The sequence below is a fragment of the Chaetodon trifascialis genome, chromosome 17 (genome assembly GCF_039877785.1).
Source record: "Chaetodon trifascialis isolate fChaTrf1 chromosome 17, fChaTrf1.hap1, whole genome shotgun sequence".
NCBI lineage: Eukaryota > Metazoa > Chordata > Actinopteri > Chaetodontiformes > Chaetodontidae > Chaetodon > Chaetodon trifascialis.
In genome coordinates, this window is record NC_092072.1 from 25,069,940 (window position 1) to 25,131,580 (window position 61,641).

Sequence of the window (61,641 nt, forward strand, 5' to 3'; positions counted from 1 at the left end):
GTACTTATAATCCCGCTCTTGCCCAGTCTTTTGGTTAACCAGACATATGCCATTACTCAACCATATATTGCTGGCGCCTTTTTATTCAATTCAATTCAATTCAATTTTATTTGTATAGCGCCATATCACAACAGAAGTTGTCTCAGGACACTTTCCATATAGAGCTGGTACAGACCAAGCTCTTTTATCTACAAAGAAACCAACAATTCCCCCATGAGCAAGCACTTGGCGACAGTGGCGAGGAAAAACTTCCTTTTAACAGGCAGAAACCTCGAGTAGAACCAGACTCTGGGTGGGCGGCCATCTGCCTCGACCGGTTGGGTGAGAGAGGAAGAGCAAGAGAGGGAGAGTGAGACAGACAGACAGACAGACAGACAGACAGACAGAAATGCAGTCAGAGAGAGAGAGAGAGACAGAGAGACAGAGACAGAGAGACAGACAGACATGCAGTCACAGTAACAGTGACAGTGGATGTAATAACAGCAGTAGCAGTTGCAATGGATGTCAGGCAGGGCCAAGGCAGGAGATGCAGCTGAAATCCACAATCCAGATTCAGCCACTGTCCATGGGAACCTGCAAGACGACAAAGCACAGAGACTCCGGGGAAGGAGCTACGTTAGTAACACGCCGTGGTAGGACATGAGAGCGTGCGGATGGAGAGGGACAGAAGGACAGAGGAGCTCGCTGTATCTTTGGATGTCCCCCGACAGTCTAATCCTATAGCAGCATAACTACGGGCTGGTCCAGGACACGCCTGAGCCAGCCCTAACTATAAGCTTTAACAAAAAGGAAAGTTTTAAGCCTACTCTTAAATGTAGAGACAGTATCTGCCTCCCGGACAAAGACTGGAAGATGGTTCCACAGGAGAGGAGCTTGATAGCTAAATGCTCTGACTCCTGTTCTGCTTTTTGAGACTTTAGGAACCATAAGTAGACCTGCATTCTGGGAACGCAGTGTTCGAGTAGGGCAATAAGGTACTATGAGCTCTTTAAGATAAGAAGGTGCCTGGCCATTTATGGCTTTGTAAGTAAGGAGGAGAATTTTAAACTCTATTCTAAACTTTACAGGGAGCCAGTGCAAAGTGGCGAGTATTGGAGAAATATGATCTCGCTTCCTGGTTTTTGTCAGAACATGTGCTGCAGCGTTCTGGAGCAACTGGAGAATATTCAGCAACGAATTTGGGCAGCCTGATAGTAAAGAATTGCAATAATCCAGCCTGGAAGTTACGAATGCATGGACTAATTTTTCTGCATCATTTTGAGACAAAATATGCCTGATTTTATCTATTATGGATAACCCTAATCATACCACATATAAGCCAAAGGGCTTTCCTAATGCCAAAAGAAAGCCAAAAATGCCACATGTATGCCATAATACAGCCAAAATATCTGCTATCTGGGCATTTACTGTAACGTTAACGTTACTTATGAGCTGCGTTAGGAGTTATGTCGCGCATACCTTTTTTCCATCTTGTTAACAGGATTTGACGGAGCCCTGGAAGTAGAAAGTTTTTTTAGCCATGAGAACGATGATTGGTTAAGAGTAGGGTGAAAATATTAGGATAAGCCAATCAGAGGGAAAGTAGGGTGAGTCATACCTCAGCCCTCCTGGCAACAAATTATCAACGCGAGATCTTGCAAGGTAACGGAAGGGTAACGGATCGTATCTTTTGAATGAAGCAGAGCGGCAAGTCAGACAGCAGATTCCGCCGTTGCCCTATGGATATCACGCAGTTGAGTGAATCTAGCGTTGGAGGTAAGTAAATTTACTTATTTAACGTTATGTAGAGAGATAGATATGTTATATATTATAATGTTTTAGCTAAAATTTGACCTGCACTTGATTTTCTTTTTGGGTAATGTTGGGTAATTATGGCAAGATTCACCCTGTTTTAAATTGTGTGCTAAATTGCCTGCAGAGTCTTTCCCACATTTGTTGTGCAGTATATATGATTATTAATTAGTTTGCAGTGTTATTGGTGGAATGTTATCGTGGAAAGGGTTAAAGCAGAAACATGAGCCCTGTTTAAACATGTCACCTCTTGATTGAAAATGTTACACATGTAATAGAGATCATACCTTTTGTTTTGTAACAGTTTTGTCACCATTTCATCATATATACTGCACACTATAAAATGCTAGAAAGTTGTTAGCTGGCAGCTAAACTGTGTCACTCATCTACACCAGTTGACTTGGTTCTAGGTGAATGCATGAGCAACACTAAGACATTCTAAATCCCATAATCTTTCCCATAGTACTCTACGTTGGTAGTTCTCATGCTATTCCACATCAAGGACCCCTAAACTGACCCAAATTAGACCACAGACCCCCGTATGAGCCACAGACCCCTTTTAGATCTTTTATTTCATAGTGTATGAAACTCATGACCAAAATAGTCATATTTTCTGTAATTGTGTTACATATGGATGGAAATATAGTAAAAATAAATTCTAAACATTTTTAATGACCCCACTGTGGGAACCACTGCTCAACATGGCTCATACTATGTTGGGGTGCTGACAATGTCATACAACATTAGTATGTCAACTGTGGCACTTGACGTAGCCTCTGTCAGTTTATACTGAAAGAGACATAACACTTCGACAGTTGACAAAGGTTGAATACCTTTTTGAATGTTTTTTGTTCGTTTGTTTTGTTTTTTTTGTCATTTATGCAAGTATGATATGTCAGGTGTCATGTATGCCCTATGCATACCCATCAAATGAAGTGTTACATTATTATGTTACTCACAAACTTTATAAACAGGGTCTTAAAGCGATATTCCACTTTGCCAGATTAATCCACTAAATATGTACTCACCTCTATGCTGATGTGATGATGGATGAAGATCTTCAGTTCACAAAACAATCCTGGAGTTTTAGGAGGAGGAGGGTCGCAGCCTCAGCCAGTAAAATGACAGTGAATGGAGACCACAGATAAAACATTAAAAAAAGGACACAAAACAAACACTAAATGTCTCCAGATCTTCACCCATCATCACATCAGCATGGGGGTGAGTACATATTTAGTGTATTTATCTGGCAAAGTGGAATATCGCTTTAACAGGTTGTGAGCAATACATACAGAGTATGCAAGCAGTGCTTGCCAAGTCAAAGTATATTTTCAGTCTGGCACGCCAGTGAAAATGCCAGTCCTCCCATGAATTGTAATTAGGGTTGTATGTTTAGGTTGTGGTACAGTGTTACTTTTGGCAGCAAATTTTGATTTAGTTTTAGTATTAGTCTTTTGACTAAAATGCCATTTAATTTACAAAAAAGTGATGAGGAGTAATCAGATGTTTGAGTATAAATCTGTTTGTTTGTATTCCTCCTTTGTTCTCTAGCTACTCGTTTTGAGACAGCCCATAAACTGAAGTCACTGCTGAAGGAAGATGAACCTGTAGAGCTGACCAAGAGGGTATCAGTCCCCCCTCAAAAATATCAGGATGATTCGGATAACTCAACGGACGCTGAGACTCAGATTCTGACTCAGTCATTGCACGTCAAGGTGATATCAATTTACTTTTAACTCTTTTGTGATGACCAGATTTCTCAGTGAAATCATGTTACATATTGTGTAAGTGGTTTGCACTAGTAGATAATAGCCATTACTATCTAGCTTCAAAAAATACACAGGATTAATAATTCTTGATACTGAATCTGTTGTCTCTACAGTTAAGCTGCCAAACTCCACCATCAGCTGTGTTTTTATTTTCTATGTAATTATTCTATTTTCCTTTCTCTGGACACCCAGAAGTCAAAGGCTCTCACAAGGAAAGACCCTGCAGAAGATTTCCTTGAGAAGTACTGTCGTTCAGTACAGCCTGCTTCAGATGATAGAAGTCCAAAAAAGACAGTATTTGAATGAAAGCGGGAGATCAAAGACCTGAAAGAAGAGAATGCTAAATTGAAGGAGATGGTTGTTCAAGGTATTGGTTCATATCAGTCATTAAACCATTTGTCAACGAATACATTTTTTTCTAAATCACTTCACACTGTATTTACTGTATTATAGGGTACTTTACTTTGTATTGAAAAAAATAATGATAGCCTTTTTGTTGGTTTGTTTTTGTTTGTTTGTTTGTTTCTGATGTACTGTGTACAGATGTGCCAGAACTCCTACGGACCATGAAGAATATCATTTATTCCGCTGTACCTCCTAAGAGATCCAGGTTGGAGCTTACCACACCACCGCTGCCCCCCCAAAGTTCCAATTCATCGCCATCCCTCCCCAGACCGCCCAGTTCCATGTCTGAGTCTGTTATTCCATCCCTGACTCCCAGTCTTCTAAGGTAATTGTTTTCTAAAGAATAAATAAATACAGTGCATAAATTAGGTCTACTGCTTGTCAAAATATCTTTAATGAGTATGACTGATCTAATTTGCTTTTATGTCTAAAGTGTCTTGGGCTGAACAAAACATACATATTTGAACCCTAAATGCTCACCTTGTTTCCTTGTGCAAACAGGTGGAGATCCATCCTGGGACTGGAGTCATGGGCCGTTTCTCAATACCAAGTACGCCAAGTTCGGACTTACGAACTTGGCAGTTTGGACTTAGCAAGTTCGACTTGGGAGTACAGTCTCTCCAGGACGGGAGGACGCAGGACCGTCATTCTGCAATTGGGACAGCAGCGTACTTGATGACGTTAGCAGGACGACACATCTCCGAAAACTTTGGATCAAATTTTAAACTACGCACTATTGTGATGAATCGACCACAGATTTTAAGTTTTAACATCCACTTTCTCACATAAAATAATCTTAAAACCACATTCCGTACTACTAAAAGAGCAGTATTTCCAAACTTGTAACTTATAGTTGAGAGTCCTCTCCTCCGGCATCGGTGCGACGAAATGCATTCTGGGATACGTGGTTGCCCCAAGTCCGCACAAGTCACCATCCGATGCATACTCGATAAAGTGGGAGGGGCAAGAACACATCCGGGTATTTGAGCGTACTTGTCGAGATGCGGACTTGAGAATTGGAACAGTACTTGGACTCAGAGTGATGACGTTTCTCAAGTACACAAGAACACAAGTACAGAGAAGAACGCATATTGAGAAACGGCCCGGTTGAGAAACTGGCGTGGACCTATGCCCTCAATGCAAATTCAGCTACAGTATTTGTGAGGCATCTGCTCACAGCAGTCTTCCCACTCGAGATACTGCTGGTGAGCAATCTTTGCGGGGGCAATGCTCGTCTATCACTGGACAAAAATAAATTGGATGCCATTTACAGTATGTTTTCAACCTTTTATGTTATGTGTTTTGCCAATAGTCCATGCTTTTTTGTATCTCCTGATTTCAAACAAGGAACCTAAAAGAAGAGTCATCATACCAACATTCTGCAGTGCCAGACTTTAGTGCCAGTTGTGTTGAATTCTATGGGAGATGCATAGAGAACATATCTGCCAAACATATCTATGTCGTATAACCGTTAATGAAGAAATGCCTCCACCAGAAGAACATAATTCATAGAATATTGTCTGATCTTCCTTTTATTATATATCATATATAGGTGTAATATTGGTCTAATCATGACATGCCATTGTAAGCTACCCCTTTCTCTGCTGTTTTAAGTGCCTTTGGAGTATCTTTGATGTCCAATAGCAAATAAACAAATGAACACATATAGATAAATCAACAAGCATTTTCTAGTCTGAAGTATACTCTTTCATGTGATAGAGGCATTTCTTCATCAAAGGTCATATAGCATGATATTTTTCATTTCAGTGAACCTTTCCATTTATCTTCCATACGCTGCTATAGAACTGCTACCAAGAGAGTCTGGCACCATTTGACATTAATATTATAATATTAATATTATATAATGATCCTTCCTTCTTTTATCAGTCTCTTTCAGACTACCAATTGCACTAAGATCGTATTTGTGTGTGTGCGTATGTTCATATGTAGGTGCAACTCTTAAGAGGTGGCCTGGGACCCTGCTCTCCAGCATCGGAACCACAATCAATGCCAAGATCACAGAGCTCCGGACCAAAAGTAAAAATGTTGCTGTGTCCACAGCATCATCTTAAATTGTTCTTAATCGGCTTGTTTTGTGTAATTGCAGTACAACAAATCAGATTGTTGTAAACAAACACATTGTTTATACTTTCGGGTGGATAACTCAGTGGGTTTTGTTTTTTTTTCTTAAGCAACAGTAAATATTAGTTCACTGATGTTAAGTGATTATGCTGCAATTGGAGTTGTGTTTTGCACATATTTGGTAGACTATTTCTGTTTCAAAGCAACCTAACAAGTTGATTTCATAGACAATTGTTTTGCATCTACAGAACTGGTGACAAGCTGAAGCACACTACACGCTGGGTTTTGGAATATGGTTTTACTATCCTGCTTTACAGTGCTGATGCAACTCAATCAACATTATCCACCTGGAAGTTAAGTTCTTTGTTGTTATTATGTCACACTTATTTGTAGTCAGGTGTTACCCATTACAGGGAAATTGTTATAAGTGGGCAGGTTAGTATTTCACTGTAATAATTGTTCGCTAAAAGTCCATCCATCCATTATCTATACTGTCTATCCCTTTTGGGGTTGCGGGGGAGCTGGAGCCTATCCCAGCTACAATGGGTGAGAGGCGGGGTACACCCTGAACCGGTCGCCACATGCAAGGACAAACAAACATTCACACTCACACCTACGGACAATTTAGAGTCATCAATTAACCTAATGAGCATGTTTTTTGGTCTGTGGGAGGAAGCCGGAGTACCCGGAGAGAACCCATGCATGCACGGGAAGAACATGCAAACTTCACACAGAAAGGCCCTGCCTGACCCGGGGATCGAACCGGCAACCTTCTTGCTGTCAGGCACGCGCACTACCTGCTGCTCCACCGTGCAGCCGCTAATAAAGTCTATTAAATTAAAAGGTTTGTCTAACAGCAATGTTTTCAGTATTACAGATATTGAAAGACTGAATTTACAGACTGCATTTATGTAACTGGAAGAGAATTGTAATGGTAGAAATTAGTTGTTCTAGATGCTGACCAGGCAGTCTGTGCCATGCTAGTTTGTAATTCAGTTTGATCCAATTTCAGTGTCAGTATAGTGTCAAATGAAGTCATGTCACTTCAATATGTGATTCATATGTTTTTGACTATGGACACATGTATGAAATTGTATAAATTCATACATGAAAAGTATTTTATATACCGCTATTGTAAGTTTCATAGGCTAACATATAAGAATTCTTGGAGAAAAAACATAAAGAAAATATAGTTTACGATGACATTATATCCCTTAACATACAAAAAACTTGTATGTAATGATACATACTCATAGATGCTTTTTATACTGGTTTAGTCATTTTAATTAGATGACATATAACAAATTTATATAAAACATATAAAGAAAGCATAATTTCCCTGCAAATTATATACACTTTACATGCAGAAAACCTACATATAATGTTATATTTTCATATATGAAAAGCATATGTCTTGAAAACTGACATATAGTTAAAAACTACAAAGATTATATGAAACATGTATGGAAAACATAATTTGCCATTCAATTTCCTTATAGACCATATACATAATTTTTACTTGATTCATACTTAATTCTTTTTATTATCTTGTATGAAAAGAATGCAAAAGAGGCCACTTTCAAGAGTGTATCATAGTTTGGGACTTATAAGTCTTATAAGACACACAATACATGTAGGTGATGGAAACTTCTTAGAAGTTTTTTATATTTCTTTTCCATATGGGTATTTACATTGTAGATTCTCACTGAAGGCATCAAAACTATGAATGAACACATGTGGAGTTATGTACTTAACAAAAAAAGGTGAAATAATTGAAAACATGTTTTATATTCTAGTTTCTTCAAAATAGCCACCCTTTGCTCTGATTACTGCTTTGCACACTCTTGGCATTCTCTCAATGAGCTTCAAGGGGTAGTCACCTGAAATGGTTTTCCAACAGTCTTGAAGGAGTTCCCAGAGGTGTTTAGCACTTGTTGGCCCCTTTGCCTTCACTCTGCGGTCCAGCTCACCCCAAACCATCTCCATTGGGTTCATGACCGGTGACTGTGGAGGCCAGGTCATCTGCCGCAGCACTCCGTCACTCTCCTTATTGGTCAAATAGCCCTTACACAGCCTGTAGGTGTGTTTTTGGGCAAGTTGTTCTAGAGATGGGTCTGCTGCTAGAACTCTGTGTGGCATTCATCTGGTCTCTGATCTGAGCTGGTGTTAACTTGCGATTTCTGAGGCTGGTGACTCGGATGAACTTATCCTCAGCAGAGGTGACTCTTGGTCTTCCTTTCCTGGGTCGGTCCTCATGTGCGCCAGTTTCGTTGTAGCGCTTGATGGTTTTTGCGACTCCACTTGGGGAGTTAGCTGATTGGTTCTTGCCATAATATGAATTTTAACAGTTGTCCAATAGGGCTGTCGGCTGTGTATTAACCTGACTTCTGCACAACACAACTGATGGTCCCAACCCCATTGATAAAGCAAGAAATTCCACTAATTAACCCTGATAAGGCACACCTGTGAAGTGAAAACCATTTCAGGTGACTACCTCTTGAAGCTCTAGTAGTATTGAGTATGCAAAGCAGTAATCAGAGAAAACTGTGGCTATTTTGAAGAAAATAGAATATAAAACATGTTTTCAGTTATTTCACCTTTTTTTGTTAAGTACATAACTCCACATGTGTTCATTCATAGTTTTGATGCCTTCAGTGAGAATCTACAATGTAAATAGTCATGAAAATAAAGAAAACGCATTGAATGAGAAGGTGTGTCCAAACTTTTGGCCTGTACTGTATATGAAATATATTTCATGTTGAACTCAGGATGCTTGTATTTAGTAAACACAAAATAAAATAAAGTAAAATAGACTGTCAATATAGATATGGGGAAGAGAAGCAAAGATCACAATCAGCTTTGATTTGGGGTTCAGTATCTTGCCCAAGGATACTTCGACCTGTAAGCTGCCAAGGTCAAACCAACAACCTTCTCATGAGAGGATGACCACTCTACCTTCTGAGACACACCTGTAAGTAGAAATAAGTATTATACTTTTTCAAAAATGTTATCTAGATTCTGCCACCTTGACTGGTGCCAATATCTTGTCTGACCTGTGGTAAGTGTCTTTGTACAGCTGTAATCAGAAAAGTGACTAGGAGAATAAATAATCCAAGAAACAAATCATTTCAAATGTTGACAGTCAGAGGGAGCTGATATGAATTAAATTGCCCACCATTAACTAACACAGAAAACCCAGGGCCTAATTTCTGGGGGTGTGGGCAACTAACACATTTGCTATCTATGCTGTATGTACAGCATGTAGGATACATATTCCAAACACGGAGGTCAGGGCGGAGGCTTTGGGTTGTCCTAGAGGGTCATTGAAGGTCCAAACAAATTATTGCCCTGTGACTCGAGTAATGTCATCCTGCTGCAACTGAAACACACCCTGTTGTTCAACACGAAAATATACATGGTGGATCAAGTATTCAGATTATCCATCCATCCATCCATCTTCTATGCCGCTTATCCCTTTCGGGGGGGGGGGGGGGGGGGGGCGGCACAAACACACAACCATTCACACTCACACACACACACCTAGGGGCAATTTAGAGTCACCAATCAACTTGTTTTTGGTCTGTGGGAGGAAGCCAGAGTACCCAGGGAGAACCCACGCATGCACGGGAAGAACATGCAAACTGACCCGGGAATCGAACCGGCGACCTTCTTGCTGTGAGGCACGCGCACCGTAGTCAGATTATTTGCTGAGCTAAAAGTAGTTATACAACAGTGCAAAAATGCAATCCGAGGAAACAATACAGCCCCCAAGACACCAGGGGCGCTGTGTGGAGACTTCCTTAAATTGTCCATCAGTACACGTCATGCAAACGGTACCTTTTAGCATCTGAGCACGCGCGTCTCTAACTCCTTCAACATCCGCCGCTAGAAGAGCACAAGTGGACGGCAACTGTATGTATTTCTACTTCACTAACTGTGCAAACTGCACTAATGTGTTAACTTTATATTTTAGAATTAGATACATCAACATTACTGCCTCATTTCTGTAATGTAAACGTAGACATTGAGTACTGTGTAATGCTAATCTTGTCACTGAAAGCTAGATCTGTCTCGTTTGGGCCACGTCAGCATCTGTAACCATCAGTGTTCGGCACTTTGACTTTCAGACAAGCTCAAATATAACGCTTTTGCTTCCTCTATTCATTAATTCACTCAACTTTTTGAACAATTATTTTGTAAATAAAGCTAAGATTAAATGGCTATAACGCTAGCTCCGTTTATAGCTAGCTAACTGTTATCCATGGATCTATTTAAGTTTAAACCGGGTTGAATCTAATTTGTCCTTTTCCTTCAGCGAAAACCAAGCTTTTGCATAGTTCAGTGTTTTTTATTCCATGGACGTTTTTCTACAAACTGTCTTCTGATAATGTATCTGATTTAATTGTTGGCTAGATTAACATCACAGCTATATTGGCATGTCATACTAAAACCATGGCGAATGCGTTGCTGCTATCTCAGCCTCTACTCTTCTGAAAAGGCTTTCTACAAGATTTTGGAACCTGGCTGCAGTGACTGAGGTGTCCACATACTTTGAGCCGTAGTATTTGCTTTTCTACCCCATCTCTCTACTATTTGTATTTTGTGTGGATTTTTGCAGCCTGTATTCTTTCCAGATGAAGATGCTGCATGCGTTTTTGGTCCTGGCTCTACTTGGTTTGGGCTCAGGAGAGGAGGGAGCCCGTTTGCTGGCTTCTAAATCCCTGCTGAACCGCTATGCTGTGGAGGGCCGTGACCTCACCCTGCAGTACAACATCTACAATGTGGGCTCCAGGTCAGGGCTGTACTGAGTATGAAAGAAAAATCTCCTATAACAACTATGAAGTTGCTAATTGACTGTGTGTAACACAACCTCTTGGCCGCTCTTGAAAACTTAATGGCATGTGAGCTGTCAAAAACAGTACATACAGTATGTACAGTACATAGTATGCTAATGAATCATGGAAAAATATTAGTACATTTAAAATAAATCTCAGAAAGCTCACAGATGACCTATTTGTTCATTTTCTGGCGGTGGACAATTATATTTGGGGCAGTTGTGGCTCAAGAGGTAGAGCGGTCCTCCACCAATCAGGAGGTAAGTGGTTCGATTCCTGGCCTCTGCAGTCCACATGCCGAGTATACTTGTGCAAGATACTGAACAGCAAAAACTGCTCCTGATGATGTCATTGGTGTGTGAATTCACATGTACATCGCTTTGGATAAAAGCGTCTGCCAAATGACTGATTGTAATTGTAATATATCACCATTTTATTTAAGCAAAGTTAAAACCACAATGTGAAAACTTGACACTGACTTTGATGATCAAAATCAAAAATTAAAATCAAAATCGATGCATAAATTCGCATGCAAGCTGTAGAATTTGAAGCAGGATAGCTGATCACGTGCATATCAGGCTCAAAATCATCTAATTTCATTTATATTAATTTGTGTTTTTGGAGTCTGACTGGGAAGCAAAAATTGTTGGGTTTTAAGCCCTTCTGCAGCCTCAGAGTTGGCCCCTCTTTCTATTTTGCTTGTTTGGTCAAAGTGGTAACAACTGTTCATGTTACTTTGTCTCTAACAGTAAACTCCGCTTTGCCCAAAAATAATCTTCTCAGTAGTTAATGCACATGCTCCACATAACTTTCTTTCTCTTTCTTTGCCGGTCAGCAACCACTGAGCTTTGAAGCATTTTTGGATGTTGAGCTGTCCGAAGGAAACGTCTCCAACTCTGTTTATACGGCATCGTGTAAATGCTCTCATTATGACAATCAGAAATCTGATCCACGTTTTTCATAATATAATATCATGTGATCAAATTCGTGCTTTTTTTTTATTACAACCCCATTTAAAAAAATATGGGACACAGTTTAAAATGTAAATAGGATGTTTTCTGATTAATTCTCCAAAGACAAGGAAATTTCTCAGTTTCAGCATTTGATTTGTTGTCTCTGTGCTATTTTCAATTAAACATGGGCTTTCAGTGTTTTGCAAATCATCAACTTTTTTTGGAAACGGGCTGTATTTGGAATCCAGGACAGGTTGAAAATATTGCTTCTCAGCCGACCTTCAGTGGCCACAGAGCTGGAGCCGGCATCCAGTTTCACGCATTTGGAGTTTTTTTTAATTTATCCACTCAGTCAAGTCAAGGCGAGGGATGACAAAAAAATGGATTGAATATGTATGTGTGTGTGTGTGTGTGTGTGTGTGTGTGTGTGTGTGTGTGTGTGTGTGTGTGTGTGTGTGTGTGTGTGTGTGTGTGTGTGTGTGTGTGTGTGTGTGTGTGTGTGTGTGTGTGTGTGTGTGTGTGTGTGTGTGTGTGTGTGTATATTAGGGTAGCCACAATGCAAAGTTGTAGCGTTTTAGAGAGGCTTGTATTTTGAAACTCCACCCTGATTGATCCTGGCTGGCAGAAAGTCCGACCTTGGCAATAGAAAAACATGTTAAATATTGTTCTGGTACCGGACAACACCCTGCTGTATTCTGGAGACATTTGTCATACAGTAAAATCCAATTCTGTCACGTTACATATGGAGTTCTTTAACTGTAATCTCTTCCTTTCTGTCTCTACAGTGCTGCTCTGGAGGTGGAGCTGTCAGATGATTCTTTTCCTCCTGAAGACTTTGGAATCGTTTCAGGAATGTTGAATGTCAAATGGGACAGGATTGCACCGTATCCTTGAGTCTTAAGTCTTCCTTATGATCCTCTCACTTTGCAGTTGTTGATGCTATAGGATGAAGTCAGTAGTGGTAGTTAAGAGGGAGAAAAACCTTATATTACCGGACAGTTCATCAAACACATATCTGTATCTCAGGTTACTCAGGTCTCTCTGTTAATAATCAATCTTGTTAGCACTTACTTCACACACATTGCAGTCAGCTGAATCTACAACACAGTCGAACTGATAAAGAGACAGTTAGTAATTTATGGGAGAAGTAGAAACCTAATCAAAGTTTTGCAGTTGAAGTAAATGGACTTCGTGGTGAATGAACTATGTTTATATAGCACTCACTAGTCACTGACTCAGAACTGACTTAAAACACTTAAAGCACTCTTACAACGCAGGTCTGTGTTAACTCATTCACACACAGTCATACAATGATGGCTAGGCCACCTGCACATTACAAGCTTTGAACCATTCAGACACACACGCACGCACGCACGCACGCACGCACGCACGCACGCACGCACGCACGCACGCACGCACGCACGCACACACACACACACACACACACACACACACTGATGGCGCAGCATCAGGAGCAATTTGGGGTTCAGTATCTTGGCCAAGGATACTTCAACATGTTGACTGCCAAGGCCAGGGATCTATCTTGGTTCAACCCAGGTGGGTCAAGGTCAAAGTCAAACTGTAGGTGGTTAGGATAACCATGACCTCTTTACAGACACTGTAGGAGGTTATCATTTTGAATTGGTTTCAAATATGCAGTGATGAACTGTTCTTCCTTTTCAAGTTGTCATTTAACCCTGGAACTTTCAGAGCCAGCAATGTCTCTCACACAGTGGTGTTGCGCCCCCTGAAGGCTGGTTATTTTAACTTCACATCTGCTTCTGTCAGCTACCTTGCCCAAGAGGGAGGACAAGTTGTGGTAAACCAGTTGATTATTTTGGTGGATCAAAGCAGTAAAAGGGTTTAGTGAAGGAAGCTGATGTGTCTGCCCTTCCTGCAGGTTGGTTATACCAGCGCCCCTGGCCAGGGAGGCATCCTAGCTCAGAGGGAGTTTGACCGGCGCTTCTCTCCACACTATGTGAGTGTTACATTCAGATGGTGTTTTTCACTCACTCACTCAGACTCCTGACTGAGTAGTAGTTTGCATGGATTTCCAGTGCACAGGACAATGAAAAAAAAAAATCATGCTTCTGCACCGGCAAGGATGATCTGATTAGCTTTTGGTGGTCAAAGATTGTGGTCACTGTGACCTCAAATCTGTCCCATTCTTGTGAATGCAATATCTCAAGAGTGCCTGAAGGGAATTTCTTCAAAGTTGACACAAACGTTCTCTTGGACTTAGGGGTGAACTGTTAAAATTTTGGTGGTCTAAGAGACAGAGGCACTAGTTTCACTAGTAGTAGTTGTAGTAGTAGTTTTTTAAGCTAGCTGTACCTAATAATTTGGCAAATTAGTGTATATTCATGAATCCTTTCTTGGAAAACCGGTTCTTACATCATCTAATATCTTGTCTGCAGTACAGGCAAATTTCACACAGAGGTGGTAATAAAAATAGTTCTTTTTTTAATGGTGATTCTGAAATTCAAAAATGACATGTTTTTCCTCTTTATTTTTTGGACTGTTCCTCGATACCTCTCTCACTTCCCCATGTCTCCCTTTTTGTAGCTTGATTGGGCTGCATTTGGCGTGATGACTCTGCCCTCCATTGGTATCCCTCTGCTTCTCTGGTACTCCAGCAAAAGGAAGTATGATTCACCAAAGGCCAAGAAGAACTGAGAAGGCACAGCTGGGGGTGGGGTGGGGTGGGGTAGGGATGGAAATCAAAGGTTTTCATTGGCACAGGATCTCTAGATAACTTATTAACCCATATTGGGGGTGAAAGTTGAACAAGCAGAACAATGACCAAGGAACATGATTGCAATTTGATCAAACAAGCAGCATGATTAAGATAACTCTGTATTAAGAATTAGACGAAAAAGTAACATAAACAACTTAAGTGTGGTTATCAAACCATGAGCATGTGCATCTACAGCTTGAGCTTCACCAGCTGCTGGTCATTCCTTCATATTTACAAATGGGTTCATGTGACAAATTACATTACAATTACAGTGGCAGCTGCTGTCGTAACAGGTTTTTGTATTTTTGTAATTGTCTGTGTAATGAACTGAATTCAGATTTGAAGTTTACAGCCAGTTGTTGAACTTCAAAATAAATTAATAAAAACAAGCTGGGTTTTTCCTAAAGCTGTGCCTGATTAATTTCTGAGGTTTTACGTTCTGTGGCAACGCTGAAAGATTTTTCCTTGACCTGCAACAAAAGATGTGTAAACATGGAGTCACATTACTTGAATCAAGTAATTAAACAGTTCTGTCCTGTAACAGAAGGATATTGTTGAAAAACAATGTGTTTTGTGTGTAGGTAACCGCTATGCAGCCTTTCAGTGTTATAGTTGATGTTTCCTGGCTTTAGTCTGACCAATCAGGTGATATTTCAAGTAACTGTATGTAGGCAATACTACAGTATGTTAAGTACACACTAAGAGCAGTCAAAAGTAGTGACATACATACTGAAAGATTGTCAAAGTGGGATATTAGCATTATGATCATTAAATGTTTTCCTTGTGCAAATGTATACACAGTACTACAATTTATTGCTTAATTGTCATGGTTATCTGTGAAGTAAGGTAATCATTTGCACAAAGAACACCCCATCTACAAACAGGTTAATTTGCTTCCATCAGGCTTGTTTTACCTCATTATCGTGTACATTTTTGTATATATCATTGACTCTACTCTCTTGAAATTTCCCCTCAGGGAGATTCAATCTGTTCTCTAATGTCTATAGATATAAAAATAAAGACCTCTACAAACATGAATTAATTAATGGAAGTTTGAGGGTACCTTCAGCTTCACTTTTTCCAGACAACTGACCTAGCAATACCACTCCATTTTGGTGATAGATATCCTGTCCAGGCCAACAGTGTAATTTGCAGTTAGCTGCTCCTATTCATTCCTGAATTCCAAAGCTTGACAAGAAAGTAAGAGGAGCAATTCATTTGTTGCTGTTTGTAAATATATTGGCAATGTGAAGTATGTCTATTTGCAGAATCTGATACTGTTACGGTAAGCAGTAGGCTACTTAATTCAGCATGACTTTGAGAAATTTGGAAATTAGTCCAGGATACATTACTTGAAAATATACTTGAAAAATGGATCTTGACTAATTGATGGGACCGAAACCTGGACATTAGTTATTAGACTTAGACTGAATTTTACTGATCCCAATTTGGGAAATTCTTTTGTTGCAACAGCAGGTTAAACAATACACATAAACATAGAATAAATCTAAGAGAAATGACTGCTCTTAAAAAATGCAACTAAGTATATAGACAGAATAGCAACGATTCTGAAAATATAACAAAGTATGTAAAATATATAAAATATGTCTAAGTGTATAAACAAATATTAACATCAGTTCTTAAAGAGAGAGAGAGAGAGAGAGAGAGAGAGAGAGAGAGAGAGAGAGAGAGAGAGAGAGAGAGAGACAGTACATATAAAGTATGTAACAGAAAAAATATATCCAAGTTGCAATTGCTAAATAAATGTAAACAATAAAAAGTATTGTGCAATATTGCAGTAGTGCAAATAATATGTTAACACTGAATATTGGGGTTTGTGAGGTTGGTAGATTAACTGTTTAAAGGTCCCATATTATGAAAAACTCAGTTTTTCTGGGATTTGGGGTGTTATTTTGGGTCTCCAGTGCTACCACACGCACACAGACTGTGAAATATGACCGTCCATGCTTTTTTAAGTGAGATATGGATTTCTGAAAGTACTCTGCCTGCAGTTTCCAGATGAGGCAGTCAAATTTGGCATGACCAATGACGTCATGGGCCGGCACATTTTTTCGACTAACCATTCAGAAGCGTCCTACTGAAAACTCTGAATCTGAGATTCTGCAGGAGCCTCCCCTCCTTCTTCAGGATCTGATTCAGGTTCGAACATGTACCTTTGAACTACTGAAGAACTAGGTCTGTTAATTGCCGCCATGTCTGCTACTTTCACAGGGGTAGTGCTACATTAGAGTCTACACTCTTCCCATTACCATGTTAACAGTGTAGGAGTGGGGCGTAGGCAAATGAGCAGAAGCTAATTTGTATGTAGTGGGAAGTAGCTCATTTGCATTTAAAGTTACAGACACCAGACAACAGCAAATTCTGAGTGGGACTGAAACAGAGGGAAATAGAGGTAGGCAAGAATCTTCTCCTAAAAGCTATTTCCAGCAAACAGCTTCAAAAAATGTTTTCTGGAACTCATAGACCTATGTTAACTTGTTGAAAAAGCTTTGTAATATGGGACCTTTAAATTACTGTTGTACTGTGTGATGGCTCATAGCAGGAATGCTTTCCTGAAGTGGTCCTTGTGACAGTGGAGCTGGAGCAGTCGATTTTAGAAGGAGCCCCGCTGTCTGTCCATGAAGTGGTGATGGTGTTCAGTTTGTCCAGTCTGTTGGTTTCATCGGCTCCCATGCAGGTCCCGCCAGCACACTGCAGCAAAGAAGAATGCACTGGCAACAACACTGGTACAAGATCTCCTAAAAGAACTGAAGAGATAGAAGAGATTAATTAGAAGAGAAATATATATATAGTCACCATGAGACTCACTACAGGAAGGAGGTCAATCTTCTGACTACGTGGTGCAGAAACAACCTCCTGCTGAATGTCAGCAAGACCAAGGAGATTGTTGTCGACCTCCGGAGAGGCCACACCCACCCGCCACTGACCATCGATGGTGCTGCTGTGGAGAGAGTGCGCAGCACCAAATTCCTCCGGGTGCACATCAGTGAGGACCTCTCCTGGACCACCAACACCACATCACTGGCAAAGAAAGCCCAGCGGTGCCTCTACTTCCTGCGCAAACTCAAGCGCGCTAGTTCCGTGGGATAAGTGAAACGTAAGAATTGACAATAAAGCTGACTTTGACTTTGTAGCCCCCGCTACGAATGGATTTGGATCACGTCACACGTTGCTTTTTAATGTAAACTGTGATCACGATGACGGACGTGAACTCCCGAGGCAAATAATAAGATTGCATCCCCACAGCTAGCAGCTCAATGTCCGGGCTACAGACACGTTCCTTTACGGTAACGTGTCGGGGATTATACCATTTCTCATTCATAAACAGCGCAATCCCTCCTCCCCTCTTCTTACCTCTTGGAGCCACGTCTGACTTACTATTTTTGCATTTTCACAGGTTTTTATGTCATATCAATTAATTTTTTGTTTTCAGTTCAGTTTAGTTTCAGTTAGTTTCCAGAGTTGGTATGGTAAATGGTAAATGGACTGTATACATCACTTTTCTAGTAAGACGACCACTCACAGAGCTTCAGTTTACATCACAAGTCTGCATTCACCCATTCACACATTACAAACTTTAAACCATTCACACACACACACACACACACACACACACACACACACACACACACACACACACACACACACGCACACACACACACACACACACACACACACACACACACACACACACACACACACACACACACACACACACACACACACACTGGCACAGCATCCGGTGCAATTTGGGATTCACTATCCTGGTTACTTCGACATATAGGTTACCGAGGCCAGGCCAGGGATAGAACCATCGACGTGATAAGTGACCGCTCTGCCGTCACAGAATAATAATAATAACAACAACAATAATAATAATAATAATAATAATAATAATAATAATACATTAAAATGTCAGTATTTGTCATGGGAAATGTTTAAAATCTGAACTTTCAGTGTGCTTTTGAGAATTAGGGTCAGTTTGGATATGAGTATTTGTAATAATGACAGTGATACTGTGACAGCTTGGATGGCATCTAAACCTTGCGTTAGATCGAACATGTATCTAAAATATTCCTCTCAATGTAAGAATGCCTTAAGATTATTCAATGTATAGTGCCCCACGTTTAATATTTTCCCCTCATAGCCTATGCATGTTATAGGCTGCTTGGATTATTTCTTGTCTAACATTTATAAACAGATGCAATGTCTATATATTTTTATCAAGCTATTGAATAAAAAAACACAAGTACTATTTTAATACAATTTATCAATATGACATGCAAGGCCGTCGCGGGGGTGGGGGGGTGGGGAGGCCTTGTGCGAACTTGAAATGCGAGGCCCTGCTCTTTGACATGGATGCACAATTGCGCATGATTAACAGACACACGGAGACAGCTATTCTGGTAATCCCGCTGCAATACGGTTTTTTTTATCAAGTCGAATAATACAGCATAATCATACACATATATAGTCTCAGCTATGACTTTTTGCAATTTATTCCAAGGGAGAGATCTACTGTGCAACGACTACGTGGCTTTAAGTCAGCTCAGTCACTTTATTTTTGGCATCTTGACATTTTAAAGAAGTGGGTTAGGACACTTTTCATTCATAAAATACGTCCATTTTCATTACAACTATAAACAACATAGTTACTGGACTGTAACTAACAAATAAGACGGACTCACCATGCATAAATTGCGCAGAAACTGATCATGTCAGAGTCACTTTCCTTGCCTTCTCAGCAATAAGATCTTAATTATCCATTTTAGATGCAATGTCCTTTTCAATTGATAGCAGGGCAAACCCACACAATCTGTCCTGTGACATGGAGGTGCGCAAATAGTTGTAAACTAGTTTCAACTTTGAAAAGCTTCGCTCGCCCGATGCCACTGGTACTGAAAAAGTCAATAGGATCCTGAGCGCAATCTCACAGTTAGGGAAAATTCCTTCAATCCTTTTTGAGCTATCGAAGCGTTTTAAATGCTGTAGTTGTTCCCTTTGGGATTATCTCTCGAAGTATCCTGATCTCTGCGAAGAGGTCCGGTGCATCCTGTGATACGGACGTGCTCAGGCGTGCTTCAGTAAGGCCTAATGTCATAGCGACAATGAAAAACCCGCTCAGTTTGTTGGATATGTTTTTTATTTATTTGTTTGTTTGTTTTAATGTGACCTTGAGAGAGACAGACAAAATCATATATAACTAATGCATTTATTTACTTAAAAAAAAGAAAAGAAAAAAAAAAAAGCAGGATTTCAGGCGCGAGGCCCCCTAGTGGCGCGAGGCCCTGTGCGGTTGCACAGTTTGCACAGTCCATGCGACGGCTCTGATGACGTGTCCCTGTCAAAAGTGAAGTACAAAAGACAAGGCAAGTTCCTGTGTGTTCGCGCCGGGAGAAGGTGCCGCGAACGCCTCTCCAGGTCACTCAACTTGTATTCACTGTAAAACGGACATGACGTCAAACTGTGAATGTGGGTGTTTTCCGCATTCCCCAACCCATTAGCTTCAGGGTGCAACTCACACGGGACAAGTTAGTGTAGCACTGGGACAGATCCACTGGATGGACGACTGTTCATGGGAACATCTAGTCAAGAAGCCGAACAGTCATAGTAGGTGAGTACGTTCTGTTTCAGTGGCTTTGTTATTGAGGCCAGCGTTACTTCTACATTTTTGTTAATCAATATTTTTCGGTTGACTTTTACGCATTTACATCGAATCTATAATCTGAAATATTGGAAGGTACTAGCTTTCGCTTTAAACTATTTGACTTTTGGGATTACGTATTTTGTTATTGCACTCATGTAAGACTTTAGGGTTTGAAGGTTTTTTGTTTTTTTTTTTCTTTTTTTTTTACGTAACCCATGATACAACAAGAGTAGAAAAAACAAAAACAAACAAACTAACAAAAACCTTTGTCCTGTCAACCATGGAGCAGATGGTGGGAGACTAAAGTGTATTTTAACTCTGATTTAATGCCAAACTAACCATATTTGACAAGATACTTCATTTACAGACATGCTACAGCTTGTAAAATGAGTATTTCCTACATAAAGAAGACAAGCAAAACAAGTCATTAAAACCTCAAATGTTTAACAATGTCCAAATAAATTGGGACAGTGTGTAAAATGTTGTTGTTGTTGGAATGTGATGATTTGCAAAACATTGAAACCCTATTTAACTGAAAATGGACAAAGATATGAATGTTGAAACTGAGAAATTTTTAAAGTGGGATGTTTTCTTATTCTTGCTTGATGTTCTATTTCAGCTGTGAACAGTTTGGGGTCTCCTTTTACTAATTTACATTTCATAATGCGCCAAACATTTACAATGGGTGACAAGTGGGCTGGAATGGAGGTAGGCAGTTTAGCACCCAGACTCTTTCACTATGGAGCCATGCTATTGTAATGCATGCAGAATGTGGTTTGGCATTGTCTGCTGAAATAAGCAAAGCCTTCCCTGAAAAAGATGTTGTCCACTTTTGTTTAGCATTAATAATGTCTTCACAAATGTGCAGGTTACCTATGCCATTGTACACTAATGCACCCCTATACCATCATGGATGATTGAACTGTGCACTAATCAGAATCAGAATCAGAAAAGCTTTTATTGCCAAGTATGGTTTTACACATACAAGGAATTTGCTTTGGTGAAGTTGGTGCATGACACATCTAGTAAAAAATAAGCTGTTAAAGTAGTAAAAAATATAGCAATATAAATATATATACACAAGTCTTTTTTTTGAAACACAGTCTGTTTTTTCAGAAAGTCCAAGCTGAGCTTTAATGTAACGCATAGAGTTACGGCAATGTCAATGTGACAGATGAGGCAGAGGTGAAGTGTGAAGAGTGTCAGGGGGGGTTCCGGGCCTTGTTGATAAGGCTGACAGCAGACGGGAAAAAACTGTTCTTGTTCTTGGCGTGAGGTTTTGGTCCTGATGGACTGCAGCCTCCTGCCAGAGGGGAGTGTCCAGGGTGGGAAGGATCAGCCACAATCTTACCTGCACGTCTCAGGGTCCTGGAGGTGTACAGGTCCTGAAGAGATGGGAGATTGCATTGCATTACCTTCTCTGCAGAATGACACGCTGCAGTCTGCCCTTGTCCTTGGCAGTGGCAGCAGCGTACCAGATGGTGATGGAGGAAGAGAGGATGGACTCAATGATGGCTGTGTAGAAGTGCACCATCATTATGTGATAACAAGCTGGATTGTCCCAACTTACATTTGTGGATGCAGCAATGAACTGTGTTCCCCATGTATGTTAAAAGAGTGGTAAACATGAGTCTGTCCGGACTTTTTTGAAACATGTTGCTGGCATCAAATTCTAAATGAGGACATAATTTTGAAAAGTAATGAAATTTCTCATTGTCTGTGCTATTTTCTTTCTTTCTTTTTTTTTTTTATTTAGAAAGCGCACTTTCAGATGACAATGCCACAATCTGTAACATTCAGCCTAAAACACATATGTATATAATGACATTATCATATAAATAATCACAGGTCATCTAAGTATTTTTCTATGTAGCTCTTTCAAATGTTTATAGCATTGTATGTAAACATTGGTGTGAATTATTTACAGAAAGAACACGGGAAGCTTTCACATTGGAGAGGTATAGGAAATAAAGTACCAGTAATATAACAATATAACAAAATAAATAGATTCAGGTTAAAGGTCACCAAAAAAACAGAAGAGAGAAAAAAAAAAGTTTAGATCAATAAACAGTTCTCCTGACCTTTTTTCAGTAATTTAAGAGAAGTCAAGTCTTATAGGTTTGACGTACTCAGTCCATTTACTCCAGATTTTGTAAAATCTATCTTTCTGGACTTTAAGGGAATATGTCAGCCGCTCCATTACGTAAATTTCATGAATAATATCTATCCATTCATCTATAGTGGGTAGATGGGGTTTAAGCCAATTTCTCGTAATAACTTTTTTACTTCCAGCCAGGAGAATTTGAACCAAATTTTTATCATTATTTCTCCATCCATCGAATTGAATGTCTCCCATATAAACTGTATCCATAGTAAAAGGGATATTGACTCCAAATATATTGTTAATATGTTTGTGGATTTCCTGCCAATAAGGAACGATGACTGGACAGATCCAGAAAACATGATAATGATTGGCGTCGTCCATCCCACATTGTCTCCAGCAGCTGGAACCCCCTCCCCCATGTCTCTTTTGTAAGGGTGTAATAAAATATCTAGCTAAATTTTTCCAACAAAATTCATGCCAAGTAGTTGAGCAAGTTGAAGTCCATTGTATGAGGCATATTCTTTTCCAAGCATCCTCTGTTATGATCAAATTGCCTTCTTTTTCCCACTTTTCTTTTATATACCAGGTATTTCCTGATTTGCGATGGAGTATTCCTTTATATAGTTTAGAGATAATCTTAGTACACGGAGATTCTGATACTGACAAGAGAATTTTCAAAATTCCTGTTTCTACTTTACCTAAATTTGGTCTCAGATTCTGGTTGAAATAATTTCTAACTTGAAGATATCTATAGAAATCCTTTTGTTCAAGATTGTACCTATTCTTTAAGAATTCAAAACTATGGAATGTCCCCTCCTTAGTGAATGAGTAATAATTTGTTAAACCTTTAGCAGCCCATTTTTTAAATCTACCATCAGATCTGTTTGGTATAAATTCAGTGTCATAAGCACACCATCGCAGTAATTTAGTTGAATCATTTAAATTACAAGTTTTCACAATTTCCTGCCAGGTTCTCAATAGTATATTTAACCAAGGGTTGCCCATGTTCAGCTGTTTATTTAAAAGTTCATTATCTGCAATAATAGCTTCAATGGGTATCCCTTCTAGTAGCTCATTTTCAATTTCTTTCCAACGTGCAGAATAAGCTGGGGTACATAAGCAAATCAATGGCCTCAAGTGTGCTGCTAAATAATATTCTCTGAAGGAGGGGAGACCCATACCCCCACTCTCTTTGCTTAGTTGTAAGGTCTTAAACTTGATCGTGGGTTTTTTTCCCTGCCATAGATACCTGGATATCATCACATCCCATTCTAGGAATTGTTTGGTTGGTATTGACACTGGTAGGCTTTGGAAAAGATAAAGCAATCTTGGCAATATGTTCATTTTAATGGACTCCACTCTGGAACTTAAACTCAAGAAAGGGATAACATTCCAACGTGAAATATCAGATTTCAACTGGGAATTTAAGGGGTTATAATTCAGATCAAATAATTTTGTGATATCCTTTGTTAAGTTTACCCCTAGGTATCTGATTGATTCTGCATCCCATTTCATTTTGTATTTGCTTCTGATGTGATTAGGTGGGTTATAATTACAGGTGATTACCTGTGTTTTTTGTATATTAAGTTTATATCCTGAATACATCCCATATTGTTCTAGCAGGTTCATAAGCTTTGGAAGTGACTGTGTGGGTTGTGATAAATATATCAATACATCATCCGCAAATAAGGCCAATTTATTTTCTCCTGATGGCATATTTATTCCTTTAATGTCTGTATTTTGTCTGATCCATTGGGCCAAAGGCTCAATAAACAGAGAGAAGAAGAGAGGTGAGGCACAGCAGCCTTGTCTAGTTCCCCTTTCAAGGATGAATGGATTAGATAAGTCACCATTGATTTTTATTTTTGCAGAAGGTTTATCATATAGGGCTTCAAATACTTCAATAATAGATTTATGAAAGCCAAATCTTTCTAAAACTTTATATAAAAAGGACCACCTGACCGAATCAAAAGCCTTTTCGGCATCTAGACTAATAATGGCTGTTTCTATACCTTGTTCGATAATCCAATCTATTATATGCAAAGTTCTCCTAATATTATCTTGTGTTTGTCTTTGTCTCACAAAGCCAGTTTGGTCGAAGTGGATTAGTTCTGGTAATATATTTTCAATTCTTTTGGACAGTACGGTTGTAAATAATTTGTAGTCTATATTCAATACACTAATCGGTCGGTAATTACTGCACTCAAACTTGCCTTTTCCATCCTTTGGTAACACAGAAATAATGGCATATCTCCAGGAGGCCGGAATTTCTTTCTTCTTCCATACCCAATTAAAGGTTCTCAATAGTACTGGAGCCAGTGTTTCCTTCATAGTCCTGTACCATTCAGAGGTGAAACCATCTGTGCCCGGTGACTTTCCTGTTTTCAATTTACTTATTGCTGCATTTAATTCTCCTATTTCTATTTCAGACATTAGTTTGTCATTTTGTTCATTAGTAATGGTAGGTAAATTAAGAGTGGCTAAAAATGATTCAATCTGAAGGTCATTATTCGTTTCTGATTGGGAAATGGAACGATTTATAGAACATCTCAAAACTCTGCTGAATTCTTTCTGTATGTGTCTCAATGTTCCCCGAGTGAGGATTCCTTATTTTATGTATTGAATTATCTGCTTGTTGTTTGCGTAATCTGTAAGATAGTAGTTTGAGAGATTTTCCACCAGCTTCATAATAACGTTGTTTTGTAAATAACAGCATTTTCTGTATTTCCAAAGTGTTAATTTCATCTATTTCCTTTTTTATTTTATTCATTTTTAATCTGGTTTCCTTATTTAGAGTCTCTACATGGTCTCTTTGTAATTCCTTTAATTTCTCTTCCAAATTAATGAGCCTTTCTTTTCTGAGTTTCTTTTCATACGACAAGATTATTATTATTATTATTATTATTTTACCTCGGAGTACCGCTATAAGCGCATCCCAGAGCACAGATGGTGTCACCTCCCCATTATCATTTAGCTCCAGATATGTTTTAATTTCCTTCTCAATTTTTTCCTTAATCTGTGGGTTGTTCAGAAGATTCGAATTCAGGCGCCAAGGTAAAGATCTTGGTTTATTGTCTAAATTTATTGACATGTATATAGGGCTATGGTCAGATAAAGTAATTGGACCAATATCGCATTGTTCTATTCTGTGAAAGTATTTACTAAAGGTGAAAAAATGATCTATTCTAGAGTAAACTGCGTGAGGTGAGAAGTGGGTAAAATCTCGGCCAGACAGGTACAATTCCCTCCAAACATCGATAATTCCCACTTCTTTCATCAAAGCCTTTACTTTCTTACTGATAGCATTTAAGTCTGACTTTCTATTGGAGGAGTCTAATCTAGGATTCAAACGAATATTAAAGTCTCCTCCACAGATTAAAGTGCCCTGGCTTTTTGTAGTCATTATTTCAAATATTTTCTTTTAAAATAGCCAGTCACTTCCAGGGGGGATATAGACATTCAGGAGGGTTATTAAGGCTCCATTAATTCTCCCAGTAACCAAAACAAATCTTCCTTCTTTGTCCCTAATTTCTGACACATGTTCATACTTAACTTGACCTGATATCAATACAGCCACTCCTGCGGCGTCCTGATTTATGAGAAGATGAGTATATGTATTTGAAACCCATTTTGTTTAGCTTATTATGCTCTGTATCACTCAAATGCGTTTCCTGTAGGAAATCGATTTGAATTTTTTCTTTTTTTAATTTGGACAAAATTTTCCCTCTTTTGATTGGACTATGTATACCATTGACATTAAAAGAAGCTACTTTCAAAGTTTTACCTTGCATACACGTAAACAGAGATCAGCCTCCACATACTTCCTAGGAAAGCCTCCCCTCCCTGAAGGAACTGACAGGGAGTGAACATAGAAAAACATTATTGAACCATAAACACAGAACAGATAAACATATAACATAACAAAGCTGCGTATGACTTCCACTTCAGAGGTCTTTGTTGTGACCCTACTAGAGTCACTAGGGAAAGCCCCTCCCTGTATCCAGAAGAGGGGGCCCTTCTCAAGATAGCTGCATCACAAAGTCCCCTGTTGCCCCCTGTAATTCTTACATTTAGTGATTAACATATTTGACCAGAATAACCAGGTAATACAAACATTTCCCTGTTTAGATTTAGGTTTTTATATTAACAAATGCACTTGTCCAATCCCTCAAACGTTGGAGGGGAAAACATCAAGAAAGGGGGCTCATCTACCAGATAAACATGACCAGTCTTAACTCAAGTTGTTGGAGGTGAGGCCCACCTGAAAGATTGTAGCCGCTCCTTGAAGTTGGACTCAAGTCTGGAATGGGATGCGCGTCTCCCCCTTCGCTGGCTGCTCCTCTCCCATGTCAGCTGCCGCAGTTTGTCCATCAGAGTCTCTGGAAGTTTGATGATCTCTACCGTGTATCCTCTATGTATATGTATATATATATGTATCCTCTGTCATATGCCGCTTCCTCTGCGCTCTCGTAGATCCAGGTTTCATCATTATATTTAACTTTGAGCTGCGCTGGGTACAGGGTTTGGAACGGGATCTGGCAGTCCTTCAGGATCTTGTGTATTTCTGTATATGCCCTTCTTTTCTGAAGATTACGCGGTGCGTAATCGTTGTCCAGGTTTATTCACCTCCCTTGCCAGGTAAAGCCCTTTTTCTGCCAAGCTGAACGGAGAACATTCTGTCTGTGCTATTTTCAATCAAATATGGGGGTTTAGTGTTCTGCAAATGATCACATTCTGTTTCTATTTTTGTTTTACAGTGTCCTAACTTTTTGGGAAATGGGGCTGTACCAAAACAATCAAAAATCAAATAGTGCATTAGCCACATACAAATCTACTACAATGAGATAAATTATATGGCAATATGCATATGCACACACATTTGTGAGTCAATTAATAATGATGGAAAGCACACAAATTTTATCTTTTCTATCTCAGTGGGCATTGACATTTTAGCTGGCAACAGTAATTTCAGTTATTTTGAAATGCCTATAACATCGGTAAACAATATCCTCTTTTTTTCTGCCAAATGTTTTGGAAAGTGGATCCTTGATACTTATGTGGATTCTGGATACTTATGAAAAACTGGGTCTTAAATTTCTCAAAGGCAATGTGTCTGTGTTATACCCGCACCGTACGAGCAGCAGCCTGTTACAGCAGCTCTCTAGACTCTTAGGAGTTTTTTTTATCTTTTGTATTTTTCTTGTGTGTCTTTTTTATTCATTTTAGTGCTACGTGTTTGTAAATGTCTGGCGCATCAGAGACATTAAACACGGTAACTCTGGCGCTACTTCTTGATCATTTTTAAAACCCGTACAACTTTCTCCGTGTCTGTGGTTCCGTGAGAGACAATGGCTTCCATTGTTTACAATAGGGATCAGCTGCTGGCCCTGCGTAACATAGCTGTGCGGCCGGAGGAGTGACCTGATGTCCCCCGTGAGTTAAGGAGGAGGATGCGGGGGTGCCGCGCAGGGATCAAATGTCGCGACAGGAGGAGAGCTTATAGACTGACTCTCCCGTCCGTCATCATGGTGAACATAAGATCTCTCCCCAGTAAGATGGATGAGCTGGCGGCGCTGACCCGACATGAGCAGGAATATCAGCGGTGCAGTATGTTACTGTTCACAGAGACGTGGTTGGGAAAGCAGCACACAGACGCGTGCGTGCGCTGGATGGATTTTCACTCATACGGGCAGACTGGACAGAGAGAAGCGGGAAGAGGAAAGAAGGAGGGCTGGCAGTGTTTGTGAACGATAGATGGTGTAACTCCAGGCACATCACTATCAAAGAGCAGCAGTGCTGCCCGGACATTGAACTGTTGGCTGTTAGTCTGAGGCCATATTATCTGCCGCAGGAGTTCTCACACACCATAGTGGTGGCTGTGTACAGTATATTCCTCCCTCTGCTAACGACGATGCAGCATGTGACGTCATTGACACCGTGATCAGCGGGCTGCAGACTCAGAAACCATAGGCCCTCTTACTGATCTGTGGGGATTTTAATCATACCTCTCTGTCCTCCAAAACACTGGACTTATTCTATGCCAACACCAAGGAGGCATACGAATCATCACCCCTCCCTCCTCTGGGAAGAGCTGATCACAACCTGGTTCATCTCCTGCCTGTCTACAAGCCCCTTGTCAACAGGCAACCAGCTGTGTCCCGCAGAGTGAAGAGGTGGTCTGACGAGGCTGAAGAGGCTCTGAAGGACTGCTTCGATACAACCGTGTGGGATATATTCAGTGACTCTCAGGAGGACATCGACAGTTTGACAGACAGCATCACGGACTACATAAACTTTTGTGTGGAGAACACTGTACCCACCAGGACTGTACGGTGTCACTCTAACAACAAACCCTGGATTAATCCTGAAATTAAGGCTCTTTTAAAGGAGAAGAAGAGGGCCTTCAAGTCAGGAAACAAAGAGGAGCTGAAAACTGTTCAGAGGGAGAAGGAAAATCAGGGAGGGGAAGGACAGATACAGGAGGAGAATGGAGCAACAGCTGCAGGAGAACAACACCAGGGGAGTCTGGAAAGGCCTGAAAACCATTTCAGGCCACCAGAAGCCAAACCCCCAGGCAGCTGGGGATTCAAAGTGCAGATGAGCTGAACACCTACTTCTGCAGGTTTGAGGATACATCTGCCCCTCCCCCATCTGTACCAGCAGCAGCCCTCCTTTGATCTGCCAGCACTCTGCCCAAGTACTAGATTTCACGTGCCGGTGGCACTAACATCGCACCTCAATGATTTTAGCATATAAGGACACAAAAAAACAGTAGTGCAAAAAGTAGATTTGTGATATTGTCATATGAAACAACATACATTTGTAGTGTGTACTACCTTAATTTGATGTTGCATTCGTTGATAAAATGTCGGGGCACCACCTTCCTCAGCTAAGAAGGACTGCAGAAATTAACTGCTATACGCTGATAAATACTAACGAATGAATTAACAGTAAACCAGTCTGATAACCTGAGGTGTAAATTCTGGATACAGGGATCGTAGATATTCAGTTCAAAAGGACACCGTCTAACCAGGACTTAAATCAAAATATCATTTATTAAGCAGAATTGTGGATAATGGGTAATGTACCATGAATAATAACACAGAAGATGGGAGGTGATATGACAGAACACACAAGAAACTTATGGCAAAACAATGGTAAATAAATTGGCGATAGTGAGAGGCAGTCGAAAAGGAATAATGGGGACGCGAACGCAGAGTTAAGGGAAAGACGATTAATGGAGAGAATTTGGACGAATTGGCCTACTCTTAACCTCACGGACCAACTCTTATTCAAACCCGCTTAGCGTGCCTACTTGGTTGCTGGCGTCCCGTTGTGCTCTGCTCCGAACTGGCTCGAAGACGTTCCAGATGTTCGTCCGCGGCTCGATCTGCTTGGTGGTCTAGTGGAAGGCCCAGGCCTCCAAGATGACGAGCTGGTGCTGAACGGGGCGTCTCTGGAACTGGTTCGGCGGTCGGTTACAGATGATGGACTGCTCCGGATGGTTGTGAACCGGACCAAGGATCAACAGCTGGCCGCAGGGTTTGGTTCGGTTGAGTCCGTGACGGATTATTTTAGACTGATAGTACAAATTAAGAGTTTCTTCGATGGCCGGTCGAAGAAGGCTACAAAATTAGTATTACTTGCCTAAATTTACTAATGAAAACAAAACAAAACATTGGGCTAAAGAGGAAGTTAACTTTGAAGCTTACGGCAAATTATAAGAATACGTCTACTGAAGATAATTTACGCTACCCGGAATGGCTTGGAGTAGCTCGAAGACGAAAACTTAAGGAGCAAAACGACTGTGCAAAACTTAAGACAAAAGCAAAGAAAAGAACTCAGCTGAGAGTAACTAGACGTGAAAAGAAACAAAGGAACAGGACTAAAACCAACTAACAAAAAAAACAAAAATCTACTAAAAATCTACTGAAACGCGCACTACACGCAGTTTTTAAAGGTCGCTCCGGGGCGTGTCGAAAGGCAGGCCATCGAATCACGTGAGACTCTTTGTGACGCGCGGCGTAATCTCGCCTCATGGAGCTGAACTAATCAAAGAATCATACGAGGGGCTCATCTGGTTCTCACTATGGTCAATCACATATAATTTCAATGACCAATTTTCAATGGCATTTCAACATTGTTCACAGCATGCATTAGACACTTTCTATGGTTGGGTGAGAACATTAAATAATAATCATGGTACAGTTTTATCCCAACAGGTATAATAACTCAATGAATAACTAATACAAAAATAAAGGTAGGAATAAAGAGAGGCAGATTATATTTGTCAAAATGATTATCACGATTATGGTTACTTATCGATAAATGTGCCAAGTCAAGCATATTCAATCTGACGGTTAGGAAACTCTGGATGGCAGTATGGTTTTGTGGTGACCATTCATACAAACTTTTCTAAAACCGTTAAAATCAAAACTTGGTCATACTTCAGGTCAGAGATACGGGAAAAACATCAATATTATGCGTACCCCGAGTCCTGCAAGTTGAAAACATGAAAAGTGAAGTTTAACATAAAAGTCTGGTTATCTTGGAGTGTTGAGGAAAATCACACAAGCATACACAAGTTGCCTCAATGGATGTCCGGTTTACGACCCATCAGCATTTGCTGATGTTTGTGGATGTTCCTCTGGAGCCTGGCGTTTGTCTCTCCAGACGGTTTTATTGTCTTGATCACTCTTGGGGCTATCAGGAGAGAATTAGCATTGCCATGAGAAACATAGTGAGGAGAAGGTGAGGAGAAGGCCACCTTTGATGTTGAGGTGTCTGTGTCCCTGGCTTCCCTGAAAAGAAAACATGGAGGAGATGTCTCTTGTCCAGACATCTTTTCTCTCTTCGAAATCAGATTGCATTATAGGTAAACCAGATGGTCTACAATTCAATCAGTTGGCGGGTTTACACCTCCATTTCCCTTGAGTATCACCAGAAAAGGAGGGAAAGAAGGGGTCAGTTAAAGGCCGGTTCTGCTACACATTGTTGATGGAGTTGAACAGTCAAAGGGACATCTGCATCCTACCTCAGTCTGAAGCTGGGGACAGTGATACAGCTGTGGAAAGTATCCTGCATTGTACCAGTGCCAAAGCACCACAAGAACAGCTACAGGCTGTTGAAGACTCTGGTCCATTTCCACCATGGTGAATGGACTGAGTTTGCTGACCAACCTGGCATTGGTAAATGGTAAATGGACTGTATTTGTATAGCGCTTTTCACTCATACACACACACACATTCTTACGGCAGCTAAACCACCTGCTCATTACGAGCGTTATTCACTCACACACCGATGGCATAGCATCGGGGGCACTTTTGGGATTCAGTAGCTTACCCAAGGATACTTCGGCATGTGTGCCAGGGAACGAACCACCGACCTTCTGATAGGTGGACGACTGCTCTACCTCCTGAGCCACAGCCATCCACTGGGAAGGATGGTGCCATGTACTGCCTACATAGATTCCACTTTCACCTGAATAAAGCTGGAATCACTGGGAAAAGCTGTGATTATTTTTTTATTTCTCCAATGTCTTTAATACCATACAGCCCACTTTTCTGAGGGCCAAGTTGGAAAGGGGTAGGCCACCACCTCACAACATGGATCATGGATTACTTCAGCAACCCACCAAAGTATGTGAGGATACAGGACATGAGTCCAGCATGATTGTCTGGAGCACAGGAACCATGTAGGCAATGGTCCTCGCTTCCTTCCTCTTCACCCTCTTCATAATCAACTACCTGCCTACTGCAAAAGTTTTCTGATGACTGCAGTAATCCCTTATCACAGTTGGAGGTGACAGGGAGCACAGAGAACAGACCCAGGGCTTTGTGGACTGGATCAATGCAGTGAAAAGGAAAGAGCTGGCAGACTTCCACAGGTGCAACCAATCTCCTACACCAGGGAGCATCCAGGGAATGGACATTGTGATGGTGGAGTCGTACATCATCTCACTTAAATAATAAAATGGACCGCTATTGTTACATTCCCAGAACATTCTGGGAAGGTGAGCTGAATGTTTAAGAAAGGTTACTTGAACATGTCCCCTTCACATTTTGTAAGTTTTGTCATGTAAAACCAGCATTATTGTTAAATTCCCTGAATGTTCTTGGAGAGTCAGTTGAATAAGCTTTATTTTACAAACTTGTTGTAGAGTCATCTTAGTTCTGTGTTGAAAACTCTCCTTTTATCATCTAGACAATGTTAAGGGAAACATTCAAGTAACCTTCCTTGAACATTGCACTAACCTTCCCAGAACACTCAGGGAACATAACAATAATGTTGTTTTTAGGTCTGAAAAACGTGCAGTGTTAACATCTGGAGAATGTTGTATAGGAATGTTCAATAAACATTCTCAGAACCAAAAAAATAATGTTCCCAGAATGTGTGAGGAACCAAATTTTGCTAACTGGGTAATATCTGCCTTTTACTCCACCCTTTACCAGAACTCACCCACACTACAGTACTCTACCACATATATATATATATTTATGCATTGATTCAACCAACAGGTGAAGGGTCAACTCAAAAATGTGAATTTTGTGGGTTGCTGAATGAAATAAATGTCCTTTTGCACAAAATTAATACATTTGAGTGAACTTTTTAAACTTAATCCCCTTCAGCAGTTTTAACTTAAGATGAAGACTTGTAAATGCCACAAAATGTGCCTGATTTGATCTAATGAGCATCTACAACTGCAACTGTATCAAGGTTCTAGGTTTGTTTCTGCATGCTCAGAAGCTCACTATAGGGATGATGCCTGCAAGCCATTTGGAAAAGATGTGAGATGTGCATGCACTTTATTTTGCATTTGCACAGGGTAATTACAAAACAGGTGCAAAGATAGCCGTTGACCTATTCTGATGATGGTACATTTCACCAAGTATTTTCCAATGCCAAGTTCAAACTATAGTGTACAGTGCTCATGTTAGTGGAGTTTAGTTTCTTCAAATTCAATTCAATTCAATTCAATTCAATTCAATTCAATTCAATTCAATTCAATTCAATTCAATTCAATTCAATTCAATTTCTGAGTTTCTTAGTTTCTTCAAATAAAGCTGATCTTGGCACATTTGTCTTAAATTGGATCTACAATCCAAAGTTCTCTCCTCACCTGGTCTATTTTGTAGGACAGATTGAAACAGGGGGCTGTATGCTGTAAATTGTGGGTGAGGTGGTGGGCAATGGAGTGGATGCACAGAGTGGCTTTGAGCTGAATGTTGTCAGGAGAGGGTGTAGGTGGGTGTGAGGTTGTGCACTCTGTAGATGATGGGGTTGCAGCAGGGAGGACTGGACAGAGGGAGTGTCAGATCAAATCAAATCAAATCTAGTTCAGATTATTCACCTACTTCCATCCCCCCACCGGCTGGGAGTTGAGTTCCTTGTAGCCAGAGGTGATTTTAAGGCCCCTCCAGACCCTGCTGATGTTGTTCTGTTTCAACTAATTCTCCATCTTTCTCCTGTTGATGTTTTTTACCTGCCTCATTCTCCTCCTCAGCTCCTTCTGCAGATTTTTCAGCTAATCTTTGTTTTCTGATCTATAGGCCCTCTTTTTTTCCTTGAGGAGAGCCTTTATGTTAGAACTAATCTAGGGTACATTGTTGGAAAAACACTGTACAGTCCTGTGCATTCTCCAGACTGTAGTTGATAAACTTATTTAGTTTGTGAGACTGCCAGCATACTCCCTATGAGATTCTTAAAGTAATTGTCACATTGTTGTATTCTAAGTCTTTCAAAGCCTCATCAGGTTTGTTTGACCATCTTTTAACTCTGCGAGTGACATTTGGCTGCCTGTGTATGGGAGGTTTGTACACAGGTAGGAGGTACACTATATTGATTTTTTTTTTTCCTTTTTTTTGAAAATAGTAGTGAGCAGATTTCTATATCTGGGGTGCTTTTGCAGTGCAGAAACATACACTTTTTTTTTATAAACTTTATCTTTATCTCTCATTTCTAACCTTTTAGACAGTGATAAACCACTATGTCTAAAACTATAAAACTTCAGATTTCACGTTCAATTTCTGATGTCAATTAACTTATCACTTTTTAAAGTTTAGGTTTTTTAAATTTGAAAGAATCCCTTGGGAGACTAGTCAGTTAATTGCTGTTTCATCTTGTCATTTTCCATACTCTTGTGAATTTCCCTTGGGGATGAATAAAGTATCTATCTATCTATCTATCTATCTATCTATCTATCTATCTATCTATCTATCTATCTATCTATCTATCTATCTATCTATCTATCTATCTATCCTCAAAATGGTTAAAAGTTAATAGTGTGTACACCAAGAAAACAATGTACACCATAAAATAAAAAAATGAGCACCATATTCTGTGTAATATCTAAATCTGTTATTCATACTCAGGTCCAACTTTGGTGTATGTGGAAATTGAAGGATCATGAGCCACTTTGAAGATCACTGTTAAATAGCCAGGAAGGGACCAACAAAGGACCAAGGGATCAAAGTGAAGCAAATCAACATGGCAGTCTTCAAGCCTGAAAATGTGGCAGACTTCTATGAGATTGGGGAAGTTCTCGGAAGGTATGGATATGGCTGGTTGTTTTTAAGCTCAACCAGTATCAAGCCATGTTTATCACAATGCAGTCAAGTATTTGGACATCTATAGATTTTGTTGTTGTGTTTCATCTGTACACCAGCACCTTGGGTTTTAAAATAAACAATGACTATGAAGGTAAATTGCTAATTTTCAAACTTAACAATAAACTAAGCTGATTTCATGGTTAATAAACTTTCATGCAAAAAATGTTCCAAAAAAGCCATCACAAGACAAATTAGACAGTCTCTTGGATTGTTAACCAACCCACGAACATTCAGTAATTCAAAATGTAACTAAGTAATTTTAAATATATGTATATAAAGTTTATGAAGTAGTATATGATTCCACTGAGTTAAATATTCAAACTCAAGACTTTCCCACATTCCCACAGATAACCGTAAATAGACAAAGACATGCACTTAATCACGTCTTTTCACATGAATACCTCTGTCTTCCCCAGCAGTGTTTTAATGAAAAGACAATGAAATGCAATTTCGCTGCTTGTTTTACATCTGTGAGGTTCTTTAACAACAAGAGCAGCATGCACAGCTGTGGCTATTTATGGAACTGGTGTTATCCTTCATAAATCAAATGGACACCATCTTCAGCAGTAATGATAGCTCAATCATCAAATGAAATTTCATCGATTGAAAAGCTCAAGGAAATAAAATGTTTTAAATTTAAATAAGTATAAGGATAAAACCTCTTAACTAACAACATCCTGTTAGTCACCTTAATTTTTTTTATCTCCCCAACCTCATATCATGCAAACCATATGTGCTGGTCTGATGTGTACTTGAGTTGTGCACATTTTCTCAGCATATTTAATATTTTCCAGTTCATGTACCAGTTCATGTGTGGAAAATTGTACACGTATGTATTGCTTTTGTATTGCACATTATTTATACATAGGGATCAGATATGTATCTTGGAAATCTTATTGTTGCCGGAAGAATGCATATATTTTTGGCTTGTGTAGGGGAATCAGTTCATTAAACCTCTCAGTTAATGTTGCATTCATTAATAAAATAGGGGCACCAACCTTCCTGAGCTCAGAAGGATTTTATTTATTATGTCTTGCAAGTAGAAGTGTCTGTGTCTCTTGCTCCCCTGAAGGAATGTGAGAAGGTGTTCTACAGCCAGACATCTTGTCTCTCTCCAAATTAACACTTCCCTGTAAACAGTTCAAATGGTCAATAGCTCTTAAAAGTTGGGATGTTTTACAACTTCATTTCTCCTGAAGGAATGCAAAAAAAAGGGTAGAGAAGGTCAGTTACAGGTCAGTTCTGCTACACTTGTGACTAATAGGCTCTGTAACATGCATACTGAGTTAGCCATATAAGAACTGTCGCCTTGTCATTGTCTTAACACTACATTTTAAAGTTTATAAAAAGTTATGATTCCTACACTTGTCACCAAGAAGAATGTGAAGTTTTAAAATTTCACTTTTAAAGCTGAAAGTGAGGATAGATCCGAGAGGCTAGAGTACAGTGGCAAACAATGCTAAACTTGTTTGTGTCCAAAAATTTATAGACACAACTGCATGTGATTTTTGTCGCTGATGTTGGCCCACCTAGCAATCTTTTTAACAAGTTTTTTTTTCATTATTTCTTTTCTTCAAATTTCTGCGTGGAAATGCAATAGTGGATTTATGGGGGAAGTTGCATTTTCTCTCATGTAGGTTCAAAGAATTACTTTTTAAATTCAATTTTCAATTCAATTCAATTCAATTTTATTTGTATAGCGCCAAATCACAACAGAAGTTGTCTCAGGACACTTTCCATATAGAGCTGGTACAGACCAAGCTCTTTTATCTACAAAGAAACCAACAATTCCCCCATGAGCAAGCACTTGGCGACAGTGGCGAGGAAAAACTTCCTTTTAACAGGCAGAAACCTCGAGCAGAACCAGACTCTGGGTGGGCGGCCATCTGCCTCGACCGGTTGGGTGAGAGAGGAAGAGCAAGAGAGGGAGAGTGAGACAGACAGACAGACAGACAGACAGACAGACAGACAGACAGACAGACAGACAGACAGACAGACAGACAGAAAAGCAGTCAGAGAGAGAGAGAGAGAGACAGAGAGAGACAGAGACAGAGAGACAGACATGCAGTCACAGTAACAGTGACAGTGGATGTAATAACAGCAGTAGCAGTTTCAGTGGATGTCAGGCAGGGCCAAGGCAGGAGATGCAGCTGAAATCCACAATCCAGATTCAGCCACTGTCCATGGGAACCTGCAAGACGACAAAATGAGAATTTGGAATGCAGTGCAGTTTTGCTGAGCTTCTGGGGAAAACAAAAAATTACAAAATGTTGTTGTTGTTATATCTCAAGCTTCGTGTTTACTATGAATTATGTTCTTGCCCCATCCAGGGGGCATTTCGCTCAGGTTCGACAGGTTTGTGAGCGGTCCACTGGCACTTGTTGGGCAGGCAAATTCCTGAAGATTCGGAAGAGTGCCTGCAGTCGTCTGGGTCTGGAAAGGACCAGTGTAGAGCAAGAGGTGGAGATTCTCCAGGCTGTTCAACATCCAAACATTGTGACTCTCAAAGATGTTTTTGAGAGTCGAGCTGAAGTGGTGCTCATTTTGGAGCTGTGAGTTGACGTGTGTGTGTGTGTGTGTGTGTGTGTGTGTGTGTGTGTGTGTGTGTGTGTGTGTGTGTGTGTGTGTGTGTGTGTGTGTGTGTGTGTGTGTGTGTGTGTGTGTGTGTGTGTGTGTGTGAGTTTGTTTCCATGGACTAATCCAGTGTGCATTTGTGGATCATATGTCAAGGACTTGTCATAGAAAAGCGCACAGGTGTTACTGTGTTTGATGACTCTGCTCCAGTTACTTGTGTCAGTAAATCCTGGAATTAGTGCAAATGCCGACATTGTATTTTAACATTACATTCTGTTGAACAATGTTATTAATTATACTTGTTTTGACAAGTGAGGCTCACAACTCTCCCATGTACAACAATAGCAGTTGCACCCTAAAACTAACCTGAGAGTAGACCTGGTGAAAAGAGGGAGAGTAGTATATTGGTAGATGGATAGACAGGTAGAGAGAGCTGAGGTATTGCAGGGCTTGGTTTATGGCATCATCCACAGATGCCCTTTGTGTGAAATGCAGAAGGTCTGGTTTTAAGATTTTGTAAGATGGCTATCTCAAAGCATTTCATAGAGGAGTTGAAATCCATTCAGTCTCTGGCTCCAGGGAACATATTATCACAGAATTTTGTTCCAAATTGTAAACTGTGTAACGTAAAAGATGAAGAAGTCACTGGTAATGTGTGATTGTGAGCAATAGCCTTCAATAAGGTCTGCATGTATTGTGGTTCTCATATATAGAGAAACACTGCACTACAACACACATTTGTTTTTTCAGTGTTGGTGGAGGGGAGTTGTTTGACTTCATTGCTGAGAAAGAGAATCTGTTGGAGAGTGAGGCCATTGAGTTCATGAAGCAGATCCTGGAGGGACTAAGATTTATGCACAGAAAGAACATTGCTCACTTTGACCTCAAGGTACGAGTAAACTGAACTAAATTGCTTCTCTGCTTGCTGTTAATGTTTTGCTTTTTTTTGTTAGGAAATTACATTAAAATATATGCTTCCACCATCACAGCATTATTCTCTCTATTCAGCCAGAAAACATCATGCTGTCAGATAAAGTGTCATCACACCCCAACATCAAACTCATTGACTTTGGTCTGGCCCACCATTTTCATCAGGGGGAGGAGTACAGGAGCACAAGTGGCACCCCACAGTACATTGGTAAGGATGGGTAAACCTTCATTTCATATATATATATATATTTTTAATCCCCTTCTCGCCCCGCCTGGGGCGGTATTGTGCCTTCTTCAAGTTCGGGTCCTCTACCAGAGGCCTGGGGACATCTGAGATCTCAGATATTCTTCCTGGTATCTGCTGGAGCCATTCTCCCAGCTTGGGGGTTACCGCTCCGAGTGCCCCGATCACTTACTGGAACCACTTTTGCTTTTATGCCCCACATCTTCTCCAACTTCTCCTTGAGACCCTGGTATTTCTCCAGCTTCTCGTGCTCTTTCTTCCTGATGTTTCTGTCACTTGGGATCGCTACATCCACCACTGTGACTGTTTTCTGTTCTTTGTCTACTACCACTATGTCTGGTTGGTTCGCCATCACCAGTTTGTCTGTCTGGAACTGGAAGTCCCACAAGATCTTGGCTCGGTCGTTCTGGATCACATTTGGAGGTGTCTTCCACCTTGATCCTGGGAACTCCAGCCCATACTCGGTACAGATGTTCCTGTGTACAATGCTAGCCACCTGGTTATGACGCTGCATGGATGCCTGCTGGATTGTCTGAGGGGCATCTTTGCACAGCCTGCAAAAAAAATAAAAATAAAAAAATAAATATATGACTTTGATGCCGACAATGTACATATATATACATATATATACAGTGGCCTGAAAAAGTATCTGAAGCGTTTGGAATTTCTCACATTTCTGCATAAAATCACCATTAAATGTGATCTGATCTTTCTCAAAATCACACAGATTAAAAAACAGTGTCTGCTTAAACTAAAAACACCGAGACATTTATATGATTTCATATTTTTAATGATGTTTGCATACAAACAATGACAGAAGGTGGAGGAATAAGTAACTGAACCATCACATTTAATAGCTGGTTCCCCCCCCCCTTTGGCCGCAATAACTTCAACCAGACGCGTCCTGTAGTTGCAGATCAGTCTGGCACATCGATCAGGATCAATCTTTGACCATTCCTCTTTACAAAACTGCTGCAGTTCTGTCAGATTCTTGGGATGTCTGGCATGAATCGCTGTCTTGAGGTCATGCCACAGCATCTCAATGGGGTTCAAGTCAGGACTTTGACTTGGCCACTCCAGAACCTGTATTTTGTTCTTCTGAAACCATTCTGAGGTTGATTTACTTCTGTGTTTTGGATCATTGTCTTGTTGCAGCATCCATCCTCTTTTTAGCTTCAACTGTCTGACAGATCGCCTCAAGTTTTCCTGCAAAACATCCTGATAAACTTTTGAATTCATTTTACCATTAATGATTGCAAGTTGACCAGGCCCTGAGGCAGCAAAACAGGCCCAAACCATGATGCTCCCTCCACCATGCTTCACAGTGGGGATGAGGTTTTGATGTTGGTGAGCTGTTCCGCAGTAGGTAGTGCGCGTGCCTCACAGCAAGAAGGTTGCCGGTTCGATCCCCGGGTCAGGTGGGGCCTTTCTGTGTGAAGTTTGCATGTTCTTCCTGTGCATGCGTGGGTTCTCTCCAGGTACTCCGGCTTCCTCCCACAGACCAAAAACATGCTCATTAGGTTAATTGATGACACTAAATTGTCCGTAGGTGTGAGTGTGAGTGTGAATGTTTGTTTGTCCTTGCATGTGGCCCTGCAATCGGCTGGCGACCGGTTCAGGGTGTACCTTGCCTCTCGCCCATTGTAGCTGGGATAGGCTCCAGCCCCCCGCAACCCCGAAAGGGATAGGCGGTATAGATAATGGATGGATGGATGGATTTGTGGAAAAATCTTTTTTGTGTTTCAAAAGGTGTGGCTGCATTAGACAGACACAAACAAATACAAATGATATTTCTTTTGTTTATTGTTTACAAGAAAAACTAACAAAACTAAATTCTTGACAGTTTCAGTGTCAGTTCTCAACATTGTCGGTATCAAAGTCAACAAATAACATAGAATGTGTTCAAAACTGAACAAAAAATAAATAAACCATCACATCATCAAATTAATGTTTAGTAGTCTTGCCATTAGCATGCAGTAGAGCTCTAATCCTGGCTGGCATGTTCCCCACTAGCCTTTCACACTGTTGAGGGGTAATCTTGTCCCATTCTTCTTGAATTACTGCTTTTAATTTTTCTAAATTCTTTGGTTTATGCTTTGAAACAGACCTTTTGATAATCCACCACAGATTTTCAATGGGGCTCATGTCTGGGGATTGAGCTGGCCACTCTAAGACCTGGATACTGTGCTCCTGCAGCCAAGTTCTACTGGCCCTGGATGTGTGGCAAGGGGCATTATCTTGTTGAAACATCCAGTTTTGACCTTGACGGAACAGTGCACGTGCAGAAGCATGTGGGTTTCGGCACAATACTTGGCAGAGTTCAATGTGCCATCACAGACAGTGAGATGACCAACACCAGCAGCACTCATGCATCCCCATACCATGATACTGCCTCCACCATGCTTGACAGTAGGTACTGTACATGCTGGAAATAATGCTTTGCCTGGCCTTCTGCGTATCCTCACATTAGCAGGAGGAAGATAAAGCTGGAAACTGAACTCATCTGACCACAGAATCTTCTTTCAGTTCCTGGCTGTCCACTTCTTGTGTGCTTTGGCCCAACGACGTCAGGCTAACCTCTGGCTCTCATTGGTCAGGGGCTTCTTGACAGCCTTGTAGGACCTTAAGCCACAATCTAAAAGTCGGCTACGTACAGTGTGGGTGGAACACTGGACACCAGTTTGGTTTGACCACTGCTGCTGAAGCTCCTGTGATGTTATTCGGCGATTTTCCCTGCACATGTGGATCGGGATGCGATCATTTCTTGCTGAAGCAACCCTTGGATGCCCAGATCTTGGTTTGTCTTCCAAGCTGTTGGTTTGTCTGTATTTCTGCAGAGTGTATCCAACTGCCGAAGGACTGCATCTGTACTTCCTGGCTATCTGGCGGCAACTGTACCCTTCCTGGCCGAGAATCTGTATCTTCAGGCGTGTTTCCTGCATTAGGTTTATTGTTTTAGCCATTTTTTTTCTCTGAAGAACTTTCAAATGTGCTGGCTTTATATAGACATGAAGCACGGCAACAATGATTGTGTCTTTTAATAAAAAGCACAACCTTCATTAGTGGATCACTGGTACCAAAATGACCCAATACTCAAAATTTCCACCAATCACCAATCAATTTTTAGTTTTTAATGGCTTTTAAAGGATTTGTTTAGTATTTTGGCAGTGACTGTACTAAAAGAAATTGCACTTGAAGACCTAAGAGTGATTCTTAATGCAATATTTCACAAATGCATGGGGTGTCCGAAAACTTTTTATAAGTTTATAAGTTGTAATGACGTGGTGTAATGACAGTCACTTGTGAGATCTCAATATCAATATCAACGAAACCGATGAGCTTGTGGTGGACTATTATTGTATGTTTATTACTGTGTAAGTACATTGAGAGAAACAATCGGTCTGATTCTGATGGAAGTTGCTAAAGAAGCTACATATTCTAAAATGTGGATGCTTCACACATATCTTCAACCTGATCTATGCAATCACCTCTCTCTCTCTCTCTCTCTCTCTCTCTCTCTCTCTCTCTCTCTCTCTCTCTCTCTCTCTCTCTCTCTCTCTCTCTCTCTCTCAGCTCCCGAGGTGATCAACTATGAGCCTTTGAGCACAACAGCAGATATGTGGTGAGTGTTCTGTATAAGAGGGAGTAAATTATTGTGCTAGTAACATGTTTGTGGCTGTTCTGAGCTGCACTCACTGCCCAAGATCTCAATTACACAGATGCCAGGATGCTTATTCTGCTAACATTGTGAAATAGTAATAGAATAATACAGTATACAGTATCACACTGAATGACTGAGGGAATGTCCAAACAGGTGAATGCTGTTTGTGTCCAACATTTGTCATATAGTAGTGAAAAATTTGAAACCACACCACAGTTTCCTGTGTCTTGTGTTTTTTTCTCCTCCAGGAGCATCGGAGTTATTACCTACATACTGTAAGTTGTAATTCTTTGTGTGTCAGGTAGCTTGTGAGTGCTCGTAGGCATTAAATAAGTTGTTGTATACATTTAAAACATTTAATGATCTTATGGAGACATCTACTGCAATCTACTCTCACTGGTTTTTGATCTTTTCCAGCATGTTTATTATGGCCTTCAGCGTTAAAATTATCTTCTTACTTAATTTCTATTCAGAGATTTTAGGTCAATATGTAGTTCTTATTAGAGGTGTAATCAAAAATATGTGGATAAACTGTAGTCTCACTCTTGCTGTGTACTCTGGCCTTAGATTGAGCGGGTTTTCACCTTTCCAAGGTGAAACTAATGAAGATACTTTGAGGAACATCATTGCTATGAACTACAAGTTCGATGCACAGCATTTCAGCATGACCAGCTCTATGGCCAAAGACTTCATCCAGAAACTTTTGGTGAAAAATCCCAAGTAAGTAGTATAGTTACAGAATTTGTAATCAGGATTTGTCAGCAGTGTGAGACGTATTCCCCTAGGTGCTCAATAGGAATTCTGGAATAACTGATGGCAGGAACAATGCTTTTTTATTCCTACTGAGTGAAATAGGACACATTGTGTAACTCCTGTGAACAAAACATTGCCACAAGGGCTGAACAAAATGCAAAAAATTCTATTATTCATATTATATTTACAGATATGGCAATTGTGATGAGTCATGATTTTAGTAGGGATACTAGTTTTTCTATTTTGTTTTCACTGAAAAGGATGATGTCATTTTTGTGGGGATCTGTACCCAACAAGCATGTTCCCTTGTATCTGGAGAATATGATATGTAGGCCAGGGCATTTCTGTAGCACCACAGTGCTTCTTTTATAATGGTATAGATTAACACCTTCCCTTTACCTTACCTAAATTGCTGCTTGTAGGATTTGCATAGTGCACTTGACCATGTTGTGATTTCTATAATAGTTTCATTAATTGTGTTGCCATTGTACTGTTGATATATACCTTATAAAGTACTGTGCAAACGTTTTAGGCAGGTGGGTAAAAATGCTGAAAACTAAAAATGCTTTCAAAAATATAAATAGTAATTGTTTATTTTTCTCTATTTTCAAAATGAAAAGTGAGCGAATAAAATAAAAATCTAGCTCAAATCAGTATTTGGTGTTACTAACCTTTGCCTTCAAACCAGCAGCAATTCTTATAGGTACACTTGTACAAAGTCAGGGATTTTGTAGGATTATAGTCAGGTGTTTGATCAACCAGTTATACCAAACAGGTGCTAATTATCATCAATTTCACCGGTAGGTTGTACAGTCATTAACTGAAACAGAAACTGCTGTGTAGGAAGCTTTAAACTGGGTGAGGAACAGCCAAACTCTGCTACCAAGGTGAAGTTGTGGAGTTTAATGTCACGGGCCATACACCATGGAAAGACAAAGATTTCAAAGCAGACTGGGGTTTCAAGATGTGCTTCTCAAGCTCTTTTGAAGAAACACAAAGAAACTGGCAACATTGAAGATCGTAGACGCAGTGGTCGGCCATGGAAACTTAGTACAGCAGATGAAAAACACATGAAGCTTATTTCCCTTCGAAATTGGAACATGTCCAGCAGTGCCATCAGCTCAGAACTGGCAGAAACCAGTGGGACCCAGGTACACCCATCTACTGTCAGGAGAAGTCTGGCCAGATATGGTCTTCATGGAAGAGTTGCAGCCAAAAAGCCATACGTACGACATGGAAACAAGGCTAAGCAACTCAACAATACACAAAAACATAGGAATTGGGGTACAGAAAAATGGAGCTGGTGCTCTGGACTGATGAGTCAAAATTTGAATTATTTGGCTGTAGCAGAAGGCTGTTTGTTCACTGAAGGGCTGGAGAGCGGTACAATAATGAGTGTCTGCAGGCAACAGTGAAGCATGGTGGAGGTTCCTTGCAAGTTTGGAGCTGCAAATGGAGTTGGAGATCTGGTCAGGATTAATGTTGTGAGAAATACAGGCAGATACTTATCCATCATGCAATATCATCAGGGAGGCATATGATTGGCCCCAAATTTATTCTGCAGCAGGACAGTGACCCCAAACATACAGCCAGTGTCATTAAGAGGCAGAGCGTGAAGAACAAGACGTCCTGGAAGTGATGCGATGGCCCCCAGAGAGCCCTGATCTCAGCATCATTGAATCTGTCTGAGATTACATGAAGAGACATACGGATATGAGGAAGCTTGCATCTACAGAAGATCTGTGGTTCTCCAAGATGCTTGGAACAATCTGCCAGCCAAGTTCCTTCAAAAACTGTGTGCAAGTGCACTGAGAAGAATTGATGTTGTTTTGAAGTCAAAGGGTGGTCACACCAAGTATTGATTTGATTTAGATTTCTCTACTGTTCACTCTGTCTCACACTGTAATTGATGAAAATAAATTATTAACACTTAAATTTTTTAAAGCATTCTTAGTTTATAGCATTTTTCCTAAACCTTTTGCACAGTACTGTATATTACATTACATATAGCATATATGAGCTCCCAAGACACTAGTTAACAACAACAACAAGCAGGATGGTCACTTAACATAAGTGAAGTGCCCTGTTATAAGGAATACCATGTAGACTCTCTATACTGTCTTGGCTGCCAATTCTGCCAAAACTACAATATCCCCATCAAAGTGACAACTCAACAAATCACCTTTAGACAACCAGACCAAATCAGAATTATTTAACTGAATAATTGCTTCTCAGCTAGTCTCTGCTGAATGATGGTGCTGAATGCCAAACTGCAGTGATGTTGAGAATTAGATGAGTATGTCACTTACCTCTGTGCAGCATGGTGTTTTCAGGGATGTTAATGGTGTTGTACCTGGTTTGGAGAGTGAACCTGAAAGGGATTTCTTGCCGTTTGGCATGAAGCTAGCTTTGGCTGTTTTTGTGTCGTTTTTGCTGTCCTTTTTCATGGTTTAGATTCTGTTGAAGCATTCATTGATGTAATCTTCCAGATATTCCTGTTAGGTCTGTAGACCACGTAACGATATGACTTAAACGCCAAGGCTGGAATCTAAATATACAAAAACACTCTCAGAAATAAGCAGCAGCTGCGTTGCAGCAAAATCTCACCAGGAACGACAAAACAAGGTACAGAGTTCATGTGCTGAATACAAGATACCAAAACGATGTCACAAACCAGGAGCAACAAACGTGGATCTTAAAACTGGTGGAGATTCAATTCAATTCAATTCAATTTTATTTGTATAGCGCCAAATCACAACAGAAGTTGTCTCAGGACACTTTCCATATAGAGCTGGTACAGACCAAGCTCTTTTAGATAGATAATTGCTGCATGCCATTCAGCTGCACTGCCTGCCCCTAAATACGCCAGCCACACCTCCAGCCTGCACAGAAGAGAGAGAGAACTAAGACACCAGAATCTCAAAAAACAATACCAAAAACCCCAAACCCCCATAGTTCCAGGATGTCTAATATTGGTTTCTGAGTTTGAATGTTACAGCAAACAAAATAAAGTTATATGTCCAAGGGGAGATATGTGCGAATCAGAAGTTGAGCAGCTGCCCCAATTTTGGATCTCGCACTGTCTCATGAGAGTTGCATTCACAGATGCATCATGGTATTCTGTAATTAATTGACTTAAGTCTCAGCTTCCAAGATATTTAAGGGATCTCCCAGCAGTTGTCACATAGAACATCCCACAAGAGTGTAACTAAACAATGACAGTCATGACGTCATTAAGTTCAATGATGACATGACACCAAACAAAACTCCAAGGCTGAACAATGAAGCCAAAGCATAAGTACCAAAACCTGCAGCTCCTTGAATGACCACTTTAGGCCCCAGAAGTGCATAACTCTTCATAGACATATTAAAATGCCCAACTTTACAGCAGAAATAAACATATTTACAACTTAGAACAAACAAATTGTTTTGGTCTCTATAGCTATTTTTGCCTTTCATAACAACCACCAACAAGCCACTGTCAGTGAGCTTCACAGTGGCTCTGTAGAACCCTGTGGGTGGCATCAAGAAAACTATGTCCATGTTTTATACAGTCTATCAATGGCACAAAAGTTGTGGGCTGCATTGTGGATGGGGGAGATGGGAGGACCAACTACAGTATAAAGGGAACCCAGTACAGCTCAGGCTCCAGTGAACTTCTGAAGTCTTGTAATTTCTGTAGTCTGTGGATGATGATAAATCAAATCTATTACATTAGCTCATAGGGCACATAACGTACAGCAACTTTTGTAGTTAGGGGTCACCAACAAAGTATTCCAGAGCAAAACTGCTAGCAAGTCAGACCCTCCCAGACACACACAACGGCAGACATCATTTTCACTGAGACACATACCCACACAATACTGTACCAGAACCAAAGACACTATCAACATGCCAGAGAGGGAGGCAGATTTGTTACTGCCATACATCATCTAGGCTTGTGCCTAACTAACAGTTAAGGCATAGATCACCTAATAACCTAAATTTATCAGTTGTTTTCTTACTTTGAAAAGAGTCTAATTGAGAAAATAAATCAACATTCGACATCATGTCCGTCAACATTCCACATGACAGGTCCTGTATTGGTCCCAAGGCCAAAATGAAGGGACAAGTTAGGGCTATGTCTATAGGCTCAAATGTGTAAGCTTATTTCTTGCATTAATTCAGAAGTTAAAAAAAATAACAACATATGGCTCCTTTATGGGACTGTTTTCAAGCTAAGAAAACAATTGACAAAGTTTGATTTTTGGGTAGTCTATGCCTTTAAGTAGTAGCTTGGCTTATGCTTCAGTCTTCCAAAATGTGACCACAGTGGTTTGGGTTGACTGAACTGGGCTTTCCTCCCTTATTCACTTTAGTTAGCTAAACCAAGGCAAAATTAGAAACTATCTATTGTTAGCATTCATCTGTTGACACTTGACACATTATAATTTAGAAACTCTGAAGGTAAAGTGTATTCAACTGGCTAAAGAACTAGCTACGTTAACCTACAGTGTCCCCGTAGGCATGTGTGATACACAAAAGCAACTTTAATGAGGAGTGAGGCAGGCAGATGAGATGCTCAACTGGAGTAAACAAGGTAAACAAATTGTAGTGGCCACTCCAGGAGTGTCTGAAATCATATTACAAGATTCCTCCAGGCATGAATATGGGAAATATATTATAATATATAATATAATAATATAATATATACAATTATTGGTAAGAAGGATATGAATGTTTTGCCCCCTCAACCTTTTGTTTTAACATCTTCTTGAGAGGGGTCAAGTGTTAGTTACAGTGGTAGACCCCTCTTCAAGCTCCTCAAGCTCACACCAAACAAGAGGAAACCACAAAGCCACTCCTTGATGAAAAATATGCAATAGCTCTATGGATTAACTGCTACCTCCCCAACTGAATGTTTTTTTTTTCACATTATGCCTCCAAGATTGGTCCATCAACATTATAGAGAGTGTAAAAACCACAAATTGCATGACTTTAGTTGGCAGAGCAGCATATGAACATAGATCTGTTTTAATTATTGGTAAGAAGGATATATGAATGTTTTGCCCCCTCAACCTTTTGTTTTAACATCTTCTTGAGAGGGGTCAAGTGTTAGAGCGGTAGACCCTTCTTCAAGCTCCCCAAGCTCACACCAAACAAGAGGAAACCACAAAGCCACTCCTTGATGAAAAATATGCAATAGCTCTATGGATTAACTGCTACCTCCCCAACTGAATGTTTTTCCACATTGTACCTCCAAGATTGGTCCATCAACATTATAGAGAGTGTAAAAACCACAAATTGCATGACTTTAGTTGGCAGAGTAGCATATGAACATAGATCTGTCCAAAATTACAAAATACCTTCATGTATGTTGACTTAATCCTACATTTTAAATTGCACATTCTGTAATGCAATAAATTAATAAATATTACCTATTTTGTTAATGGCATTGAATAATAATGTCTATATTAATTATTAAATACACAAAGCAGCAGGAATGATAGATTTCCTCCAGACAACTGTTCCAAAAGAGCATGCAGTTAAACCCATGTTAATGCTGTCAGTAAATTGAAGTTCTGTGCTTGCTGACATGCAGATGATTGACGGAAAGCTGTGTGCATGCTGCACACAGCTTGTTCCACTTGTTCTTTTTCTGCATTCAATTTTGCAGTTTTAAGCAAGCCACCAGCAGCTAAGCTTACTGCAGGTTGAAATATCCTTTGATTATATAGATAGAATTGTTTATCCTGCTGTAATATTATTTATTATCATGGATTATATAATATGTTATATTATTACAAGTTTCACATTTAACTATAGAAAATGCACAACATTTCTCACTCAGTTGTGAATCTAACCAAAACCTGCGTGTCCACTTAAACAGTGTTACAGCCTGGCTCAACGGCTGCAACATAAAGGGAGTCAGACACGAGGTGGCGGGCTAAAGAACTTAATTTATTTAACAAAACACAAGCAAACTAAGAGAAAGTCTGGGGATCAGTGGATCAGTGGTGTAACGCATGTATGAGTGCGTGTGTGCATGTGTGTGAAACAAAAAAGAACTTCACAGAGGTGTCATGCTGCTGAGGTGCTGTCTGTTCAGGTGATGGCAGGATGAGAAGAGAGAGACTGCAGGCTAAGGCAGCTATTTGAAGGGGAAGAGCACACCGGGCCCAGGTGTGGCCCATCCCACTAACGACCCTCCTGCAGACAGAGGAGAGAGCAGCAGCAAGGAGAACAAGAGCAGCTGGTGCAGAGAGGAGGGGTCGTCACAGTAGTCACACACACAGGTGCTGGTCATAAAATTAGAATATCATGGAGAAGTTGATTTAATTCAGTAATTCCATTCAAAAAGTTAAACTTGTATATTATATTCATCCATTACACACAGACTGATATATTTCAAATGTTTAGTTTTTGTTTAATTTTGATGATTTTAAACTTACAACTAATGAAAATCCAAATTTCAGTATCTCAGAAAACTAGAATATCACTTAAAACTGATACAAAAAAAGGATTTCTAAAAATGTTGTCCAACTGAAAAGTATAAACATGAAAAGTATGAGCATGTACAGCACGCAATACTTAGTTGGGGCTCCTTTTGCCTGAATTACTGCTGCAATGCGGCGTGGCATGGAGTCGATCAGGCTGTGGCACTGCTCAGGTGTTATGAGAGCCCAGGTTGCTTTGATGGTGGCCTTCAGCTCTTCTGCGTTGTTGAGTCTGGCATCTCGCATCTTCCTCTTCACAATACCCCATAGATTTTCTATGGGGTTAAGGTCAGGGGAGTTTGCTGGCCAATCAAGAACAGGGATACCATGGTCCTTAAACCAAGTACTGGTAGCTTTGGCACTGTGAGCAGGTGCCAAGTCCTGTTGAAAAATGAAATCTGCATCTCCATAAAGTTGGTCAGCAGCAGGAAGCATGAAGTGCTCCAAAACTTCCTGATAGACAGCTGCACTGACCTTGGACCTAAGGAAACACAGTGGACCAACACCACCAGATGACATGGCACCCCAAACCATCACTGACTGTGGAAACTTGACACTCGACCTCAGGCAACATGGATTCTGTGCCTCTCCTCTCATCCTCCAGACTCTGGGACCTTGATTACCAAAGGACATGCAAAATTTACGTTCATCTGAGAACACGACTTTGGACCACTCAGTAGCAGTCCAGTCCTTTTTGTCTTTAGCCCAGGTGAGACGCTTCTGACGCTGTCTCTTGTTCAAGAGTGGCTTGACACAAGGAATGCGACAGCTGAAACCCATGTCTTGCATACGTCTGTGAGTGGTGGTTCTTGAAGCACTGACTCCAGCTGCAGTCCACTCTTTGTGAATCTCCCCCGCAGTTTTGAATGGGTTTTGTCGCACTATCCTCTCCAGGGTGCGGTTATCCCTATTGCTTGTACACTTTTTTCTACCACATCTTTTCCTTCCCTTTGCCTTTCTACTAACGTGCTTGGACACAGAGCTCTGTGAACATCCAGCCTCTTTAGCAATGACCTTTTGGGACTTGCCCTCCTTGTGCAAGATGATCGTCTTTTGGACAACTGTCAGGTCAGCAGTTTTCCCCATGATTGTGTAGCTTACAGAACTAGACTGAGAGACCATTTAAAGGCCTTTGCAGGTGTTTTGAGTTAATTAGCTGATTAGAGTGTGGCACCAGATATCTTCAATATTGACCTTTTCCACAATATTCTAATTTTCTGAGATATTCAATTGGGGTATAATCATCAATATTAAAAGAAGTAAATACTTGAAATATGTCGGTCTGTGTGAAATGAATGTATACATTATATAAGTTTCACTTTTTGAATGGAATTACTGAAAAAAATCAACTTTTCCATGATATTCTAATTTTATGACCAGCATCTGTACAGTATATACAGTGCATATTCACACATTGTACACACACAAAATCAATGATGATCAGCACAGACATAACCATGGTAAAAAAGAAAACAGCTGAGTGGACCCCAAAACATCACAATACCCAAAGACCTTAAAACTGATGTCTTAAAATGTCAGCCATAAATATTGCATCCCCTGAATCCTGCCAGTTAGTGTGACTGATGGGTAACCAGAAGTTTCCCACACCCCTACAGTCATCTATCTTTTTCCAACCCAGTTCAGATGAACACCAAGGAGGCATACGAATCTTCACCCCTCCCTCCTCTGGGAAGAACTGATCACAACCTGGTTCATCTCCTGCCTGTCTACAAGCTGCTTGTTAACAAGCAACCAACTGTGTCCCGCAGAGTGAAAAGGTGGTCTGACGAGGCTGAAGAGGCTCTAAAGGACTGCTTCGAGACAACCGTGTGGGATATATTCAGTAACTCTCATGAGGAGGACATCGACAGCTTGACAGACAGCATCACGGACTACATAAACTTTTGTGTGGAGAACACTGTACCCACCAGGACTGTACGGTGTCACTCAAACAACAAACCCTGGATTAATCCTGACATTAAGGCTCTTTTAAAGGAGAAGAAGAGGGCCTTCAAGTCAGGAAACAAAGAGAAGCTGAAAACTGTTCAGAGGGAGCTCACAAGGAAAATCAGGGAGGGGAAGGACAGATACAGGAGAATGGAGGCACAGCTACAGGAGAACAACACCAGGGGAGTCTGGAGAGGCCTGAAAACCATTTCCGGCCACCAGAAGACAAACTCTCAGGCAGCTGGGGATTCAAAGTGGGCAGATGAGCTAAACACCTACTTCTGCAGGTTTGAGGATGCATCTGCCCCTCCCCCAGCTGTACCAGCACTTCAGCAACCCCTTCTTTGATCTGCCAGCACTCTGCCCAAGCTCCCCACCACCACCACCACCACCACCACCACAGTAATCAGCTCACCGCCACCAATGCCACCCCCCACTGTTCCTCCCAGCCCCCCATCCACTTCACAAGACACTCAGCCCCCATGCTCCAACTTGTCTCTCACACCTCTCCAGGTGAGAAATCAGCTGAGGAGGTTAAAGACCAGGAAGGCTGCAGGACCGGATGGCCTTAGTCCCAGACTCCTCATATCCTGCTCTGATCAGCTGAGCGGGATCATTGGACATCTGTTCAACCTGAGTCTGAGGCTGGGAAGGGTGCCGCGACTCTGGAAGACATACTGCACGGTACCTGTGCCAAAGACCCCACATCCCAAGGACCCTAGCTGCTACAGGCCGGTGGCACTAACATCGCACCTCATGAAGGCCTTGGAGCAGCTGGTCCTTGCCCACCTGCGCCCCCTGGTGAGCTCGTCCGTGGACCCGCTGCCGTTCGCGTATCAGCCTGGCATCGGAGTGGACGACGCCCTCATCTTCCTCCTCCATCGAGCCCTGTCTCACCTGGAGTCACCTGGGAGCTCTGTTCGGGTCTTTTTCCTGGACCTCAGCAGTGCTTTCAACACCATCAGGCCAGCCATCCTGAGAAACATGCTGGAGCTTTCAGGAGTGGAACAACACCTCACATGCTGGATAGTGGACTGCCTTTCCAACCGCCCACAGTATGTGAGGACACGGGACTGTGTGTCAGGGACTGTCCTCTGCAGTGTGGGGGCCCCCCAGGGAATGGTGCTGGCACTGTTCCTCTTCACCCTCTATACAGCTGACCTTTCCCACCTGTCACCCAGCTGCCACCTGCAGAAGTTCTCTGATGACTCTGCCATTGTCGGCCTCATCACGGATGGGGACGATAGGTCATATAGAGGACTCATTCAGGATTTTGTGGACTGGTGTCAGCAGAACCACCTCCTGATTAATGCGGATAATACCAAGGAGTTGGTTGTGGACTTCCGCTGGCGCCCGCACTCTCCCCCATCACCAGTGAACATCCAGGGAAGGGACATTGAGATGGTGACATCTTATAAGTACCTGGGTGTTCATCTGAACAACAAGCTGGACTGGACTCATAACACCACTGCACTTTATAAAAAAAGACAGAGCAGACTCTATCTGCTCAGGAGGCTGAGGTCTTTTGGGGTGCGGGGGGCACTCCTGAAGACCTTCTATGACTCTGTTGGGGCCTCTGCCATTTTCTGTGGAGTAGTCCGCTGGGGGAGCAGCATCACAGCAGCTGACAGGAAGAGGCTGGACAGACTCATCAGGAAGGCCAACTCTGTCCTGGGATGCCCTCTGGAACAGGTGGAGGAGGTGGGGGAGAGGAGGATGACAGCCAAGCTGTCCTCCATGACAGACAATGACTCCCACCCCCTCCAACACACACCCACTGCATTTAGTCATTCCTTCCTGCAGCTGTCAGACTATACAACAAGAACTGCTGAAAGTAATCTTTTGATAATCTATCTGTCATCTGTAAATTACCTGTGCAATAATCCGGGCAATAACTGGTGCAATAATCTGTGCATTTATCTGTAATTTATCTGTAAATTATCTGTACAATAATCTGGGCAATAACTGGTGCAATAATCTGTGCAATTCATCCTGTACATAACAGTCCGCAAATACAATTTATAACTGGATAACACTTATTTTTATATAATGCTTATTTTTTATAATGCTATTTTTATTACACTCTTTTGTATATACTTGCTGTGTTTTTTTTTACCTAACTCTATCTTTTATTGGTGCTACTGTAAATTGGAATTTCCCCTTGCGGGACAAATAAAGCTATATTGACTTGAATTGAATTGAATTGAATTGAATTGAATTGAATTGAACTGAAACCTTGCCCACTTCCATATGATGAAAGCCTGGAGTGCTTTCCCACAGAAGCCGTTCTCATATGGGCCACCTTTGCATTCCTTATTACTATAATTACATATCTTTTATATATTCTTGTTGCGATGCATTTTATTTTTTTGTGACTGTAAGTGTACTGCAGAATATAATGGAGACTGAGATATGGGTGATGCTGTGAGTGCACTTTTGAATACAATGGTGTACTTTTGGGGTTTGGTCGGAGCAGGTTTGGTTATTAGCAAATATTCAGGATAGCAATTGATACCAATAACTTCCTTAATGTTAATAAAATAAATATGACTTAATAATAAAAGAAGCACCACCCTGGGATTTGGGAACAATAAACAAACATTGGATACGGTCGCAAAAGGGGTTGTTCACTTAAAATGTCAATGTTTAAAACACGTTTTATACTTATCATATGAAAAGTGAAGGGTTGAATCCAAACACTGACATTTACAACCAGCTGTTACCACAATACATATGCACAAATAATCACAGGCAACTGCTCTTTAAATGTGCAATAGCATTTAGTGGGTGAGAGAGAGATACAGAGAGAGAGAGCCTCTAAGGGGAGAGGGAGAGAGAGAAGACAAGATGGCGGGCATGGCCACGTCAGTGGCTACATCAATGGGAGTTTCAAGACCGCGAGGCTTGACGCAGAGATGAGAAGCACAATGGAGGACGTGTTGCAGGCCTCTGAGCACAAGATGATGGTGAACGACACCGAATTGTACAACTGCTATCTGCACCCTTAGGTGTGTGTGTGTGCCTATAAAGGCACGTAAACGTATACTTGTGTGTGGGTTTGTAAAAGAGAGAGAGTGATCAAGTGATCTCTGCTCAGATTCTGTCAGTTGTGGCACTGGTCTTTCATCTGATAAAATGCAGTTTAGCGGCTTTACCGCGGAGGCAGAAAACTAACACAAAACACAACAAAGCCTGACGGTGCAGGGTGCTACCAGTATAATATGCTGAGCAATCCACTGGGTTCAGCAAATACAGGGCGAGTTAAAGAACTGTTGCCTAGGTTTCTTAAAATACAAATGTTTGATTAGTACTGGGTGTCTCCTGTCGCGATTCATACTGCAATGGAAAGATGAGGTGCGATTATCCTTGATGGCATCATGGCTGCGTTGTGGGAGTTCTATAGAGTCCTGGTGGGTCGCATCCAATGGTAAGCCAAGATTTTTGTTTCAGGCCAAATCTGGCTGTTATGTGTGATTTGCAAAGCATGGTGGGATTCTGGTGTTATTTCTCTGTTCTAAGTTTGTTATCAGGCTTTGGAATCTGCATGTAGGCCTTTGTGAGTATACATGCCTGCATGTACACAGGCCTGGCTTTGTTTGTTTGTGTGGTGCGGTCCCAACAGTACCTAGCAGTACAGGAGAATGTTTGATATCTACTACAGTGATTTTATCATGTATTGGGGAGGGCAGATACCAATAAATTTCAGAAGGCACATGAAAGCACTGACAGTGTCTTTACTGCCAAAAGTGAATGTTGAGGGGAGTGGCCTTAGATTCAAGCTTCAAATTAGGAGGAGGTAAAGTATGTTTAAATGAGTGTGCTTCTGATTCAGTTCCTCAGAAACCAGAAACCCCACAGGCTGTATTATGTGTAGTTCTGGTTGTGTCTGTGTTTTTTTGGGGTTGGTCTGTAAAACAAATAGCTTGTGGTGGTGCAGATACAGAGGATTATGAGCTGTACTTACTCTGGCAAACACACTTTCATGTAATAACAACCAATAACATTATTTTCCATCTCAATGCAACAAGCTGCCTGATGTGATATGTAATTTAAAAAAGCTACTCTGCTGATCTAGTGTCATTACTTCTGTGTTGATTTACATTACAGTGAAAGACTAACAGCTGAGGAGTGTCTGCTTCATCCATGGATTAAGGTTACTACAAGTCTTCTACCATTTTAAGGCCCACAGACCTGCTTTAGTTATTTACTGCATCTTGCTGCCAGATGCTATTGCATGTAACTGAACACAAATGTTGCTGTTGCAGCCCATCACACGCAAAGAGATGGCCAATAGGAATCGATCCTCAATCAATATGAAGAACTTTAAGAAATTCAACGCCAGAAGGAAATGGAAGGTGAGTTTTGCAAATTTCATACTTTTATCAGAGAGCAGGCAGTAGACAGATGAGGGAAGAGATAAGAAACATCATGCAACAAAGGTCAGGCCAGACTTAAACTAGAGACGGTCACTGCTAAAGTTGTCAGTTGTCAGTATGTTTCAGATGAAGTGTTTGTTGGATTGCTGAACTGCATGCGAACACGTTTCATCAATTGGCTTCAACGGGTATAACATATGGGTGGGTCAGACTTTCCCCAGTTCCACAGGGGGTGTAACATTTACTGTGCAGGTGGCCCAACCAACCAGTAGGAGCCAATAGTACAAGGACAAGGGAACCTTGTTCCTCTCTGTAAATATAGTCAGTTGTCTTTGTCAGAATGCACAACCAAGCCAGAGTCTCTGCAATCAGGTCAATTTTTTTTATATAGCCCAGTATCAAAAATTATTTCCCTCATGACGTTTAACCCCCTGATTTGGAAGGAAAACCCTTCCCCCACAAAAAAACCTTTAATGGAGAAAATCCAGAAGAAACCTCGGGAAGAGCAAAAGAGGAGGGATCTCTCTGCCAGGATGGACAGAATGTTATGTATACAAACTAGATTAACAAAAAATGTGTATATGGACAGTCATGACAAAATTTCAGATAGACTGTAAACATACATGAAGAATGGATTCAGGCAGACATTGAGCAACTTCAGGTGTTGCCATACAGACTTCAGTCATACAACCTCCTTTCACGCAGATAGGAGAAAGGAAAGAAACACACAGAGGAAGAGAGAGACAAGAATAATGTGCACACAAGGGAGAGAGAGAACAGGAGGGGCTGAATCTCCTGAAGGACGAAGATCCAGATCCTTAACATCTGGAATGAGGCACTGACAGCCAGGGGAGTGAGAGGTCATAGAATAGCTGGTGGTCCAGCATAGAGAAGCCTGAGTGAAAAGAGAAAGAAAGCTCTGGTCTGGTCCATGCTAAAAAACACACACCTGGACTTATTTGGCACAAACAGAGGGTTTGAGAGAGAAACAATGGACTATGAGCACTAAGGTTAATGTATTCATTGAGACTTAATCTGACCTGCTGGAAGGAAATTGGTAACAGGTACAAGTCTTGAAGTAATCTAGGATTAAGCATCTAACTGAGAGTGAAGGTAAAAATATATGTTTGTATAACACATCCTGTTCACAAAATAAACTAGAAATTCTGGTTGGTTGCATTGTGAGTAAAACATTCTTTCTTCACCCCCTGCCCCTCCTAGATGTCCTATAACATGGTGTGGATGTGTAATCGGCTGGTCCAGTTGAAACTGCTGAAGGGCAGCTCAGATCCAGATCTAGTACAGGTGAGACCACTTATCTCACTCAACTTTCATATTGAGTATGAAAACATTTTTTTTCTTTTTTCTCACAGAAATAAATCTACTTTAATTGTTAAATTGTCGCAGTTATTAATGCAAAACACTGCTTAATGCATAGGGAGCTGAGACTTGTATCAAGGGCTGCACGGTGGCGCAGCAGGTAGTGCGCGTGCCTCACAGCAAGAAGGTCGCAAGTTCGATGGGTTCTCTCCGGGTACTCCGGCTTCCTCCCACAGACCAAAAACATGCTCATTAGGTTGATTGGTGAATCTAAATTGCCCCTAGGTGTGAGTGTGAATGGTGTGTGTATGTGCCCTGCGATCGGCTGGCGACCGGTCCAGGGTGTACCCCGCCTCTCGCCCATTGACAGCCGAGATAGGCTCCAGCCCCCCCGCGACCCCGAAAGGGATAAGCGGCATAGAAAATGGATGGATGGATGGATGGATGGACTTGTATCAAAATCTCTCTGACACAGTGTCAAATATTATAATAAGTGTCTCAATTACACAGACCCTTACCCATACCCCTTTTTGTTTGTTTATTGCTTCTGAATGTCAGAATATTATTAAAATTTCAACACTCTACATAAACAGTGTAAACAAGCTCATAATTTCACAATGTAATGGCCTTCCCCATATCATTTATTTCATCCATTATTTACCATTAGCTTGCCAGGCTAATGCAGCGTGTTGGCCATCCTCTCTCTTCCTGCTTCCCAGTGGACATTACATATCTACTTGCAACACATGACATGAACCAATGCAGGCATTTGCCAGTCAGAAACAGAAAGATAATTTTCAAATTAAGTTACATTGGAAAGGAATCCAGCCCAGCTCGACTGAAGGCAAAAGTTCTATGTAGAACCCCCCTGACATAGTCGTATAAACTAAAATATATATCACCTAATACTGTCAAATTTTATTGTAAGCACGTGATATCATGCTGCATTGTACACAATGCTGTATCTGTTCCATTTAAAGAAAATTACTACGTCCAGTATTACCATCCATCCATCCATTATCTATACCGCCTATCCCTTTCGGTGTTGCGGGGGGCTGGAGCCTATCCCAGCTACAATGGGCGAGAGGCGGGGTACACCCTGAACCGGTCGCCAGCCGATTGCAGGGCCACATGTAAGGATAAACAACCATTCACACTCACACCTACGGACAATTTAGAGTCATCAATTAACCTAATGAGCATGTTTTTGGTCTGTGGGAGGAAGCCGGAGTACCCGGAGAGAACCCACGCATGCACGGGAAGAACATGCAAACTTCACACAGAAAGGCCCCGCCTGACCCGGGGATCGAACCGGCAACCTTCTTGCTGTGAGGCACGCGCACTACCTGCTGCGCCACCGTGCAGCCCCAGTATTACCATATTTAAAAAAAAAAATAAAAAAAAATACTAGGTAATTAGTAGTGAAGTGAAAGGGTTGAAAAACACAAAGTTACAAATAATCTTGTTTAAAGCAACGGAATGATGAACACCAACTTGGTAATGTATTTTTCTACTTACAGTTTTTGACTGCAGCATGGTGCCCAGGTTAGTTACAGTATTTGTGGTATGTTTTTTGATAATATTTCTGGATTAAAACCGGTGCGAAAGGAGAATATGATAGCTAAGTCATGGATGGAGCAAAACAAGAACAAAGACTTCCTGTATTAAAAGGTTTATTTTGAAAGTTGAATTCCTGTGCAAGATGAGCACAGAGTTCTGATGGTCTTGTTCAAATGCACATTGTAAACTTAACAAGATATAGTTGTACAAATATATATGTGTCCCAAAAGTGTGCATCAGATTAGAATGCAACTGTACTAATCCATTTCTCCAGAGACAATGTGAAAGTGACGCAGAGGACACCGAAAGCAAGCCTGCCTCACTGCTGCGCCGAAGACTCAGCAGCAGTTCATAGAGCTGACCAGAGGAAGGCAGATGAGTCCAGGATGTACAGCAGAGCAGAGAGGTCCTGGCTGGAGAAGATCACTTCATATCAATGCACGCTGCCTTATTCAATTCAGTTCAATTTTATTTGTATAGCGCCAAATCACAACAAAAGTTGTCTCAGGACACTTTCCATATAGAGCTAGTACAGGCTGAGCTCTTTTATCCACAGAGACCCAACAATTCCCTCATGAGCAAGCACTTGGCGACAGCGGCAAGGAAAAACTTCCTTTTAACAGGCAGAAACCTCAGGCAGAACCAGGCTCTGGGTGGGCGCCATCTGCCTCGACCGGTTGTGTGAGAGAGAGTGAGACAGACAGAGAGAGATGGACAGACATGCAGTCAGACAGACAGACAGACAGACAGACAGACAGACAGACAGACAGACAGACAGACAGACAGACAGACAGACAGAGATAGTTAGAAACAGTGACACAGTAACAATGACAGTGGATGTAATAACAGTGGTAGTAGTACTTGCAGTGGATGTCAGGCAGGAGACACAGCTGTAATCCACAATCCAAATTCAGCCACTATCCACGGGAACCTGCGAGACAACAAAGCACAGAGACTCCAGGGAAGGAGCTAAGTTAGTAACATCCCGTGGCAGGACATGAAAACGTGCAGATGGAGAGGGAGAGAAGGACAGAGGAGCTCGGTGTAGCTTTGGAGGTCCCCCAACTGTCTAATGCTATAGCAGCATAACTAGGGGCTGTTCCAGGACAAGCCTGAGCCAGCCCTAACTATAAGCTTTATCAAAAAGGAAAGTTTTAAGCCTAATCTTAAATGTAGAGACAATGTCTGCCTCCCAGACAAAGACTGGAAGATGGTTCCAGAAGAGAGGAGCTTGATAGCTAAATGCTCTGGCTCCTGTTCTGCTTTTGGAGACTTTAGGAACCATAAGTAGGCCTGCATTCTGGGAATGCCCACTCTGGACTTGTGGGCTCATGGCTGGTGCTTGGTGCTGGATCTTGCTTCTGACTCTGAGGGGCTACAAGACAAAGTTTCCCAGTTATGTGGCGTTGCATCATACTGTAATTTAAATAACGTTATATGCCACAACGCTACACATGATAACATGATAATTAATTAACTCGAACGGTGGTTTGCAAAGTTCAGCATCTTGTCGTGCCCATTTCATTGTAATCATTTGTCGTTTCCAACCGTGAGCTCGTTTTATTGAAAACGTTGCCAAATGTAGCACATTTGGCTACGTCTGTTTCCAGAGCTTTCCTCTTTTTAATTCTTGCCTTTTCCACGCCACCCTTGCTCTTCCTATTTTCCATCTTTCAAACACCACTGGCCGAGTGCACGGACGTGTTACATCAGGGTGCATCTGGGAAAAAAAAAAAAAAAAAAAAAAACAAGAAAGAAAGAAAGAAAGAAAAAAGCGCTGCCAATGGAGGCAGAGGTGGCAAAGGAACAGAGGTAGCAGAATACATGATCAACCCAGTGCCATGACTGAACACCGGCCAAAAAAACAAAAAAAACAAAATGAACACCGGCCCTCGCGGCCCAAACATCAGACCGGCCCACCGGGTATAGTCCCAGTCCTACCGATTAGCCACTCCGGGCCTGGTCACGAAGAACGTTAATCTCATGATGTAAAAAAAATGACGCCATTAAAATTGATTTGCGTTAACACATTAATAATGCGATATTTTTGACAGCACTAGGTAAAACTGTACATAAAATGGAAAACAAATTGTATGTCCAAGTCTTCCATGACTGCTGTTGTTATTCAGCTGTTAACAATTGGTCTTTCTTGCCCTCTATGACTGATAGTTCAGATGGGGTTGTACATAGTCAGTAGGTGGTGGTCAGCACACCCCCAGTGTGGAGAAATAGACAGGAGTACTGGTACAGACGCCCAGCAATGTACTGTTGTGAACAAGGTCAGGAGGGAAATGTTTTAGCCAGCTAAAAGAAGTCACCCCCCCCCCCCCCCCCCCCCCCAAAAAAAAAAAAAAAAATAACCAGCATCAGTTTAAGTGTATGCTATATTTTGAATGTTTTCACCACTTTGCTTTGGGGGCAGATAGCCCTTTCCCTATATTTTCTCAACCATAAACAACACTCCACACACTGGCCCAGGACACGAGTAAATAAACCAGATAGACATTTGCTGAAGAGCCCTGCTGTATTCCATCAGGTAATATGGCATTAAATACCTACAAATAAATGGAACCACGTTACAAACAAAGAATGCAGTTTCCACAGTAGTTTTCCCGCTTTTAGCCCATTCAAGCTCCATCTGCAAAAATACTTAATTTGTATGTTAGGCCTGGTCCAAATTATCAATTACTAGACTCAAAGTACAGACCAGGGGCCCATTGCACAAAAGTAGGATTAAGACATCCAGGATAAGTGACTGAGCTGAGTTCAACCAATCCAAAACATGAGTGTCCAGGCTTAATCGGTTGCACAAAGACCAAGCCAGGATGAGCAGACACGGATTCATCAA

At 41.0% G+C, this 61,641-nt stretch overlaps 2 protein-coding genes across 6 annotated transcripts; both read left to right on the forward strand.

Annotated features, from left to right (window-relative positions):
• Positions 1 to 9,889: 9,889 nt before the first annotated feature.
• ssr2 (signal sequence receptor, beta) lies at positions 9,890 to 14,947 on the forward strand. 2 transcript variants are annotated; one of them, XM_070985438.1, is made up of 6 exons: positions 9,890 to 9,959; positions 10,666 to 10,839; positions 12,621 to 12,719; positions 13,546 to 13,654; positions 13,736 to 13,813; positions 14,401 to 14,947. In XM_070985438.1, exons 2-6 carry the CDS (start codon positions 10,682 to 10,684, stop codon positions 14,509 to 14,511), a joined length of 555 nt encoding a protein of 184 aa, XP_070841539.1. In that variant the 5' UTR covers positions 9,890 to 9,959; positions 10,666 to 10,681; the 3' UTR covers positions 14,512 to 14,947. The 2 variants fall into 2 exon arrangements, with proteins under 2 accessions (XP_070841539.1, XP_070841540.1); XM_070985439.1 differs by having other exon boundaries at positions 9,919 to 9,959; positions 10,682 to 10,839.
• Positions 14,948 to 20,059: 5,112 nt separating this feature from the next.
• LOC139346283 (death-associated protein kinase 2) lies at positions 20,060 to 60,651 on the forward strand. 4 transcript variants are annotated; one of them, XM_070985287.1, is made up of 12 exons: positions 20,060 to 20,207; positions 34,716 to 34,892; positions 37,283 to 37,504; positions 38,277 to 38,415; positions 38,535 to 38,664; positions 42,274 to 42,322; positions 42,610 to 42,636; positions 42,929 to 43,081; positions 55,645 to 55,690; positions 55,803 to 55,892; positions 57,135 to 57,218; positions 59,068 to 60,651. In XM_070985287.1, the coding sequence occupies exons 2-12, from the start codon at positions 34,831 to 34,833 to the stop codon at positions 59,146 to 59,148; spliced, it is 1,083 nt and encodes a 360-aa protein (XP_070841388.1). In that variant the 5' UTR covers positions 20,060 to 20,207; positions 34,716 to 34,830; the 3' UTR covers positions 59,149 to 60,651. The 4 variants fall into 4 exon arrangements, with proteins under 4 accessions (XP_070841388.1, XP_070841389.1, XP_070841390.1 ...); XM_070985288.1 differs by having other exon boundaries at positions 20,090 to 20,211; XM_070985289.1 differs by having other exon boundaries at positions 20,096 to 20,203.
• The last annotated feature ends 990 nt before the right edge of the window (positions 60,652 to 61,641 follow it).

What these genes read in the sequence shown, in the direction of transcription:
- ssr2 (XM_070985438.1), top strand. Translation starts at nt 10,682, where the DNA reads ATGAAGATGCTGCATGCGTTTTTGGTCCTGGCTCTACTTGGTTTGGGC. An exon ending in ATCTACAATGTGGGCTCCAG is followed by an intron (nt 10,840 to 12,620) that starts GTCAGGGCTGTA and finishes CTGTCTCTACAG; the next exon opens with TGCTGCTCTGGAGGTGGAGC. An exon ending in GGCGCTTCTCTCCACACTAT is followed by an intron (nt 13,814 to 14,400) that starts GTGAGTGTTACA and finishes CCCTTTTTGTAG; the next exon opens with CTTGATTGGGCTGCATTTGG.
- LOC139346283 (XM_070985287.1), top strand. Translation starts at nt 34,831, where the DNA reads ATGGCAGTCTTCAAGCCTGAAAATGTGGCAGACTTCTATGAGATTGGG. An exon ending in AGCACAACAGCAGATATGTG is followed by an intron (nt 42,323 to 42,609) that starts GTGAGTGTTCTG and finishes TTTCTCCTCCAG; the next exon opens with GAGCATCGGAGTTATTACCT. An exon ending in CAGATCCAGATCTAGTACAG is followed by an intron (nt 57,219 to 59,067) that starts GTGAGACCACTT and finishes CCATTTCTCCAG; the next exon opens with AGACAATGTGAAAGTGACGC.